The sequence below is a fragment of the Leptinotarsa decemlineata genome, unplaced genomic scaffold (genome assembly GCF_025532065.1).
Source record: "Leptinotarsa decemlineata unplaced genomic scaffold, Ldec_3_MD MMD2_P_RNA_scaffold_14, whole genome shotgun sequence".
Taxonomy (NCBI): Eukaryota; Metazoa; Arthropoda; class Insecta; order Coleoptera; family Chrysomelidae; genus Leptinotarsa; species Leptinotarsa decemlineata.
Genome location: NW_027412528.1, coordinates 10994205 through 11066293, shown reverse-complemented (window position 1 = coordinate 11066293; position 72089 = coordinate 10994205). Strand labels below are relative to the sequence as shown.

General features: G+C 33.9%; 5 protein-coding genes and 1 long non-coding RNA gene across 6 annotated transcripts in view; 3 read left to right on the top strand and 3 right to left on the bottom strand.

Annotated features, from left to right (window-relative positions):
• LOC141483938 (uncharacterized) overlaps positions 1-262 on the top strand; it is a 5379-nt gene extending 5117 nt beyond the window's left edge. Inside the window, exon 2 of the mRNA XM_074179039.1 lies at positions 1-262. This exon is cut by the window's left edge and continues 522 nt beyond it. The gene's annotated coding sequence lies outside the window, so the exon portion shown is untranslated.
• Positions 263-10805: 10543 nt separating this feature from the next.
• On the top strand, positions 10806-12623 carry LOC141482599 (general transcription factor II-I repeat domain-containing protein 2B-like). Its single transcript, XM_074176105.1, has 2 exons — positions 10806-12150; positions 12229-12623. The coding sequence occupies exons 1-2, from the start codon at positions 10806-10808 to the stop codon at positions 12621-12623; spliced, it is 1740 nt and encodes a 579-aa protein (XP_074032206.1).
• Positions 12624-31630: 19007 nt separating this feature from the next.
• LOC141483941 (uncharacterized) lies at positions 31631-48193 on the bottom strand. The gene is made up of 3 exons (XR_012466380.1): positions 47947-48193; positions 39375-39521; positions 31631-31835 (listed from the first exon to the last, which is right to left on the bottom strand). It is a non-coding gene; the product is annotated as an uncharacterized lncRNA (long non-coding RNA).
• Positions 45041-47332, top strand: LOC141483926 (uncharacterized). The gene is made up of 2 exons (XM_074179012.1): positions 45041-45646; positions 46797-47332. Exons 1-2 carry the CDS (start codon positions 45254-45256, stop codon positions 47289-47291), a joined length of 888 nt encoding a protein of 295 aa, XP_074035113.1. The 5' UTR covers positions 45041-45253; the 3' UTR covers positions 47292-47332.
• A 5890-nt stretch (positions 48194-54083) lies between the features above and the next one.
• Positions 54084-54656, bottom strand: LOC111508384 (uncharacterized). Its single transcript, XM_023163853.2, has 2 exons — positions 54520-54656; positions 54084-54464 (listed from the first exon to the last, which is right to left on the bottom strand). The coding sequence occupies exons 1-2, from the start codon at positions 54538-54540 to the stop codon at positions 54084-54086; spliced, it is 402 nt and encodes a 133-aa protein (XP_023019621.2). The 5' UTR covers positions 54541-54656.
• A 5609-nt stretch (positions 54657-60265) lies between these two features.
• LOC141483930 (uncharacterized) lies at positions 60266-62677 on the bottom strand. Its single transcript, XM_074179022.1, has one exon. The coding sequence runs from the start codon at positions 62041-62043 to the stop codon at positions 61324-61326; it is 720 nt and encodes a 239-aa protein (XP_074035123.1). The 5' UTR covers positions 62044-62677; the 3' UTR covers positions 60266-61323.
• Between the last annotated feature and the right edge of the window lie 9412 nt (positions 62678-72089).

Here is a 72089-nt window from a genome sequence, read left to right as displayed (position 1 = left end):
CGGAAAACCTCCCTAATAAATCTTTTATAAATATTTTTTGGAAGTTGCTCATAAAGTTATGTGTGAATGTCACTTTCTAGTCATATTTAAAAGTGTATAATTGATTATTCGTATTTGAAAAAATAAATAATGAAAGTATCAATTAGTCACTAATAGAAAAAAAAAACAAAATAAAGTTATGTAATGTATAACATTTTCTATTTATATGTAAAAATGTATATTTATATTTGAAAAATAAATGAGAAAAGTAACAAGTAATCATTTTTTATTTCAAAAAACAAAATAGAGTTATGTATGTTATTTTTTAGTCATAACTTAAAGTGCAAATCTGATTAGTTAAAAAAATAGTGAAAGTAACAATTAGGTATTAATTTTCAATCTCTGAAAAATAAGATAATTAAAGCATTGATTATTAAATGCCGTCAATGGCACAGTTCAAAAAATTCCAAATCCTATATTGAGATTGACGACTCAGATGAAGTCAAATCAATGGAAATATAAAAACTGATACCTAGTTAGTGATATGAAGCGCGATTAAGGGACATTGCCTAACTGAAAGTGCCAGCGAACATTCAAGGTTAGTTTAAGTTTTTAGTTAAGTTCTATTCCCAACTTTGGGACCTATGTATTTCCATTTATGTAAAAATAAATATAAGTTTTCATCAAATTGATTTCTCGCTGGGACCCTTTTTCTATTTATTTATCATTCAAGATAAAAACAAACCATTACATTTGGCGCCTAACTAGAGGGCTGGAAAAACATTGAGTTTCAGTCCATGGCCAGGGAGAAGTCAAAATGGTGAAAAATAAGAATAGTAAAAACCAATCTGTTAGTGAAAATCAAACAACAGAGATGGAAGAAAACAATGAAACGAACCAACAAATGGTTACCGAACTAATTCAATCTTTAAATAGTACATTAGGTACTTTATTTACAAATTTGAATGCTAGCCTTACAAATAACCTGTCAATAATTAATAAGAATCTTGAACAACTAACAGAAACGGTAGAAAAAAATGAATCTCAGAAACAAGTACATGTAAACCAAATCCAACAGGGAATATCTGGGGTTATACCTCAAGTCTCGAATATTGATAATATAGAAAATGCATGCAGTAGCCCCAACAGAGCTTATATTGCCGCGTTTAAAGATTTGGGGGGTACGTCACTATTTTTGCACCTGGGGGGTCAATGCACCCAGTCACATTTATTAAAAAGCTATCAAAATTATTTAATGAGGCGGGAGTGCCTGACGAAAAAAAAGTTTTTTTTGCAATGCAATGCTTACGGGGTTCGGCACAAGATTGGAGCTCCCTGAAAGAGGAATCTATTACTGACTACGAACAGTTCAAACAATTATGTTTTGAGAGATATTGGAGCTCGGATGATGAGAGAGAAGTTTTTAATCGAATTAAATTCGGGACATATAAAAACGGGCCAAAGGCTGATTATTTTTTGAGAATGTTAGGAGAAAGTAAATTGTTATCGAACTCCTTAACGGAAGGAGAACAAATTGAATTGATTATCAACCATTTCTCACCTGAAGTAAGAAAAGCGATTTTAAATTGGGGGGTACGCGATGCTGATAGTATCGAAAAGTTTTTACGGAAACTAGACGTTACGGAGAACGGAGAAGGAAGAAACGAGAGCACCGCAGAAAGATCTAACTGGCGCGAAAATAACCGACAACGAGGTCAACCTTCAAATCGTCAACAATACTCGAATAATCGTTCCTCGAATGCGGGGAATGGTGCGGCGGAACGAGGGATTGTTGGTCACGTGGGAGAAAATACCACTGGGAGCGAAGGTCGAACGCGATACCGTTTTTAATGAGCCGTTCGAAAACATTCTAGAAGATGACCCGATGGAAGAAAGTGAGGGAACTGAGTCTCTCACGGTGTTGCCAACAATCGAAATAGAAATCGAGGGTACTAAGCAATGGGTTTTGGTAGATACGGGAAGCCAGGTGACGTGCATATCCCAAACTTTTGCTAATCAATTGTAAGAATTGAATCCGGAGTTACCAAAGTTGCCTACAAATGTTTTAACGGTTTCGGGGGCGTTAGGAAAACAAAAAGATCATGTTAGGGAACAGTTATATGTGTCATTTGCTGTAAGAAACAGAATAAAGTTTGACTATCCATGTTTAGTAATTCCGAGTTTATCACGCAAAATTATTTTTGGTTGCGACTGGTTGAACAATTTCAATGCTAATTTAGATATTAGAAATCAATGGTTAAAGTTATGGATTAATAGTGAGGAAATTCAGTTAAAATTTGTAGGTGAACCAATGCCGAGTGTTCATTTGAATATTAAAGAAATATACATCGATGAAGAACCTCAAGCAGTGATATCTACTGCCTATAAAGGACCCAACTTGGGGTTTTCTAAAAACGAAATGTGGGAGGTGGTTGCTAAGGCAGAATTAAAGGAAGATGAGGAGAAGAAAAAACTTTTCCAATTAATTTCCGAGTACGAAACCATTTTTTCGGACCAGCCTGGTCGAACAAATGGGTACGTCCATGAAATCGTTCTTAAGGACTATTCGCCATTTTATTTCAAATCATATCCGGTACCTCATGCTTATAGAAGCGAGGTAACCCGGCAATTAGAAGAAATGCTTGAGTGGGGAGTTATAAAGAAATCACCAACCGAGTACGTAAACCCTTTAGTGGTGGTGAGAAAGAAAGGGGGTCAATTAAGAGTCTGTTTAGATGCACGTCATTTGAATAGTAGAATCGTGAAGGACCATGTTATGCCACCTAACCCAGGGGAACTGTTGTACGAATTTACGGAAGGCCAGTGTCTGAGTTCGCTCGATCTAACCGCAAGTTATTGGCAAATACCCATACATAAGGAACACCAGAAGTACACCGGATTTAGTTATAATGGGGATACCTATGTTTTCCAAGTTTTACCATTCGGATTAAGCACCTCAGTTGCAAGTTTCATTCGGGGTTTAGGTGAAATACTGGGGGAGGTAGAAGAATTTGTTATTCCTTACGTGGACGATTTGTTAGTATATTCGAAGGACTTTTCTCAACATATGAGTCATTTAAAAATAATTTTTGAACGGTTCCGGAGAGCGGGTATTACTCTAAAACTAAAAAAATGTAATTTTATTCGGAAGGAACTTAAGTTTTTAGGGCACATAATTACGTCCGAAGGAATTAAGATGGATGAGGATCGTATTGATGCCATTCAAAAATTTCCAATCCCAAGGAACATAAAAGCCTTGAGATCATTTTTAGGTTTCGTCAATTATGACCGTCGGTTTTGTGAACCATTTTGCAGAACTAACCGCTCCTTTATTAAAACTATTACGGAAAGGGGTTACATGGAATTGGGGAGCGGAACAAACTGAAGCCATGGAAAAAATTAAACAAGCTTTTTTAGAAACTATAATGTTGAAACATCCACGGATGGAGCAACCATTCTATATCCAAACTGATGCGTCCGGATTTGCGGTAGGGGGGTGTTTATTTCAGATCAACCCAGAAACCGGGGATAAAAATTATGTCGGATTCACTAGTAAAATTCTGAGAGGTCCTCAATTGAAATACACTGTCACAGAAAAAGAGGCGTATGCGATATTGCATGCTTTGAAAGAATGGCGTGTTTTTGTGTTGGGTCGACAGTTAACAATTATTACGGACCACCGTGCCCTCTCTTTTATTCGATCATGCCGATTATTAAACTTTAGGTTAACAAGGTGGATACTTTACTTCCAGGAATATGACCTAAAGGTCGTATATTGCAAGGGAACTGATAATATTATTGCCGATACGATTTCGCGTTTTCCGGTTAAAGAAGGAGAGGAATTGGAAATTCCGGAATCTGTTAATATTGAAATAGCCGAAATGGAAGTCAAAACCATCAAGGAAAAATTCAAAAACTTGAAAGTTCTTCAATCGGATGATGAATTCTGTAAAAAAATCATCAGTGATTTGGGATCTGAATTCTGTAAGGAGAGAACTCGAACCTGGTTTATTGTATATAAAGGAATATTATTCAGAATGGGTAATGATAAGAATCCCGGGTTTAAATTATGCCTACCCAAAAGCATGTTACGCGACGTCATTTTATACGAACACGAAACTTTTGGACACTTTGGACGCGAAAAATGTGTTAGTTTTCTCACTAAATTTTATTATTATCCCAAACTCAAGCATATGGTAAGTCAACTGGTATCCACCTGCCTTTTATGTCAAAAATCGAAGATCAGCCTGAGACTAAGTGGCGAGATGGGCGCTGTGATGGCCGAAAGGCCGAATCAAATTTATTGTTTAGATCTTATGGGGCCTCTTCCGCGAGCCAGAGGTGGGGTCACCCAATTATTAGTTGTGGTGGATGCGTTTAGCAAGTATGTATGTCTATAGGCGTTGAAACGAGCCACTGCTAGTGCGATTCTAAACTGTCTCATTCATAAACATTTTGTAAGACTAAGCCTACCCGAGTCTATCCTCTCGGATAATGGTACGCAGTTCACTAGCCAGTTATGGTTGAACACCCTCCGAAGGAAAGGCATCAAAGTCCGCCATACATCTGTTTATTTTCCTCAAGGTAACTTAACTGAACGGTATAATCGGGAAATCGGGCGAATCATTAGAGCTTTCTGTTATTCGACCCATACCAAATGGGTATTAATGCTACCGAAGGTTGAGAAATGGTTGAATCGGTCCTATAGTTCGAGTACTGGTTATACTCCCGAAGAATTGCATTTTGGGGAAACACCGCGAAACGATTTGGTAGCCGGGGTGAATTTTCCCGAAGGCAACTCTTATCATCTCCCTCCAAATTATGTTTATCTGGCACAGGAAAGATTGCTATCGAAGGCAGCTAGAAGAAAAGCCCGTCATGATAAGGGAAAAGCAATTACTAATTTTATTGTGGGCGATAAAGTATCAGTGAGAACTCACCCCCAATCTTCTTTGTTGGATAAGGAAATAAAGAAATTCTTTTTGATTTATGACGGCCCATATACTGTAAACGCCGTTGTAGGGTTGAACTCTTATGAGATTGTTGATGAATTAGGTATGTCAAAGGGCGTACAGAACATTTGCAATTTAAAAAAATATTTGCCTGTTCCAGAGCAGCTATAGTATCAATTATCGTTCAGTTGTTTCCACTATGTTAGTTAGATTGTAAGAGTAGGTAGAAAGTGTTAGTTAAATAGTGAGGTGAAAAAAAAATGACTCCAATTGATAGGGGGGTAATGTAACCGCCCTGGGTACGCCCATGGTGAACGGTACGACCACTGGAGTGAAAGGTGCGGGGTGAAGGGCCCGAAAAAGTGCAGAGACGACAGTCGGTTGCCAACTCTGAAGGTAAAATGTTGTGTTTCTGAGAGCAGCCGAGCATATTGAAAAGTTCGACGAGTTACCAAAGCCACATAAGATTTTTGTCAAATTTATGTATTCAATTGGATTAGTTGAAGTCCCAAAATCATCGTTAAAAATCCCCGAGGAATTAAAACTTACTTGGAGTTGCGGATGCCGGTGACTTAACCTAATGGAAATATAAAAACTGATACCTAGTTAGTGATATGAAGCGCGATTAAGGGACATTGCCTAACTGAAAGTGCCAGCGAACATTCAAGGTTAGTTTAAGTTTTTAGTTAAGTTCTATTCCCAACTTTGGGACCTATGTATTTCCATTTATGTAAAAATAAATATAAGTTTTCATCAAATTGATTTCTCGCTGGGACCCTTTTTCTATTTATTTATCATTCAAGATAAAAACAAACAATTACACATTCAATGTTAAAGTCGAATGATTAGAGGTTCAAAATTTCGTGTCTGAGATTATATGACGTGATCATAATACAAGGTCATGAGACCTTACGTGTTCATATATCGAGGTCATATGACACAAATATCCCAAGGACTTGTGATGTCATTCAATGTCAATGTCGAATGATTGGAGGTTTTCAGCTTCACACTGCAAGTAACTGACCACTTGTTTCCTCATCATGAATCAAGTAACACCGGTTGTGCAAGAAGCTGATTCCACAAGTGAGCCTCATTTCGTTCCTTCGGAAGATTCAGCCTATGGAGACAATCAAGTTGAAATTATCAATTCAACGGGTGTGGACAACAACTTTTTAATGGGTATTCAGATACCACAATTGGTTTGGACGGGGACCGTGGATTTTATTGATTCGACGCTGACTTTGGTGTAATGAATGCATTTTTCCGATCTTTCGAGAATCACCCAGCGCTGACCGTATGGAACCGTATTTGGATGAAGAAATTGAACAAAATAAATTAGCCGACCCCCAGAAATCATTGTGATATAGCTGATTTTCCGGATCCTGAAATAGTCATTATCGATGATGATCAGAATGGTTAGGTTATGTTAGTTTACTCGGAGTACATAATTTGGCTGGTGCACACGGAATACTGCGTGGTTTGGAGCAGTATTCAACCTAAGACATTATTTTATTAAAAACTGATTACTTATATCTATCACTTATAGATGATCAAATTGAAAAATTAGGTAAGTTCAGTACAAATTTCAATGTGAAACATGAAAGATGGTAATAAAAATGTTTGAGATTCGCATCAACATAGCGATTTACTCTATGCTATCTCTTCTCCACCAATCATTGGAAGATATATTCAAAATCAACTTACTAATAAAACCTTGGATGTCTAACAATACACTTTAGTTCATCATGTTTATTGTGTCAATGATATTTCGTTGAGAAGGGGTTTTCTTCTCCATCAAAAGGTTCATTATTAAAATAACAACGACAATAATGAATATAATGATATTTATTATAACAATTCATTGTGAAGGGACATAGTTACAAATAATGCGTGCATCTAATCCGCGAAAGTTTGTCAGAGGTCGGTCACAAGATTCGCACCACGTTTGCGTCAGTTCCATCATCGATATACTATAATAGAGGTCCATACGTACTCACCCCCATTATTCCTATTTCGATGGGAATAAAATCTGAAACAACACTAACATAACATGTGGATGCTATCATTAATGGTTCGTATACGCACATGAGAGTCCGTCACACAGTACAGGTCTGAAAGATTTTCATCCGTATCATTAATGTTCGACCACCGACAATGTTGCCATTGTCTGTCGCTGGATCATCATCAATACCTTCATCTTGAAGTTCCGGATCCATTACACCATCAATATCCTGCAGATTATCAGCAACAGCTATGGCTCCACCGTCTTCTTCTACAATGATGTCATCTACTACATCGATTATATCGTTTTCTCCTTCGATGATATCGTCTCCTTCGATAATGATGTTGGGAAGTTCGGCATTTTCATTCGAAAACCAATTATTTTCGTCTTCGAGCGTCAACCTTGCCAAAACTTCATTAATTTTTGCAGAATTCATTTTTCTTTATTTCTGAGTGAAAATCTTGAAGCTACTGATAGTACAGGTGGATAGTAAGTGAAGTTCAGAATCAGCAGAAGATTTTCATGATTTGTTCGATTATGGAGGAGGTAGCCCCACCACTCTACTCATTCTATGAGTTTATGATAGGGAAAATAGGTTCATGAGAGCGCAGTTGAATTTGTCAGTTGAATATTGCAACATATAATAGTGAATACTAATATGCCTTTTCCGAAAGAATGGAATTCAAAACCGTATAATAATCCATGTACCGGTTTGTATCGTAGATGTGTGTTGGAAAATCCAGTTCCAGTTCAGAGTCGAATCACAATTCCGAATAAGACAAATAATTCAACTCCTGAAGTATGCGTCCATCATCAGTGCTAGAGATGTTTTACCAAAATCGTGTGTAACAATATGGGAATTTGTAGAAATATTTGTGTAAATTGTAAAGCAAATTGCGAGTTACTAAATCAACGTTGTATGCGTTGTGATAACTACAAAGTAGATTGTTGGAACAATTCATGTAGTATGTGTAGAAGTGGATGGATATTATGTGAATATATTGGTGATTTTCATCCCGATGAGAACTTTCACTTCCGGGATTGTTGGTGTTTGGAGAGTGAAGATCAGATGAGGCGACTAGAAATCTATGGTAACGTTATTCGATCATACATTTCATTGGTTATGGTGACACCCATCACAACGAACGATAATAATTGAATAATTCCGTTAATAGATATATATGTAATGAATAAAATCAGTTTGAATATTACTAGTTTTTTTACGATATAGAACCCCAAATTCATTCTGAATACAATAAGAAAAATCCAATTTCATTATAATATCTTTATTTTTCACTAAGAACAATAATGCTGCAATTACATTATTGAACGTTAATCAATCCAAGAGTTATGGTCTCCAGAAAATCCCAACCACTTCTTTTTCAAATCTCGCTCAACCAAATATGTATTGGGATCTTTCGCTTCATTCAACTCCATTTTATAAAAGCAACCTTTGATTGGATGTCCATTCACATCTTCGAGCTCATAAGTTACAGGGTCTGTACTATTAATTTTCATAACTTTCAAAAGTTCAGTGGTGAAGTTTGCGGTATAACCTACGGCGAATACGTTGTTATATTTACTAATTCGCGCCATATCTCCAATTTTGAATTAACTTTTTTCACGTTTGCTATACTGCTTCTCAGATTTTGTATAAATGGACAATTTTGTGGATGATTTTACCTCTGCAGGCTTCATGCCAATGGTGCGATGAACTTTGTTGTTATATTGATTGATAATTTTAGGAAGAACATTCAACCACTTGTAGTGACTTTGAAGTGAAAATTGTTTATAAAGGGTGATAAATGATGAAATTCTAACAACTTTGTGATTATATGACCCTGCATTCTGGACAAATGTAAAATCTCAAATTAGTTTTTACCGACAATAAGCTCTTACTACCCTTTTCTACCATTTTTAATTTTGTATCGTTGGGACAAATCATATACCTCGAATTTAACCCCTACAAGAAAGGGCTGAACTTTCCAAACACTAGAACAGACGCTCATCAGAAGGGACAACACATCATTCTGTTGTAGTATATCTTACCCATCAAACTAACTGGCAGTCATACAGTCAAGTCAAGTGATACAGTTGACTCAAGCAACCCGATATTCATCAACGATTCTTAGCAGTTGACGTCATCTCGATGTAAGTACAGTCTACTATATTATTCATTTTGAATGGAAAGGGTTATATTTTTAGGAGTGTTGTTTTTTGACTTTCTACAAACATTTTTTTATCATTGTTTTTTAAAAAAGTAGTCGTTTGCGAAACTGTGTTTTAATGTAAACGCAATCTAACTATAAAAAGTCTGAACAAGTTTGAAGGTTTCTAAAAGTACCTCGAGATATGACGATATTATATGGAATTCTTTTTTGAAATCGATTTCTTCCTTTCAGTTCAATAACGCCATCAACGCCGTCAAATCTTAGCAGCTGAAATTAATCTCGGTGTAAGTACACTCTACTATATTATTCATATCAAATTGAAAAGGTTATATGTTACGATGAGATTAATTTTGGTAAAGAACGGTGTTTGACTTCTTACAAACTATTTTTTTGTATGATTCAGTGTTCATATAAAAATAATTGTTTTGAATGTAATTTTTCTTTCATGCAATTCAATGTTTTTTTTTCAAGTAGTTGTTTCAGAAAGGGTACATTGTGATTAAAAGTTACTTCTTTGTATAGAGTTACTTCTTTTGAAATTGCTTTTTCTAAAAGATTCCCACTTTTTTGTATCAAGATGTTGAAAAAGACAAAAACTTTTTGTTAGCTAATTATATTTAATCATATTATATTATCTATTTTTTTATGATTTCAGAACCATGTCTTTGTTGAAAGAGGCGTTATTAAAACCATCAAGCTCTGTGAATCTATCACAAATGGGTGTAGTTGGGATGTAGTTGTCAACCAGAACGTGATCATTCAAGAGACGCACCACAACCGGCGATGACTTTCATTAAGCAGATGGCAAGTATTATATCATTTTTAAATGGTTTCAATCCAAACTACGTGGTGTTGAATGACAACCCCTCCAACTCTGATAATGTGATGGCGACTTACACCCCGAATCTCGATGAGCCACTTCAGAACTCATTACAATCTGTTGTGACTAATATATTAGAGATGAAGGAAACGTATTCGAAGAATATGGTATCTCCACATAGTTGAATCAATCAGAACAGTTCGGATGATGACATTGAGAGACGTGAAAGAAAAAAAGGGAGAGTGAAGAAAAGATAATGAAGAAGGCGAAGAAGTCTAAAAAGTCTAGCTCGAAGTCTCCATCTAGAAGGAGGCACAAGATGAAATATGAAAAACGGGATGAAAACAAGTCAATGAAAGTGAAAAAGTGAGTAATTATCATTACTCAAACACGACACAAGATGTTAGTTCATCACCTCCATTAATTCCACAGGTTAAAGTGATCAATCCTGAATACGAGGATGTTAGTCCAGAGCAGGGTTGTCCAACTGGCGGCCCGCGGGCCGCATCCGGCCCGCGAGGCTATTTGTTGTGGCCCACGTAAGATTTTCGAAAAGCATATATTTTCTTTAAATGCTGCCACTGTGAAAAAAGATTTTTTAATTTATATTTCATGGTTTAGCAGTGTTTTTACATCACAAGTACTGTACCGCGTGCCGCTTTGCGGACGTGTAACGAACACAATCGTCCTCCACCACTATGAGAACTGCACTGATTACTGCGCATCACAGTTCACGCAGGCTACACCTCCCACCTCCCACTGCTTACCATCCGTCGCCAGGCACCATCGTGCGACTGACACGTATTCTAGTCGGCTAATCTATTACGTTGCTAGTGAACAGTGCTTGATTAATTCTTTGTTTAGATTCCTCTTATACAATAATGAGTGTAAAACCAATAAAACGGAAAATTGATAGTGAGAACAGAATTTACAAAGAAAGTTGGGAGAGTGATTACTTGATTGCTAACAATAATGGAAAGTTGCAGTGCTTAGTGTGCATGAATGTAGTTTCAGTGCCTAAAGAATATAATGTGAGAAGACATTACACAACAGTGCATGAAAATAAGTATGCTACGTACACAAATGAAAGTCGGCGTGCCCTAGTTGCAGATTTGAAGAAAAAGCTTAAACAGCAAACTGGTATGTTCAGTAAAATATTACACTCTCAAACGCATTCTTTGCATGCATCTTATGCCGTGTCGCTTGAGCTGGCAAAGGCAAAAAAACCTTTCACTGATGGCAATTTGATAAAAAAATGTGCTGTTGAAATGGCCAAAGCTTTCGGTGATTCTAAAATGGCGGAGAAATTTGAATCAGTGCCACTTTCACATCAAACCATACAAAGAAGGATTGTTGCTATGGGTGAGCAAGTAGAAAAATCTATGCTTAGCCTGGTTAAGAAAAGTTCATATTTCTCACTTTGTTTGGATGAAAGCACTGATCAAACCGATATTAGTCAGCTGTTAATATTTGTGCGCACTACTTTTGATGATTTTACCAGTAAAGAGGAGTTATTTGATATTTGTCCTCTTTATGGAACAACAAAAGGAAAAGACATCTATGAGGCTGTGAAGAAAACAGTTGACAGAATTGGAGGCTTTGATAAATGTTCAGCCATAGCAACAGATGGGGCCCCATCAATGACAGGTAAAAAAATTGGATTAGTGGGTCTGCTTCGAGAGAATGGTGTCACTTGCCCAACAATTCATTGTATTATACATCAGGGAGCTTTATGTGGAAAATCAGTCAAGGAAGATCAAGTTTTCCAAACCGTGATTAAGATTATAAATATGATTAGAGGTGGAAATCGATCTCTTTTACACAGGCAACTTAAGCAGTTTTTAGTGGAAACAGAGGCTGAGTATGGAGACTTGCTAATGTACAACCATGTAAGGTGGCTGAGTGCAGGAAAGTGCATGGAACGATTTTTTGCCATAAGAAAGGAAATCCCTGCATTCCTTAACAAATACGTTTCATCTGACACAACTGAACTGGAAGAGAAGTTTAAGGATCCAGAATTCTTAAGACAGTTAGCATTTATAACAGATCTGACTAATCATCTTAACAAGTTAAACTTGAGTCTCCAAGGAAGAAACCAGACGGTTTCAGATTTGATCGGAATGATAAACGGATTCCGGAATAAGCTGAACGTGTTTAAACGTGCTTTGGAAAAGAACAACCTGACACACTTCCCTAGCTGTCTGCAAATAGCAGAAGAATTCAACGGTGAGGAAAATATTGAGTTTTCATCCTGCATTTCACAAATTGAACAAGTTATTGATGAATTCAATACAAGATTTGAAGAAATTGAAAGTCTTAAAAGCAGTGTACTACTTTATAATAACCCTCTTGGAGCAACCATTGATGATCAACCACCCAACTTACAGCTTGAGTTATGTGATCTTCAAGCAGACATGTACCTAATCACCAAACAAGAAAAGGGACCTGAATTTTTCAAATTACTGCCAAAGGAGAAATTCCCAAAACTGCGAGATTTTGGACTGAAAATGACGTCAATGTTCGGAAGCACATATACATGTGAAAGTGCCTTTTCCTCCATGAAATACATTAAAAACAAAAACAGAAGCAACCTAACCGATTTTTCCTTACTTCATCTTATGAGACTGTCTACAACTGAACTGGAGGTGGACATTTCCTCATTGGTGGATGAAGCCGATCGACCACAGTCCTCACACTAATTGATACATCTTTTTCGTTGCTTTTGCAATGTTTGTCTTCATTATTAAAAAGTGTTATCAATAAATTTTCCGTTTATCAAAAAATGTATTTGTTGAGCAATAAAAGAAATAATACTCTTTTTTGTTTTAATTATTTTTATACCTCACTTTATTTTGTTATTACTTGTTACAAAATTATTATATGGCCCGCGACAACATCAAAGGTTTTAGTTTTGGCCCTTGAGGCATTGCAAGTTGGACACCCCTGGTCCAGAGTCTACACTGCCCCTACCGCTTGACCCCGTGAAAGCATACGATGGAGTTCCATTTATGAGATCCAGGACAGACAAATTTTTAGAGATATATCACGTTTACAATGAAATTGATACGGAATATATAGCGAAGAGGGAAAAACTTGTTGAACTAAAAGAGCAAGTCTCTCTTCTTGAAGTGGAGTGTGAACAAATGGCTGCAGCTCAACGAAAGAGATCTGCTCACATGAATAAACTTTCTACTAAAATTCGGGAATTGGAAAACTTCAGCAAGAAGTTACATGAAAATTTCATCTTTATATATATTATTCTTATATCGGTATTATTGTATTCTTATTCAGAGCAATCATGTAGGCTCTTAATTCATTCTTCTTTTATTCTGAATAAAGTTATTATTATTATTACATGAAAAAAATACGCTTTAAGTTCGGGAAACCTCCCCTAATAAATCTTTTGTGAATTGCTAATAAAGTTATGTGTGAATGTCACTTTCTAGTCATATTTAAAAGTGTATAATTGATTATTCATATTTGAAAAAATAAATAATGAAAGTATCAATATTAAAAAAACACAAAATAAAGTTATGTAATATATAAAATTTTCTATTTATATGTATATTTATATTCGAAAAATAAATAAGTCATAACACATAACACAAGGTCACGAGACACGCAACATCATGTTCATAACTCAAGGTCATATAAGATATAAATATCTTAACGATTTGTGATGTCATTCAATGTTAAAGTCGAATGATTGGAGGTTCGAAATTTCATGTCTGAGATTATATGACATGATCATAATACAAGGTCATGAGACCTAACGTGTTCATATATGTGGTCATATGAGGTCATCGAGGTCATATGACACAAATATCCCAAGGACTTGTAATGTCATTCAATGTCAATGTTGAATACTTGAAGGTTTTCAGCTTCACACTTAAGTAACTGACCACTTGTTCCCTCATCATGAATCAAGTAACACCGGTTGTGCAAGAAGGTGACTCCACAAGTGAAATACATTCCACATCTGTTTTTCTGGAAGAGAATCATGTATCTTGCGATTTTTAGTCACATTCAAGAAATTGTATTTCAGTATGACCCACATTTTCCATTTTATGAGATCGAGTGTTATATTTCACAATAAATATAAAATAACACCACAAATAACAAATACATCTCACATAGGTTTTCTCCAAAGAAAATCATGTATCTTGCGATTTTTAGACACATTCAACACATTGTATTTCGTTATGACCAACACATTTCATTTCATAGGATCGAGTGTTATATTTCATAACAAATATATAATAACAGCAATACATTTCACATTTGTTTTCCAGAAAGAGAATCATGTATAATGCAATTTTCAGATACTTGAAATATATCGTATTTCAGTACGGCCAACGTAATCCATTGTATGAGATCGAGTGTTATATTTCATAACAAACATAAAATAACAGCAATACATTTCACATCTGTTTTTCTGAAAGAAAATGTATCTTGCGATTTTTTAGAAACACTCAAAAAAGTGTATTTCAGTATGACCAACATACTCCATTCTATAAGATCTAGTGTTATATTTCATAACAAATATAAAAACAGCAAATCATTCAAATCAAATCAAATCAAAATATACTTTATTGTCCGAAGGTTTGTATCTTATTGACAAAGTCCAAGAAATACAATGTTGATATAAAAAAAGTACTAAAAAAGTATAAATGTAAATATAAAAAAGTTCCAAAAATGTATAAATGTAAATATAAAAAAAGTTCTAAAAATGTATAGGTAAAATACCACCATGTATAAAGTGAAGGTACAATAGTAGTAAAAATATTAGTAATATATCATTAAAAGGATTCGCTAAAATACTCTTCCAAACTATAATAGGGTCTATCCACAAGGAGGTTCTTCACCGCCTTTTTGAAATGAACGTTGCTTAAATTTGCAGATCTCATTTCTAATGGTAAATGATTGAACAATTTACCACCATTGTAGTATATGGAATCCTTGATTAAATTTGAAGTTGGGATGGGAAGTCTAAAGGTATAATTGCTATTGCGAGTAGCATAAGGAGTAGAAGCAAACTTGAACTTCGATTTATGTTTATAAATAAGGCAAACTGTCTCTAAGATAAAAAGTGCGATGACTGTTAACATTTTATTGGCAGTGAACAAATTCCTGCACGATTCTCTGGGTGTAACTTTACAGAGACATCTTAGTGCCCTCTTCTGTAATATTAATACAGAAGAGAGGAGGGATGAGTTGCATGCTCCCCAAAAAGGTATTCACATCTGTTCTGTTCATAGCAAATATAAAATTAGAGAAATAGATTTCAAATCTGTTTTCCTGAAAGAGAATCATGTATGATGCGATTTTCAGATACTTGAAATATACTGTATTTCAGTATGACCAACGCAATCCATTATATAAGATCGGGTGTTATCTTTCATAACAAATATAAAATAACAGCAATACATTTCACATCTGTTCTGAAAGAGAATAATGTATCTTGCGAGTTTTGGGCACATTCAAGAAATTGTATTTTGTTATGACCATCATATTCCATTCAATAGGATGGAGTGTTATATTTCATAGAAAATATAAAATTACAGAAATACATTTCACATCTGTTTTCCTGAAAGAGAATCATGTATCATGCGATTTTCAGATATTTGAAAGATATTGTATTTCAGTATGACCAACGCAATCCATTATATAAGATCGAGTATTATATTTCCTACAAAATATAAAATAACAATAATACATTTCACATATGTTTTCCTGAAAAAAAATCATGTATCTTGCGATTTTTTAGGCACACTCAAAAAAGTGTATTTCAGTATGACCAACATACTCCATTCTACAGAGTGACCCATTTGAAAGCGGGCCACCTCTCTAAAACTGTTATTTATTATCCGATTCAGAAGTTTTTTTTTTCAATAGATAGAGCGTCAATAGTTCTATTAGAGTGCTGTGAAGTCGAAATATAAATAAAATTTTCAAGGCCTACTTCGAATTTTTTTCAAGGTCAAAAATCCAAAAAACATACTAGCGATTTTTTTATATGAAATTTGACGACGCCACTGGATTTGTGATGCTTTCAAATGGTTGTGACTGAAATTTCAAGATGAAATATGTTTTTTTAACAGAAATATAGCATAAGTAAAATTTTTATCACTTTATCTAAATATTTCGAATTGTCGTCATATTAAATCACAATATTATTAATAATATCGTTTAAAATGCTCTTTCACGTCGTTAGCAGTCGAGCTTGTAAACAGCAGTTATTCAAAATGGTGTCAAATTATGTTTCTTTCAAACAGAACTCCATAAAGTATAGAAGATAGTTATGTCCATCAAAACACTGCAGTTTTTTTGTCATCAGAGAAATGAAATATACATCTTTACATCAAATAGTAATCAATATTCAATAATCAATAATAACCAATACTGATGAAATAAATGAACTACAACAAAAAAATGGATTGAGATGAGAGTGCCCAGACATTAATTTCCGTACTTTGTAACTAATTTCCGATTTAATTCGATACGTTTATTCTACCATTTTCTAATGCTAACTAATCATAAGATTCGATCAAAATTCGATCATTGGTTTGGGGTAACATTTATGCAAGCCTGGTCTTATTCTTTCACGCAGTTCCTCTTTGGTGGTTGTCAGTTATTCCGAATATCTACATATCTTGGTTTCATTCAAACATGTTTGGGATGCCACATTTCGAAAATATTATTTTTATTAGAAGGCTTTGAAAGTTAAGTTGCCGTGGAGATGACAAGTCATTAAAATAAAAGACGAAAAGACACAAATTTGTCAGTATTAATAGTGAAGTTTATAACTCTTCAAGTACCTACACTAATAAAGAAGTATGGCAGATAATTTGACTTTGCAGGAGAAAATTGAAATAGTAAAACTTCGTGGTAACAACGACAGATCCGAAAGGGAAGTATGTAGAATTTTCAATAACATGCATCCGGAGCGTCGAAATATTAGCAGAGCTACAGTTGGAAGAGTAAACAAAATTTTCAATCAGTATGGAGCTGTTAGTAAACATATCCTGAAGAATATTAATACTGTACAAAGGCAGAGACGAAATAATTCTGAACGAATTCGAAATTATTTTAATAATAATCCGAAAACAAGTGTGAGAATTGCAAGTTTGGACATCAACTTACCGCGTGAAACAATAAGGAGAAATCTTAGGAAATATAATAATATGAAGCCCTTTAAACCAAAGTTTCTTCACACCTTAGAAGAAGGCGATAATGAAAAGAGGATGGAGTATAGTTTATGGGCTCAAGGAGAATATCTAAATAACAGGAATTTTCTGAAAAAAATTTTGTTCAGTGACGAGGCAACATTCACAACCAATGGAACAGTTAATTCTCAAAATTCAAGGTACTGGACGGAAGAAAATCCACATTGGATAATAAATTGCAGAAGACAGTACTCCCAAAAAATAAATGTTTGGTGCGGAATATTACATACCAGAATAATTGGCCCTTTTTTTTTGAAAACAATTTGAATGGTCAAATTTTTTTGAATTTTTTGAAAAACGAGTTTTCCAACGCTATGGATGAACTTCCACTAGCAGAAGAGGCCCATATTCTATTTCAATTAGATGGCTGTTCCATCCACAATAGCAGGATTGTTAGAGATTGGCTGGAAGAAAATTTTCCTAATCGGTGGATAGGGCGAAATAGTTCACTGATTGAGTTTCCCCCCAGATCCCCGGACTTGACTCCACTTGATTTTTTTTTATGGGGCACCGTTAAGGAAAAAGTATACAAAACTCGCCCAACGAGCAAAGAGGAACTGCGTGAAAGAATAAGACAGGCTTGCAGAGATATCACCCCAAATCAATTATTGAATGTTTTGGTTAACATTAGAAAACGATATGATAAATGTATCGAATTGAATGGAGATTTGGTGGAACAGTCCAAAATTTAATGTGTGGGCATTGTCATGTTAATACATTCTTTTGTAGTGGTTCATTTATGGTTTTAATATTGATAATTATATTATGATATAAAGATGTGTATTTCTATTCTTTGACAACAAACTGCAGTGTGCTAATAAAGATAACTATATCGCACATAAAGTTGTTATGTTCTGAAGAAGTATTTCAAACCATATTATTTACAAAATTGTTATTTAATATACAACTATTTGAATTATTTTGACAGTGATTGGTATATTTTACTTATGCCATATTTCTGTTAAAAAACATTATTTTATCTTGAAATTTCAGTCACAACCATTTGAAAGCATCACAAATCCAGTGGCGTCGTCAAATTTCATATAAAAAAATCGCTAGTATGTTTTTTGGATTTTTGACCTTGAAAAAAATTCGAAGTAGGCCTTGAAAATTTTATTTATATTTCGACTTCACAGCACTCTAATAGAACTATTGACGCTCTATCTATTGAAAAAAAAAACTTCTGAATCGGATAATAAATAACAGTTTTAGAGAGGTGGCCCGCTTTCAAATGGGTCACTCTGTATAAGATCGAGTGTTATCTTTCATAACAAATATAAAATAACAGCAATACATTTCACATCTGTTCTGAAAGAGAATAATGTATCTTGCGAGTTTTGGGCATATTCAAGAAATTGTATTTCATTATGACCATCACATTCCATTCAATAGGATCGAGTGTTATATTTCATAGAAAATATAAAATTACAGAAATACATTTCACATCTGTTTTCCTGAAAGAGAATCATGTATCATGCGATTTTCAGATATTTGAAAGATATTGTATTTCAGTATGACCAACGCAATCCATTATATAAGATCGAGTGTTATATTTCCTACAAAATATAAAATAACAATAATACATTTCACATATGTTTTCCTGAAAGAAAATCATGTATCTTGCGATTTTTTAGGCACACTCAAAAAAGTGTATTTCAGTATGACCAACATACTCCATTCTATAAGATCGAGTGTTATCTTTCATAACAAATATAAAATAACACCAATACATTTCACATCTGTTCTGAAAGAGAATAATGTATCTTGCGAGTTTTGGGCACATTCAAGAAATTGTATTTCGTTATGACCATCACATTCCATTCAATAGGATCGAGTGTTATATTTCATAGCAAATATAAAATTACAGAAATATATTTCACATCTGTTTTCCATTATATAAGATCGAGTGTTATATTTCCTAACAAATATAAAATAACAATAATACATTTCACATATGTTTTCCTGAAAGAATATCATGTATCTTGCGATTTTTTAGACACACTCATTTTGACCAACATACTCCATTCTATGAGATCGAGTGTTATATTTCATAACCAATATATAATAAAAGCAATACATTTCACATTTGTTTTTCTGAAAGAGAATTATGTATCATGCGATTTTTAGATACTTTAAAGAAATGTTATTTCAGTATGACCAACGAATTCCATTATATAAGATCGAGTGTTATCTTTCATAACAAATATAAAATAACAGCAATACATTTCACATCTGTTCTGAAAGAGAATGATATATCTTGCGATTTTTAGGCAAATTCAAGAAATTGTATTTCAGTATGACCAACATATTTCCATTTCATAAGAAATATAAAATAACAGCAATACATTTCACAACTGTTTTACTGAAAGAGATCACGTATCTTGCGATTTTTAAACATTCACGAAATTGTATTTCGTTATGACCTACACATTCCATTTCATAGGATCGAGTGTTATATTTCATAACAAATATATAATAAAAGCAATACATTTCAAATCTGTTTTTATGAAAGAGAATCATGTATCATGCGATTTTTAGATACTTTAAAGAAATTGTATTTCAGTATGAACAATGTATTTCATTTCATAAGATCGAGTGTTATATTTCATAACAGATATAAAATAACAGCAATACATTTCACATCAATTCTTCTGAAAGAGAATCATGTATCTTGCGATTTTTGGGCACATTCAAGAAATCGTATTCAAGTATGACCAACATATTCCATTTTACTAAATCAAGTGTTATATTTGATAAGAAATATAAAATAACAGCAATACATTTCACAACTGTTTTACTGAAAGAGATCACGTATCTTGCGATTTTTAAACATTCACGAAATTGTATTTCGTTATGACCTACACATTCCATTTCATAGAATCGAGTGCTATATTTCATAGCAAATATAAAATTAGAGAAATACATTTCACATCTGTTTTCCTGAAAGAGAATCATGTATCATGCGATTTTCAGATACTTGATATTGTATTTCAGTATGACCAACGCAATCCATTATATAAGATCGGATGTTATCTTTCATAACAAATATAAAATAACAGAAATACATTTTACATGTTTTCCTGAAAGTGTCACCTCACAAACCACAAGAGGGGACTAAATCATCTGTCGGTAACAAATAAGACAGATGGGTATCCGCGGCTAAGCTAAACAGTGGAGACGGGAGTGGGTTAAACAACTTAGCAAATTTCAAATAGATCTTAATGGGCGCCAGGTAAATTTAATCCTCCAGATACCCTAAGTAACTCACAATATCAATAACTTACCAATTAATATTGGAAATAAAAGATAAAAATCCCCAATATGATTTATTCAGTAATCCTAACTTACATGGATTAACCAACAACGCTTCTAAGACAACAATGCAATATACACACTACTACGCGATGTTCAAATGTCCATACAAGAGCGCGGTGTATCTAACCACGAATTCAATCAGCCATAAATTACGGTAGTAACGACGCTCAAAAAACTACAATACGTCGAGTAAAACTACCACGAAAATTGAGTAGGTGAAATCGTAAATACTAGTATCGGATGGTAAGACAAACTCGTTTGCGTCGCGTGAGCTCAGGCGTAGGCGCATCGGTGTCAATCAGCAATCGTGAAAGGAAGAATATACCTCAATTTCCGTTTCACAAATATCTATATCAATCAGGTATCAATAAACAACTCTTAATCAATAAACGATAAACAACACTATATAAACAGGTATCAATAAACATAAGGGCAAACAATTATTTAAATATCTCAGTATTGCACAAATTTTCAAATAAATCAATTATAACTTGCGTGCTCCTTTTGGGCCACCCGGTATATGGTGTTAGGCTACCCTGTAGTATGGCGGAAGTGGATCACCCTGTAGTACTGCTGAGATGGATCACCCTGTAGTACGGCGGAGATGGATCACCCTGTAGCACCACCAAGATAGATCACCCTGTAGGGCACGACAAGCTGGACCAGTAATGGATCACCAAATAAGATCCAGAAAGAAAATAGGGGAAAAAAAAAGACAGGAAAAGAAAAAGGAAACAGGAACGAAGACAAAAAAAAAAAAAAACAGGAAAAGAAAAGCAGGAAGAAAAACCCTACGGAAGAAAATTCTCAATCAGAATCAGATGAAACAAGGTGAGATTCAACCCCCATTCAATAGGACTATTTGACTAATCAATACCCCTGGTATATTTTCATCAAGCAAAGTAGCAAGATAACAAGAGTATATTTTTGGGTGCCCTGTATAACCATATGATCCGTAAAAATCAAGAAAATTGAATGAGTGTTGAAACCTCTCTTCAATACTAATATTCATTTGAGATATAACGATGGAATCAGAAATTACTAAACTCATCAAAAACACATTTAATGGTAAAATTCTTACCCTGGCCAAGGGGTTTTCTATACGTTTCTTCGTGTGCGGTGCTCTGCACGGAAGTCCTACTGGGACTTGATGAGTGACTGAGGGCCTTCTGTTTCTTATGAATCTAGAGACGAGAAACGAAGGTTGTAGAATTGAAGAAGTGATATCATAGCTAAGATCACATGAGAGATGCGACAGTGATTCAGACATACCTAATTTCGGAAATCCTCCCACCTGGCACGAGTTCGGTAACCACCACAAATCCTCAAAAGAGCTTAAGTTTCAGACTGCAAATATCCACACCAAAATGACCAATCAGTCTTCCACTATAGAATCCTGACTTGTAGAAATAATCCCCGTGAAGGATGGCACAAATACAACCAAATATATCCTACAATCAGTCTGATGGTACTCTTTGAACTCCGAACCAAGTTCAATCGAAGGCCAACTTCCGAATACTAAGGAGACTGCCACATCTGACAGCTAACCAGTTGTTGCCACACTGCGTCCAATCTACACTACAAGCACCAAGGGGGCGCTGTGCACAACATCATAAATCTATAAATTCCTCCACAGCCACTTGAGACAATATCAACAAGTCTATGACCCATCAAAACTCCTTCTCAAAGCAATGCAACCCTAAAACAACCCTTGACAACTTGAGTAGCCGATAAATCCTCCACCCGTGAACAACTGTAGAACTAGTTCGGTGTAGTTCGTCGGAACGACACTACGAAAGTTCGGCGGATGTCAACCAACAGCTGTCTCTTAACCTTGTAATGAATAGAATGTACAAAAATATTGTTCCAACCTATTTTCAACTATTTACCAATCCTTATTTATGCGATGGAATAGAAACATATAAGGTAAGTCGTCACATCTTTCCCATTCAGTACGAATATTTGAACATTCATCTTATGCAGAATATTTACCGAAAATATCAAACAGTATTCAGAAACCAGAGCTAACTAATATTGTTTTTCAGGCTATATGGCTCTAATATGTCAGTAAACCTTCTGGAAGTGATGAATAACAATCTATGCAAGAAATATTCTCGGAAAGGTATAGGGAATAAGGCAGACAACGGCTGAAAAAAATGATAGGTGAAGAAAACTGAGAAACAAACAATAACAACTATTTCAACCTAGCGAGGAATTTCGGATCTCCAACGTCGATTGGCAATAGGAGAATGCGTAAGTACTGGTCAAAGCAGTTAGTCAGGGAGCATACATTTATTCTTATACATTTCAGGTATGGTTTTCTATGGAACGGAAGATTCCCATTACTATGATGTTAAATGAATAAAATCAACTTGTAACTGAATTACATTGTTAATATCCTCTGAATAAAGATCTTAAAAGGTAAGGTAGTGTTTTTGAAAGGTCACATAAGAGCAGTTTGGTCTAGTGCTGAATTGAAACGTAACAAAAGAAAATCATGTATTTTGCGATTTTTTAGACACATTCAAGAAATTGTATTTCATTATGACCAACAACTTTCATTTGATAGGATCGAGTGTTATATTCCATAACAAATATATAATAAAAGCAATACATGTCACCTCTGTTTTTATGAAAGAGAATCATGTATCATGCGATTTTTAGATACTTCAAAGAAATTGTATTTCAGTATGACCAACGTATTTCATTTCATAAGATCGAGTGTTATATTTCATAACAGATATAAAATAACAGAAATACATTTCACATCTATTCTTCTGAAAGAGAATCATATATCTTGAGATTTTAGACACATTCAAGAAAATGTATTCAAGTATGACCAACATATTCCATTTTACAAGATCGAGTTTTGTATGTCATAACAAATATAAAATAACATAAATATAAATCTGTTTTCCTGAAATAGAATCATGTATCTTAGGATTTTTAGACACACTCAAAAAACTATATTTCAGTATGACCCACATTTTCCATTTTATAAGATCGAGTGTTATATTTCATAACAAATATAAAATAACAGCAATAAAGGATGAAAGAGGATCATGCATCAGGCGATTTCAAGATACTTTTAAGAAATTGTATTTCAGTATGACCAACGTATTCCATTATAAGATCTAGTGTTATATTTCATAACAAATATTAAATAACAGCAGTTGATTTCGCATCTATTCTTCTGAAAGAGAATCATGTATCTTACGATTTTTATACACATTCAAGAAACTGTATTTCAGTATGACCCATATTTCCCATTTTTATAAGATCGAATGTTATATTTCACAACAAATATAAAATAATAGCAATAAATCTCACATATGATTTCTCCAAAGAAAAACATGTATCTTGCGATTTTTTAGACACATTCAAAAAAGTATATTTCAGTATGACCAACATACCCCATTGTCTTATATTTCATAACAAACATTACATTTCACATCGGTTTTTCTGAAAGAGAATCATGTATCTTGCGATTTTTAGATATTCAAGAAATTGTATTTCGTTATGACCAACACATTCCATTTCATAAGATCGAGTGTTATATTTCATAGCAAATATAAAACGAAAAGCCAGTGATCAAATTTCAGTTGTTATTTCAAAAGTCATGAAAATTTACATTGAGTCACAATGTTTAATACCTGCTCGATAATAGAAATTACTTTTGGCAGCCCCCAATGGCCGGGGTAAATTATCCTATAATTTTAAAGAGGGTAGAAAATAAGAATTATTTTAGTTAAAGTATCAGTCATGAAATTTATGCAGATTATTTTTAAAAGTATACTGAACGTATGAAAAATTCACCAGAACATTTTCTTCCCTCCTAATTGTTGACAGAACGCTATAAATATTTATAAAAAATAGGTTGAGTTTTGTTATTTCATTAGTCTTCAAATTTTAACACAATGCAGAAAATATGTATAGAATATACAGTGTGTCAATTTGAAAACTTCCCACCCTCAATATCTCCCTTCCAGTACATAATATGAAAAAATGGTCAGACAGGTCAACTTTATTTGCAAGGGGGACACTCTGAATGAATATTTTCAACCCTCGAGGTTCAACCCCCTAGGAGGGGTGGATGTTACCCTCAGAATTTCAAATGGAAAGGGGGGTCAAGTGGCACATCATTTTGAAGGGCATTCAATTCGCTTGCCGACGGTGCCCTCATTCATTATTTTCCGATCAGCAGTATCCGAAAATGTAGTTCTAAACTAATAGAAGTAATTAGAATTGGCCTATACTAAAATGCCTGGTTATCAAGTTAGTATGCAAAGAAATACAATTTATTGACTCTCTTATAAGTAAAACTTGTGATGACGGGTCAGCTTTTCAACTTTCCATCAGGGGTAAAATTAGACAAGCCTCAAAAAATTTACATTAATTAGTTATCTGATTTCGGTGACTTTCATTTGGGTTTATTATCGGATTTAAAACTCTTATCCCTTTTTTGTTACTTCTGCTATAAAAAGTATCGTTTTTTGAGCAAAAAAGGTGTTCATCGCATTCAAGCCATTTGGTAGTACTATCATTTCAGTTTCATTTGTTGAGCTGATCAGCGATACCTTAGAAAGTGTATAAATTGTAAGAATGGTTTACACTATCCAAGACCGAATTGAAATAATTTTTATTTATGGAGAGGTGGGCAAGTGCGCACGAAGGGCGGCATCTCTTTTTAATGAAAGAAATCCAAATCTTAATATAAGTCACCGGTATGTGCTTGATTTGGTGACAAAGTTTTCCGAAACTGGTTCGGTGAAGAATAAAAAAAGGAATAACCCCAGAGTACTGAATGAGGATGCTCAAATTGTGGTGTTGGGAACATTTGCTGCAGAGCCGACTAGCTCCTTACGATCAGTAGCAGAACAGACGGGAATGTCACACGAGACTGTAAGGAAAGCACTGAAAATGCACAAATTTCATCCATATAAAATGCAGATTCTCCACGAGCTCCATGAGGATGATTATGACAGAAGAATAGAATTCTGTGAAATCATGACTCTTCGAATCAATGCTTTACCTAATCTTCTGTTCAATATCTGTTTCAGTGATGAATGTTCATTTTTCCTGAATGGCAATGTTAATAGGCAAAATTGTCGCTATTGGAGTGACGAAAACCCTCACAATTTTCGAGAAGGACATACACAACACCCACAAAAAGTTAATGTTTGGGCTGGTATTCTTGGAAATGCCATTATCGGACCTTTATTTTTTGAAGAAAACTTGAATGGTGATCTGTACCTAGATATGCTTCAAGCACCTATCGATCCACTTATAACTCACGAGCTCGAAACTCAAATTGATGCACACGGTAATTTACTGTTGCAGGAAGATTTGTTACATTTCCAACAGGACGGTGCGCCACCTCATTATTTTCGCCCCGTCCGACAATGGTTGAACGAGCGATTCCGGGAGAGATGGATTGGCAGAAGGGGATCAATTGAGTGGCCACCGAGATCACCGGATTTGACTCCATTAGATTTTTTTCTTTGGGGATATCTCAAATCTGTCGTTTATAAAACACAGCCCACTGATATGGATGACCTCAAAGGACGAATTACAGCAGCATGCCGGTCAATTAGTGGTGAAGTTTTCCAAAATGTTCGAGAGGAGTTCGAAAACAGACTGTATTACTGTTTAGAGCAGAATGGACAACATTTTGAACATATTATCAGATAAAGCGTAACAAGATGGTTGAAATTTGTTTTTTGCAATTTAGTATTTTTTGTTTGCACTCGATGCGTATTTCGTTAACTAAGTAGTTCTACATTCCTCTCACATCCACGAATTCGAATATTACTCAAGGGTTGGAACGATGCTACCTAGTACGATGCTCACCTTTTCCAATAGTCCATTACAATCATTTGTTTTGAATACCAACCTGAATACCAAACATCTAGTGCGGGCGAGTTTTAATCATTTATTCTTATTCACTTCTAATCACCGTTCGTTTGGAACGTTATTTTTCAAAAACTGCTCATCAAAAACTAATGAAAAAGGTATCATTGGCAAGAGAATTGAATGCCCTTCAAAATGATGTGCCACTTGACCCCCCTTTCCATTTGAAATTCTGAGGGTAACATCCACCCCTCCTAGGGGGTTGAACCCCGAGGGTTGAAAATATTCATTCAGAGTGTCCCCCTTGCAAATAAAGTTGACCTGTCTGACCATTTTTTCATATTATGTACTGGAAGGGAGATATTGAGGGTGGGAAGTTTTCAAATTGACACACTGTATATTATTGCATGCCAGAAATAAATTTCATCACTTACTATTTGCCAAAGGGAAAAACGTTCCCGTGCGAGTGCGAGCGAGACAGCTTCATTCATATCTATGAGTTGAAAAGAGAGCGCATATTGGGCTTCATTGAAGATATGTTGTAAATTATATGAAATGAGCAATTCCTTGTTAGAGTTGAACAGTTAAACTCATAGAAAATGTATATTGCGGCAAAATTATCTGTCCTTGTGACAGAGGTATTCTCTAAGTCTCAGGTGGGCAAACTTTGCTCTTCGGAGGAAAAATTGCTTCTCAGGTATTTCTTAATACATTAAAACATTAGAAGACCCTTTTGGTGTAAGTAACACTGAAGGTCACTGTAAAAGTTGTAAGACTTCTTCAATTGTACTATTTTTAGTATACTTTCGGAGTTTAGAACCCGCAGATGGTCCATTTTTTACCTGCTCGTGTGACGTAGCTCTTTATGTATTTTTCAAACATTTCGAAGGTAATTGGACAGATGTGACCAAGTAGTAGGGATGTTCTAGCAGTTCAGGGTGTGTGAAAGTATGCAGAAATGCGTCAGTCCGTTAGGAATATTTTTGGAGCGCAGTTCAGTTTTCATTTGTTTATCGATTTCTCTACTGAATTAAAGAAGAAAATAAAAATTGGACAACAAATTCAAGAAGTTCGTTTGCAACGAGACTTGTTTGGAAGGCTTTTAGCGATATCGATTAAATATCAAGTGGATATTACTAAAGTACTTTCATATCCTCTGACACCAGTACCTTTTTCAATGTGCCACATCGATGGAGCAATTTGCAAGACAGAAAAATCATCACTTTTAAAATTTTTAGAAAAAGGTATCAGTCACGATACGCCAAGGTCTGTGAATGTAGTGCTTATTGATTATTTCTATTGCGCATAATGAAGGATCCACCGAAAACTTTTGATAAAATATCAAAAAGATTTTTGAGCATGGCAACACGATTTGGAGGTACAAGAATTGATATAATTTGTGATGAATATTTCGAACCATCAATAAAAAATTACGAAAGACAATTAAGAGGAAATAATGCCCAAGATTATACAATAGTCGGACCCGATCAAGAAAGACCCGTTGATTTTGCAATGGAAATGAAAAACAGTAAATTTAAAGAAGCATTAGTGAATTTTTTCATCAAACACTGGGCAACAAATGAAATAGCTCCATTTATAAATAATGAAATTATTTATCTGAATCATCATGAATGTCATCGTTATGAAAATGTTGATGATAAAGTTATCTCAACTATTCATCCTGAATTATACTGCGGAAATCATGAAGAAGCCGACACCAAAATTTTTTACCACGTCTGTCAAATATAAGATGAAGCAAATATTCTCATTCAATGTTATGATACAGATATTTTAGTAATTATGCTTGGCAACATGCATCATACACGAAATCAAAATCAAAACATTTGGATGAACATCAGTACTGGAAACAATCAATGCTATGTCAAAAATTTATAATAGAATTGGTCCACATATTTCTAAAAGTCTACCAGCATATCACGCCTTTACTGGATGTGATTACAATCCTGCTTTTTATAGGAAAGAAAAAATAAATCCATTAAAGCTGTTAATGAAATCTAAAATTTATCAAGAAGCATTCACGAACTTGGATAATATAGATCATGATTTTATGAATAACGATGTTTTTTCAACATTGGAAAAATTTGTTTGCCAAATGTACAAAATAAAACATTGCATTGATACGAACAATGGAAGATTTGAATTATTTATGAAAAATTTTACAGCTGAAGATATTAATGAACCATTCTAAAACAAAATCGTGAAATTTGATGGAAGTGATTTATATTATATATTATTACTCTTTATTAGCAAATAATGCTCTTTACAGTACAGTCAGTCACTTATAAAATACAAAACAATAAAAAAAAAAGTATATATATATATATATAAAATTAGAGACAAGTCACATTTTAAAAACACGAAACTAAAAAACAAGACGAATTATTGAAGTATTCACTACATTTTCTTTCGAATGAATTTAATGAATCACAGCTTTTTATATGACTTGGCAGATTATTAAATGCAATCAGACCAGAACTATACAACGAGTCACAACCTATATGTTCTCTATTGATATAAAAATTTGCCACCCTGCAAGGCTGAACTTTAAAATACATTGCCAGCATATGGAACAATGCACATCTTCAAACACCTACTGTACTGACACCAGAAGAAAATGGTTGGTCATTAATTGATGGTCGATATGATTTTAAATGGTTTGAGGGAGATCAATTACCACCACCAACAGTATCTGATGCCATCACAAACGATAACATTATAATCGAAGCAAATGATGTTGATATTGATGGTAATTATTTTTGATAATACAGTTTTTCCTATTCGTAATGAAATACTAATAATTATTGCATATATTTACATATCGATGTAAACGAGGATACGAATGAATCAATGTTCATTGAAAATATCAATGATGATGATGAAGACGAATATAATGACAAAAATGAATGAACAATGATAATAAGTCATATTGTACATAAATAAGTTCTTCTGATGTAAAAAATAAATTATTCACAGAATTTTTTATATTTATACTTGTATATATTTTACTGTCCATTTGCTCTCTCTTTTCAACTCATAGATATGAATGAAGCTGTCTCGCTCGCACTCGCACGGGAACGTTTTTCCCTCTGGCAAATAGTAAGTGATGAAATTTATTTCTGGCATGCAATAATATATATTCTATACATATTTTCTGCATTGTGTTAAAATTTGAAGACTAATGAAATAACAAAACTCAACCTATTTTTTATAAATATTTATAGCGTTCTGTCAACAATTAGGAGGGACGAAAATGTTCTGACGATTTTTTTATACGTTCAGTATACTTATTGAGTCAGTAAATTTTCATGACTTTTGAAATAACAACTGAAATTTGGTCACTGGCTCTTGGTCTATAATGCTCAAATAAACGATGATGTGACTATGAGTACAGGTACGTATCCCTATTCAACATTTTTTGTGAGATGTCTAAACAGGTTTATTTTCTAATAAAAGAAAAAAAGAGGCTCTATAAGAACTGGATCCAAGAAAAAAATCAAAGTCCAATCAAGGAATCCGCATACAGGGCCATATTTTGTACAAATTTCAATTTTTATTTTCACATTCCTAAAAAAGATAGGTGTGACCTTTGCAAAGAAATTTGTTTTTAAAAAAAAAAAGAAAATAGATTGTCTGAAGAAAGAGAAATCACATACGACAATCACTTGAAAGAAAAAGAAGCAATGAGGAAGGAACAAAAGAACGATAGAGAAGGAAACATACCAGTACTCTTGTTTTGATTTAGAAAACGTCCTCAGCTGCCCTAAGGCGGAAATTAATTCTTTTTTTTATAAAAGTAAGTTTACGGTTTACAATATGACAGCCCATCTGTCAACTACAAAAAAAGTATGCTGTGCAGTTTGGCCAGAAACATCATCTAGTAGGGCCGGAAATGACATTGCTAATGCAGTGTATGAAATATTGGAAAAAGTCATTGAAGACAATCCAGAAATGGAGACATTAATTCTCTGGAGTGATAGCTGTGTTCCACAAAACAGAAATTCCATAATGTCTTTCGCCATGACTGATTTTCTTCAACATCGCGTCAATCTGAAAACAATTACGATGAAGTTTTCAACTCCTGGGCATTTCTGCGTACAGGAAATAGATGCTGTACATAGCTGCATAGAAAGAGTCCTTGCCAAACCCGAACATTTTTCGCCAATATCTTTGATGCGTCTTCTACGTCAAGTAAACCGTCATACACCATACAAAATTATTCAAATGTCTTTAAGAGATTTCAAAAATTTTCAAGAATGTTCATCTCAGTTAAAATACAACCAAATTCCATATACAAAAGTGTCACAACTCAGACTCACTCATTCAGTATTCGAAGTGCAATATAAAACCTCTCATAACCCCACCGAATTTGAAAAGGTAAGTTTGAAAAATTGCATTCAAACAAGTACGGTATCCTAGCAACTCTACCATTGCGAAAATCCACCAAATTAGTACACGAATTACCAGCAAATAAAGTTCATTCAATTATGTCAACGTATCGATGGATGCCAACAGTGAACAAAGAGTATTATGATGCAGTTTTACCACAAAAGTCAAACAACACTGCAAGCACTAGCCACAACAGAAAAACAACCTGACTGATCTCCGACTTCAACTGAAAATTTTCATTTAATTTACGTTACACGAATAATACATTTATGTTAGATTTGAATAATAAAACATCGTTTTGTGATTTTTCAGTATAAATATAGTGTTTCTTACAAGCTTTCATATTATTTTTATTTTATTTCAACAAAACAAAGTTGCAAGTACAACACGAAGTGCTAACCAAAAAATTCACAAAATTGCATGTAGTTTTTTTAATATGCAATATTTTATCAATTTTTGATGGAATCCAATTTTTTCATTAATATGCTAACAAGTTTCATTTTTCTTTATTTTATGAGAAAAAACAAACCGTGAAGTCAATACCCCTTCGTTTTTACAACTGTAGAAAACGGTAATTACGTTTATCTCGAAATGGTATATGCGGCACATGCAACCTTGTAATACCAAGCCAACGATATATCCAAAGACATTTTGAAAGTGATGTAAGTGGAACTTCTGGCTTTAAAAACTTATGGAAACACATAAGAATATTGGAATTTCCTTCTTAGTACAGAATCGAATTGCACACACAAGAATCCCTCTATCGACTCCCACAATAGAGGGGAGGCATGTATTAGCTGTGACAATATTGGTCCTCAGAGGAATATTTTAAATCGATTCTTGATCCAATACTTGACCAATATCCTTCTTCGTAGGATGTTCTGACTTTCAAACTAATACATGTATACTTTTATTTCAATCATTTACTTGAGAAAATATGTCGCACTCAGATCGAGATAAAATATTTACATCAATGAAAATAGAAATTACATTCCAAGTTACTCATCTGCATCCTTGATATACTACCACCTACTGCATTCAGAAGTGTATTTCCATGTTGATGTTTCATTCCATATCGTAAGCCCAAAATCTACTAATTCTTGTGCAGAATTCCTGAAAAAAAAAACAAATTTTAATTCAATTTATTACACTGAAAATGAGTCCTATAAACATTTTTGGGTTTTCATTCCCCCCTACCCTAAAATAAAAATTGCAGATAAAACCTTTATGAGGGAAAATACTAAATTTTGATAAAAATGTTACTGGTGACATCATAGTACAGACAAAAAAGGTACACTATAATTTATCGAAGCACTTCTCATTGAAAATTTTTCCTAAATAATTAATGCAATCAGAGTTATCACTACGGAACTCGGAACAAAGGCAGGCAGAATGGCTTACTTTTCTTTCATTGAATCACACTTAATGTATGGCATTTCGTTCTGGGGTTTTTGCTGTTATCAGCTAATGAGCTCAGTATTTGTCTTACAAAAAAGAGCTCTCATATATTTATCAAAAGCTAAGTCCAGGGATCACTGTAAACCACTTTTTATAAAACATGGAATTCTGACCCTATACAGTATTTTTATCCTTGAGACAGTGTGTGTGATGCATAAGAAAAAATCCAATATGACAATTGTAAGACCATATAATACTCGTCAAAAAGACAACTTACCCCTGCCGCTACCAAAAACGACATTAACCAAACACTCTCTCATATTTGAGAGTAAAAAACTCTTCAATCATCTGCCGAGCCAAGTAAAAAATATATCATACCCGAGAATCTTTCGGAAAACCGTCAAAAGCATATTTTTAACTAAAGGATACCACAGCCTGCAGGAGTATTATAGTGACAGTATCTTGGGCTAACTGTAGCTTTTTGCATTTTATCTATAAGATTAAATTATCTGTATTCTATATTTAAGTGTGATTTCATCGAAAGATAAAATTAATAATTTTATATATTTTTACTTATATATTTTTATTTTTATGTTTTGTTCTTTTTACAACTAGACCAAAGATATATGTAATATCTATTGTTTATATATGCAAATTTTTAACCATTTTATATAAATCACTGACAAATTAATAGACATATACTATTGTATTGTACATGTAAACCATGCTTTGTCAACAAGAGTCTTTCCTCTTAGACAATAAAGTACATTGATTGATGATTGAATGTTTAAAATGTTTTTCCGTTAACCAGCTGCCGCGCCCCTACGAACTATAACCATCGAAGTCGAAACTCGTGCGAGCTAAGGACTAACGAGGTAAATTGATGGATGTAGCCATTACTATGTGGTAGGAGATCATAATGAAAAGAGAAATTTCATTTCTCTTTTGACTAACGAGGTCTTACCCTTTAACGTGTGATTCCTAACACGGGTTGGATGATAGCAAGTGAAAATCGATCGTTCAGCCTGCGGCTACCGACCTACCTATATGAACATTAACTTTCACAGCCGGAGTCGTGATTGAAGAGAACAAAATTCGAGCTCACAACTAGTTAAGGAATTCAATTCAAAAATTTTCAATTTATTTCCCAACACAGGTAACACCTAATCACAGGACACTATTAAATACTTCAGTACTGATAAGTAGTAGATAAAATAATAAATTAACAAATTCTGTTCAGTCTTGACTTGATATATGTGATTAATATTATAACAATGATATATAACTTTGAATAGAAAACTGATAGTATAACTATTCATGGCGATACTCGGTAAAAATGATAATAATAACTGTCTCTCTTACAACACAAAAGAAAAAATAGATTTGATATCACTTTCATTTCCATTGCAACTTTTTTATACGAATCGCCGGGCAAGTATTAATATCGCAAAAACTACATATTGATTTTCATGGGGAGCCCAAGCGGGGATTTTGGGATTTACTAAAGTCCGGCAGATTAACATAGAGGGGGATACCTTGTACCCGGTTAGGACCTCCACCAAATATGAGCCCCATATAGGCCGCCCGTGAAGGATAAAGGATCAGATTAGCAAAAAAAATTGATAATCAAAAATTCTTGAGCGCGTCAGATTAAGGTAGGGTGAGTTAATTACATGCTAAAAAGTTTATATTCCAGTAATCTGACATTTTAAAGAAAATAATTCAAGGATAACGAAAAATATATAATCTGACGATTTCCGCAAGCCGAAATAACAGAAATTCGTCGATAAAGTTTAATGCATGCAGCTGTATGATACCTTTTATTTCCCTCTCCGAGTTTAATCTGACGATTTCCGCAAGCCGAAATAACAGAAATTCGTCGATAAAGTTTAATGCGTGCAGCTGTATGATACTTTTATTTCCCTCTCCGAGTTTCTATAATCTGACGATTTCTGCAAGCCGAAATAACAAAAATTCGTCTATAAAGTTTAATGCATGCAGCTGTATGATACCTTTTATTTCCCTCTCCGAGTTTAATCTGACGATTTCCGCAAGCCGAAATAACAAAAATTCGTCGATAAAGTTTAATGGGTGCAGCTGTATGATACCTATATTTCCCTCTCCGAGTTTCTATTCCTCTTTCACTTTTTCTCTATCTATTACTCTCTCACTCCGTCCCCACTCTGAATTCTGTTGCCATGACGCCACCACAGCTGATCACAGAGGCTCGTTCGTGATGAAGATGATGATTAATTAATCAATTGATTATAAAAAAATTAACTTTTTTTGAGAATTTTTTAAAAATTATATTCTTATAAATACAAGTATTCTACTTAAAAAACACACTTATTTATTTGCATGCTGTTTCCTGAGCTTTTCAATTAAGTTCAATGATTTAAAAAAAAATCAAAAAAAAAATTTTTTTGTCAGATTAGGTGAATCCCTCTACATAATTGTCAGATTATGAGACAGCACGTCTAAAACATAAAGATGAACGATATATATGTTAATCTGACGCGCTTGAGTATTTCAAAATGGCGAATTTTTTTTGCACATTATAATAATGGCCGCGAGTTTGCGTCAGATCGAAATCGTCAGATTATTGAATGAAAGCTTTTTTTTTGTTGCACTCAACACCCCCTTAGAAAATCTGACGCGCTCGATAAATTTTTTTTCTTTTCACTTTTAACCCTTACGTACAACCACCCGCATCATGCAAACGATCAGATTAACATACGAACATTATTAAAAATACGTAGGACATTGATGCTATCAATATCTGACGCGCTCGATTATGTCCATGCAACAGTATTTTTTTACATATTTAAAAATCTATAGCCGCTTCCCCCACCGATGTAAAGGTATATATTATATAACATTTTTTTCTTCTTATCTAAGCTTTGCAACCTAATATGTCTCAATGACGCTCGAGTAAATCCCCATTTTGCATCGTGGGCTCCCCTACTATTTGTAGTTTTCACACATATTATGTTTATTTGTGCTGCAGAGCAGTAAAATGTGAGCTTCGGCCGTGAATGAGCTTTTGGTACCATAAAGTTTAGTTCTGATGGGAGCAAACTGCAGTCTACTTGCTGTGCAGTAGTTTATACAGAAAGGTTATTAAAGCAAACCTTCTCCTGTTTTATAAAGAAATTAATTGAAAGTCGTTAAGAAGGCTATTGTGACAATAAGACGAGTATTCTTTTTAAAAGACAGTTTTTTTGTAGTTCATAACAATGTATGATTCAACATCTCCTTCAGTCCGATTATAATAATTATCTCTTGATTGCATTCACAAATCTTATATTTATTCATACCTACAACACCAGAAACAAAATACATATAAAAAAATCCCAAAAGCTATTTGAAGATATGCGAAATAATCAATCACTAGTGGAAAAAACAGTGGTAAATTTGTCTTCTAGAGAATTGAATATGAACTCATCAAATGAAGAAATACATGTAAAATGAGTTCGAATTATATCAAGGAGGTTACGTACAGCGCCATCTGCCCGCAAATAGATCAAGAAAGGAGAGTTACAAACAAACATACATACATAGAGGTGAAGCTAAAAAAAGTGTGTTAATTAATATAAAGATAGTTTTCTTTGTCTTACTTATTTTCTGTTAAACAAAGGTATTATTTTAGTTGAATAAAGTCCGTCGTTGGTGAAACTAGAAGGGGAGAGTATTATTTATAAGAGGTTATGGGCCCAGACCCGCGAAAAATTGACAAGTTCAATATTTGTCTCAATTGAAAGTGCAAAATGTCGACTGTAAATAATTATTTTGACTGAACTTTCGCAGTGAAAAATTATCTAGTGATAAAAAATCTGAAAAAATGTCTGACTGAAGAAGTTGACGATGGAAAAATTGCCAAGGCAGTGCCAAGTTAATTTTAACAATGGACTCTGCACTGTATGTGCTCATCAGGGTCACAACTACTGCAAAGAAATTAAATTTAAATCGCTGTTCGATGATTTCGGTTTCACTAGAAAAACTTCTCTTTTGTGAGCTCTAATCTCCTTGAAGCTAGAAAACTGTGAGTCGATGTCTTCCTATGTAAACCAATTGGTAGAAACGGCTCAGAAATTAAGAGGAACTATTTTTGAAATTGACGGGGAATGGATAGGATCATTGCTATAATCGTGGTTACCGGAGAAATTTGACTCCATGACAATGGCGATAGAACATTCTGGAATTTCTATAACCACAGACGCCATTAAAACAAAATTAATGGATATGGAAGAGGAAATCGGAAACGCATTTGTCAGTGAATTTCATACATGGACCCCAAAAGTTGGTTCTATTGGCAAATATGGTTAACACTGGAAGTAGGTCAAATGATCGAGAGCGAAATGTCAAATGTTACGGTTGTAAACAAATGGGACATTTCAAAAATAGATGTCCAAATAAAGATATGAATAAACCAAGTCAAGTTATCGAATGTTTTCAATGTGTCATTTTTAAGTGGACAGTTCAACCGAGAAGACTGGTATATCAATTCCGAAGCCAGTGCGCATATAACTGTATTAGAAAATGAAGTATAAGATGTGATAAATACAGACATAAATGAGATTATTGTGGCTAACAAAAATAGGATTTCTGTCAAATGTTCTGGTAGTGTAAAACTTTAGACGAAAGTTGGAAAACCGAGTCATGACATTATAGTAAAAATTGTTTTATGTGAGGAACACATAAATACAGTAGTATTTGAGAGTAGAGTAGTATTTGAGAAAGATGTAACATTTTCAACAACATCAAAATGTTAGTAGCCACAGCTGAATCAATTGATAATGTTTATCGATTAAACATTGATAAGTTTGATAAAATAGGAAAATGTTATATAGCAACTGCAAATTTATGGCACAGAAGGCTGGGGCATCTCAATTTTGCTGATCTAAGGAAAATGAAGGCTGGTGCAGTTGATGGATTAGTCTGCAAAGGAAAAATTGAGCGGGAGGATTGTATAGTTTGCTGTGAAGAGAAACAGTCAAGATTACCTTTCAAACATGTTGGTACTAAGGCAAAAGAATTGCTTGGAGTAGAACATGCAGATGTTTGTGGACCCATGGAAGTTTCGTCCGTTGGAGGCTCAAAATATTTTCGGCTTACTGAGGATGATTTTGGTAATATTTGTTTCGTATATTTTTTGAAATCTAAGATGAAGTATTTGGTTACTTCAAGGAATTCAAAAGCATGCTGGAAATACAGCAAGATAAAATCAAAATTCTTAGGACTGATAATGGAGGGGAATTCTATAGCCTAGAATTTGAATCATTTTTAAGAATGAATGACATTATTAATCAATGTAAAAACCCATACACTCCTGAACAAAATGGCATAGGTGAAAGGATAAATGGAAAAAAGGATGGATGGAAAAGGTAAGATGTCTATTAAACAATTGAAAGCTACAAAACAATTTTTGGGCTGAAACTGAATATACGGCCGCACATCTCAAAAATCGATCTATTGCATCCGGAACTAGTGACAACAAATCACCTTTTGAAATTTGGACAAGTGTCAAGCAAAATTTGAGCAATTTAAAATTATTTGGTTCTACAGTTATGGTTCACGTGCCAAAAAAAGAGAGAAGTTTGACAGAAAGGCTGAAAAAAGCATTTTGGTGAGTCAGTGAACGGTTATAGAATTTTTAACCCCAAAACTAGTTCAATTGTCGCAAGTAGAAATGTAGTGAAGATGGAAAATTCTGAAGAAAATAACGAAGTTCCGATAAATCTCGATTTTCATGTAGGTAGTAATGTAATGAAATGTAATGTAGTAATGTAATGTAAGTAATGAAAGTCGTGAAGTGAGGGAGGAAATTTCTGAAGAGAACGAAGTATCAATAGATTCAGTGAGAGGAGTCTTCTATCAACCAAGAGGAGATACAAAATGCTGATGAAAGTGACTACATTCCAGAAGTAATTGTCGAACCACTCCCGGCTTTAAAAGAAGTTAGAAGATCTAATAGGCCACAAAAAGCGGAAAAGTTTGAAGATTACGTCAGCTATATGTGCGCGAGGGTGAGTCAATCTCGTGATAATGTAGATGTGAACAAAGCTCCGATTAGTGTTGAAGAGACTTTTTCGAGGCCTTATGCTACAAAATGGAAGCAAGCAATGAACTAGGAACTCCATTCATTTCAAAGAAATTAAGCATGGGAATTAGTAGGGCCGCCACAAGATGTAGTCATCGTAGATAACAAGTGGATTTTTAAAACTTAATTTGATAGTGAAGGTAATATTAGTTATAGGACTGGATTAGTAACTAGAGGTTTTCTACAAAAAGAAGGGATATATTTAGTTGAAACATTTTCTCCAGTTGTTGGCACAGTACATTACGAATGCTTATTGCTTATCAGTTCAACCTGATCGACATTACACGTTTAGAACAAGGAACTCCATTCATTTCAAAGAAATTAAGCATGGGAATTAGTAGGGCCGCCACAAGATGTAGTCATCGTAGATAACAAGTGGATTTTTAAAACTTAATTTGATAGTGAAGGTAATATTAGTTATAGGAATGGATTAGTAAGTAGAGTTTTTCTACAAAAAGAAGGGATATATTTTGTTGAAACATTTTGTCCAGTTGTTGGCACAGTACATTACGAATGCTTATTGCTTATCAGTTCAACCTGATTTAGACATTACACGTTTAGATGTGTGTACAGCTTTTTTTAAATGGTTTTCTAGATAAGTCAGTATACATAAGGCAGCCAGATGGTTTTATATGTCATCAAAACCAGACAATGGCATGTAAACTCAAAAAAGCAGTATATGGCTCGAAACAAAGCTCTCGAGCATGGAATACCAGAATAAACGATTTCTTGTTGAGTTTAGGTTATAAAATATCTCAATATAAACCTTGTGTACATATCAAAAGGTTTAGATGTTCTTCAGTAATCATAGTTCTTTATGTAGATGATTTTATAATTTTTTCAAATAATGCTGAAGAAGTGAATAATCTTAAAACATGTTTAAGCTTAGAATTTAAGATTAAAAATTCAGGCAAAGCAAAACATTGTTTGGGGATACAAATTATTAGTGATCACCAAGTGACCAAGAAAGATTAAACCAGTCTAATCTTCCTCTTGAAGATGATCACTTGGTAATCGAAACACTTGTCGAGATGGAAAAATACTTTTGTTAAATTTTCCTCTTCATATTCATAACTCAACCCATACCTCAGAAAAACGTACAGTTTTAAATTCAGAAAATAGCTTACATAACTAACAAATTATTAACTAATTACCTTCTGCAATTGAAGAATATGCAACGATTCCACTGATGGTCTAATGGACAGCTCTCCAATTACAACTAACTGCGCTATGAATCAATCCATTCATCCCCATCAGAATGTAAGCAGTACACAGCTCTTCAAATTTGGGAAGCCGGTTACCTGAAAAACAATATTGGACATAATTTTTTTTTAATCATTGAATTGATACACAAAAATACAGAAAATAAGAATAAAACACTAACGAAGAAATAGATATAAAGACAGTAATTGCAGTACATAAGGTAAAGATTATATACAGGGTGTCCCTGGACTTCCTCTTTTCCTCTCGGGAATGTATAGATGGGGTCAAAATATCACCAGTATTTCATATAACTTTTTTTCCTAAAATCCTTCGTTACCAAGTAACGGGCCCTCGAAGTTACAAAATGAAAAATGTTTTTCTTTGATAACTTTTCAAGTGAATATTCAAAATCATCCAAATTTTGGTAATTGACTAAACAAATGAATTCCTTCGATGAGCTTTCATGCAGGAGTCAGTTGTTTTGCTACAAAGTCAGGAACGGACTACCCCCGATGGTCCACACCCCAAAACTTTGAAATGACAGATATTTTTCAATATTTTTCAACAAAATAAGGTTACTTGGACAATTTTATGAATAAAAGTACTCGTGTGGAAAGTCGATCGGAGCAACGAGTCTTGATAAAAATGTAGTTTCACTCGACGACATCAAACGCTCGTCCACCATTATTTGAAATGAATAATTATCAAAGCAGAAATAATAATGATAACGTTAATTCAACAACATTTATCCTGAGATGTCTACCATTATTCGAAAATATTAGTTTTTAAGGAAAATGGAAATGATAGGTAAAATGTTCATAACGAATTTTTATAATGCAAACACGTTTAACTAACGAAACTCAAGAGCCTCAAGAGCAAACAGAAATGAAAAATCCGCTACAGAAACTGCTCGATATGACCACCTTCTCTCTCTATACATTTTCTTAGTCTGTGAAGACACCCTCTCTGTACTTGAAATAGCATTCCAGGGTCGTTTCGTATGGCTTCACAATGTAATGTTATTCTATTCAACAATGCATCTCTTGTGTGAATAGGTGTAGCGTAAACAAGGCTTTTTAGATGCCCCCACAGAAAGAAATCCAATGGATTTAAATCCGGAGACCGCGATGGCCATGAATATGGCCCACCTCTACCAATCCATCTATTGTGGAAAATATGGTTCAGATGGTCACGCACAATCAAACTAAAATGAGGAGGAGCGCCATCATGCATAAACCACATATCTCTTCGGGTTTGCAATGGAACATGTTCCAAAAGTCCATTCAAATCGATCTGAATGAACTTCAAATAACGTTCTCCATTCAATCGGTCCTGTAGAACGAATGGTCCTATAAGATGGTTTCCTGTGATACCAGCCCAAACATTCACGTTGAATTTCCGTTGGTGTTTGGTTTGCAATATCCCATGGGGATTTTCTTCGGCCCATATATGGAGATTATGAGAGTTGATAACTGCATCTCTACTGAAACCTGCTTCATCAGTGAATAAAACTCGATTAATAAAAGTCATATCCTCTCTTTGCCTATCCATGAACCAATTGGCATATTCCAGTCGTGCTGGAAAATCTTGAGGTGTCATGGCATGTACCTTCTGGATTTGAAATGGGTGGAGCAGTTGTTCCCTAATTATTCTATGAATAGTGGACTTGGATGTATGGAACTGTTCTGATAGATTTCTGATGCTCATTGAAGGATCATCAGCGACGGCTTCTAAAATATTTTCCTCCAATACAACGGTACGTACAGTCCTAGGAGCGCCCTCACCACCTCGTTTTGGCAAAACTGTACCTACAATAATATCGAAATAAAACAACGTGCTCAAATTAATTATCAATTATTACATACCTGTCTCCCTCAAGCTGCGATCGACACGCTCGAATGTTTCTCTTGACGGTACCGTTCGATTGGGAAAATGCTCGGAATACAGACGACAAGCTTCTGCAGCATTACAAAATGCTCGTCCATAAAATACATGCATATCTGCATATTCATTGAATGTAAACTGTTCGGCCATATCAAAAAAATTCAAAATATCCTATAGAATATTGACAATACAATGATAGTCATATGACAACGCACCACTCAACAAAACAAAATCGCATTCCAGTTTCTCATTTTTCATCAAAACTTTCTAAAAGGTTTTTTTGTCAACATCTGTGAAAGAAATGGAACATAATTATTCCCTGGATATTTTTCACCTGATCATGTGCAGCCGTTTTTGTAGTTAATTCGTTTGCTTTTTATTAGTATAGTAAATATTTTTTCCGATGTGCGTTTTTTCAGCTAAATTTAGATTCGTGTTGAAGAATTTCTCCCATAAAATTATAATTATCAGTGAAACTCCTCAACAGTTTAGCTGTGAAGAAGAATTTGAAACATTCGAATGTTGAGTTTCATGAGATTCAGATAACTGATCAACAAGAAACGTGATTATTCCACACGTATTATGTACATACAAAATATGGAATGAATTCGATATTTCATAGTAGAGTAGCTTGTTAGTTTAAAAACACCACGACTCTACAGAATTTGATATTTCTTTTGAAAAAATATCTGCTATCACAATTGTGACTTAAACTTCCATATAGGTACTGTACTTTTTGTTTACGACTTCATTTTAGCATACTTTGTATTATTCCTGTTATAAATGTTGTTGAATTAACGTTATCATTATTATTTCTGCTTTGATAATTATTCATTTCAAATAATGGTGGACGAGCGGGTTTGATGTCGAGTAGAACTACATTTTTATCAAGACTCGTTGCTCCGATCGACTTTCCACACAAGTACTTTTATTCATAAAATTGTCCAAGTAACCTTATTTTGTTGAAAAATATTGAAAAATATCTGTCATTTCAAAGTTTTGGGGTGTGGACCATCGGGGGTAGTCCGTTCCTGACTTTGTAGCAAAACAACTGACTCCTGCATGAAAGCTCATCGACGGAATTCATTTGTTTAGTCAATTACCAAAATTTGGATGATTTTGAATATTCACTTGAAAAGTTATCAAAGAAAAACATTTTTCATTTTGTAACTTCGAGGGCCCGTAACTTGGTTACGAAGACTTTTAGGAAAAAAAGTTATATGAAGTACTGGTGATATTTTGACCTCATCTATACATTCCCGAGAGGAAAAGAGAAAGTCCAGGGACACCCTGTATAAAACAGCATCTAAGTGACTTAACACTTGTGTTATGCTACAAAGTAATACTAATTAATATAAAATAACGGTTGTGTATAATAATAATAATATTTTATTGTTTCTTCTGGATCATAACTCAATGATATAGAACATGTTAGTGTAATATGATATAAATAAACTTATAAAAAAAATTATTATATTTATATAGGATTTGAACAGTTATGTAAAATTATATATTAAACATATTGCTAATATTACTTCTAAAGCGTTAAAAATATTAGGTTTCATTGTTAGATCTCCAAATGAATTATCTCTCACTTCAATAAAAATCATATATTGTTCAATTGTTAGATCAATAATCGAATACAATTCCACAATTTGGTGCCCTTCATATCATGTGGATATTGATATGCTTGAAAGTGTTAAAAATAAGTTTTTAAGGTACTCTGCATATAAACTGGGATAAAATATCAGTGAATATGACTATAAAATTATATTGGACATTCTTAACTTGAATACTCTGGCTCATAGAAGATTAGAAGCAGACCTTACACTAATTCATAAAATAATCAATGGTAGCATCAATTCCCTAAAACTTGTCGAACTTATAACTTCAAATATGAATCCAAGGAGAACAAGAAATTCGGATATCTTCAAAGTACCCTTTTGTTGCACCAACTATAGCCGGAATGAATCTGTAGGTAGAATTTTGAGAATTGCAAATACATACAATGTAGATTTAGAATTTTTAATTCTTCTTTGAAAACATTTAACAAGACTGCGAAAAGATTGTAATCCATTATTTTTACGATTTTTTTATTTTATTTTATATATTTTTTCATTAAAACTAGCTTATATTACTGTTAAATACATATGTGTGAACTTGTAAATCATCTTGTAAAAAATAGGCTTTGCCGTAAATAAATAAATAAATCCAATCCAATTTTTAAATAAAAAAAATGAATCCGAAAAACTGGACAATTTTCAAATTTAACACTCCGTATATAGAAAATTAGCCATGGGATTTGTTGGGGCCATTAATACTTTTGGTTACTAGGTCGAGTAGAACACATACCAAACTTTCAGAAATTTTGACCAGTCACCACTTCACATAACTAAAGTGAGGGGTCCTTTTTGTCTTTTCACTCTTATTTCAGAAACTGCTTAAACGATTAGTTGTGACTTTCACTAAAATATTGTGGTAAACTTCAGTTCATATTAAGTATTTGATTTCAATTAGCAAGTAAATGAAAAAGTTATGCCAATTTACATAATCACATCAAACATTTATTGAAAAAAAAAATTGTGATGGTTTGGCTGAAAACTATTTATAATTTGTGAAAATAGTTTTCTTATTAATTGTATATAGGCAAATGAATTCAACATTTTGCTATTCCGCCATCTGTCGGATAGAAAGAAGACTGAATCCACAAATATAGAAGATAAAAGAGGCCACTCAAGGCAGTCATGTTGCAAAACCGAGCTTCAACATTCGACTGCAGAACAAAATTCTTCCTCTTTCACTTCGAGGCAACTGGTTGAAACCAGAGTACAAAAACAAAGCATTTAAGATCTAACCTCAGACGTTGCTGTTTCGACCCGCATGTATATAATCAGTGGTGCTGGAAGTGAAACACAAATGCATTTCTGGACTGAATTTTTCTTGAAAGACAAACCTGAATAAGTAAAGGTGATTCCTTTTGTTCACCAATGCTTTGTTTTTTTATTCAGGTTTCAAACTAGTTACCTTACAATTAACGACAAAAGACAAATCTTGTTCAGCGATCAATGTCGAAGCTTTGCTTCACAAGTGACCGACTTGACGATTAGTTTTTACTTTGGTTTTCTGGGTCTTTTTATCACATCACATATTTTTTATAAAAAAGGAAAAAAACTTGTTCTATGAATTGTAAGCATCTATTGTTTAGATAAATATTAATAGATGCCTGACATATACTAATTTTAATTATATGTACATACTGATGAATGTATAAAACACCAATAAATTATCTATCTATCTATCTATCTATATAACTAATTTTATAATCTTTGAACAATGTATTTGTATTAGATGAGCTACAAGTTAAAAGCTACTGAGCTAAAAAGACAAATTAAATCTTTTTAAAATCCACTTTAATATTATGTATAAAACAGATTTCTCTCTTGAAGCAAAAAGTATTTAATAGAATGGATAAAATATAACCAGATCATTTTTTATTTTCAACAGCACATTTTTTTTCTCATATAGTCTGCATCTTTCAAAGCCAATGAGAAATGAATACAATACACTTCAACTTTTTTTCCTCTTGGTAGAGAAACATGGTTTTGATAATATTGACAATGTGTTATTCCTGAACCATTTCAAGAAAGCTTTGCATTACGTTTTTGAAAAATGCATAGTTGAAACCAAAAATGATGCCGCTTCTGTATTCAAATCAAATACAATCTTAAGGGCCCTGTAAACGATCAAATTATTTGTCAAATATTCGTTTGACAAACGTGTTTGTCAAATTTTTTGAAAGTGTGCGAGCTTGTTTGACGTGTTTGTCAAACAATGTAAATGTTTGACCTGTTTGATGGAAATTTTGATTGACGGTGTGTTTGGCAAACCTGTTTGATAGTGTGCAATGGTGTTTGTCAAATAAGATCTCAGTTATTGCCTTGATACCATGGAGAACACAACTGCGACAATCAATAACGGCAACATGTCAGAAAAAGAATGTCTTTTGGAATTTATCTCCGTATATCGCGACATGCCGATGCTGTGGAGAATAAAATCAAAAGACTATATGGATAAACACAAGAGAATGAATGCGATCAAAAAAATGACGGAGTTATTGAAAGTGTCTCGCGGGAACATCACTGAAGAAGATGTTAAAAAAAAAATTAATATTTTACGAACAACTTTCAAGCGTGAAAATAATAAGGTGAAGAAATCTATGCTTTCTGGATCTGGTACTGATGAACTCTATGTACCTTCATTATGGTACTACAAAGAGCTTGAATTTCTACAAGACCAAGTGGAGGAAGAATCGGGGATCAGTTCAATAACAGGACAAACGGTAAATAGTAACAATGTTTATTTTATTTTAATTCTACAAGTACAACATATACAGTTACCCACTCTAAACATTTGAAATTTTTTCATTTTCAAATAAGAATTCATTTTCAAAAGAATATTTTTATAAACAACTTGTTACAAATAGGTACAACATAATATTTTAACCTAACCAATAATAATATTTTAACTTAACCAATTAATAAATATTTTTTATTTTCACAAGTACAGCAAATACGATTAGGTACCTATTCTAAACATTTGTTTTGCCATGGAATAGCACCCGTTGAATTAAAATATTCACAAAAATCATCTCTCACTTCTTTTGCTAATGTAGCGCTATTTCCAGCCCGTGCACGTTCGATATTCAACAATTGATTTGACTCATTTCTCCAAGATCCTTGTATGACAGTCCCTGTAACACAATCTTCCATGTCTAATTCTCCATTCCTAATGTAGTTTTTTTGTTTCATTAGTAAATTGTGTAAATGACAACACGCCATTACTACAATTTTAGCTTTTGTAGGACATAATTTGATGGGTTTTTGGAGAATCTTAAAACGACTCGCAAGAATGCCGAATACATTTTCAATTATTCGCCGAGCACGGGATAAACGATAATTGAAAATCCTTCTGTTGTCATTTAAAACCTGCTTATTGTAGGGCTTCATAAAATTTGGAAGAAGCTGGAAAGCTTCATCGCCTACAAATACAAATGGCATTTTTTTATTAAAGTTTGGCAATTCCTGTGGCTCTGGAATCTGCAACTGGTTGTTCTCAAACATATTCCAAAATTTTGTATTTTTAAGTACTCCTCCATCTGACACTCTACCATTTGTACCGACATCAATCATGATAAATTCATAATTTGCATTAGCTATGGCCATAAGCACTATGCTGTGTGTTCCCTTATAATTATAATAATAGGAACCGGAATGCTCAGGTTTTTGTAACGTGATATGCTTTCCGTCTACAGCTCCGATGCAATTATCAAAGTTCCATGAATTTCCAAATTGTCGTGCCAATATTTTCCAACTTTCTTGTGTTTTGGGTATCTGAAACATAAAAATACTTATTATTATTATGTAATATGTTTATTATTATGTATTATTATTATTATGTAATATGTTTATATTTATTGTTTTGGTTTCTAGGAATCGTCAAAACTATCAACATCAACATCAACACAATCACCTTTGCCACCTTCAGCATCTATTAGTCCTGTACAAATAAAAAAGAAGAAAAAGGAGGACTTGCAACAGGACTTATTGACATTAGCCAGGGATCATTTCAAAAAACCTGAAAATGAATATCAGGTGATGGCAAGAAACTGGGCCTTTAAGCTAGAGCGCATGTCTGGAGAACAAAGAAGACTGGCAGAAAAATTTATAAACGAAATACTCTTTGAAGGAGAAGAAGGAAACCTTCATCGACATTCGGTAGTTATTAATCCGTCTCAGCCAGCACTCGCTTGGAACACTCCATCACCTACTCCGTACAGCCCATCTCCTATTTCACAACAATCATATCTGTCCAATACGGAGCAACCTGTGGTGATTCATATTTCAGACTCGCAAACAAATGAAACTAATACAGAAACTGAAGATGATACAGCAGCCAAATTTATAAACAATTTTTATTCTCTTTAAATTATATATTTTGTAATTTTGAAATAAAAATCTTACCTGAATATTGCTTAATTTTTCATTTATTGCCTCACAAGTTTCAATGATAATGCCGCTGAGTGTACGAGGTGCAATGCAGGCTTGAAATTTTAGGTCTTCAAAATCGGCGCCACTAGCCAGGTACCTCAAGGTTATAGATAATCTTTGAGAAGCTGGTATAGATTTACGCATAACGGTATCTTGTTTTGCTATGCAAGGACTTAGCAATGTTAATAAATCTTCAAATGTTTTATGGTCCATGCGCAGGAAGTTTGCATAGTCATTTGGTTCTGTGAGCACTATTTCCCGTAACAAATTTTCGTGCGTATATTTATCCCGTAATTTCAACCATTCTCTAGACCATCGACGACCTTTTTTCTTTTTCTTCATACATAGTGCTAGTGTCAATGCCAAAAACGCCTTATCTGTATTATCACTCATTGTTATATACGACAGAAGATGATAACAACACACGAACGTCAAGGAGAAAACTGAAATATGGGCAAATTTATTTGATCTATTGGTTTGATCGTATGCGCTTTTGTTTGATGAAAACATGAAGTTTGACAAACAAATTCGACAAACAAATTTGACCGTCTACAGGACCCTTTAAGTTACTAAAAAGGCTACCCTATCTTACCTCTGAGTAAAATTCTATTTCTGAAGTTGCTGTGAAGTTTCTCCAAAGAACTTGTGATGTTCCAGAAGGAGCAGTGATCCCATTTCATATATTCTATTTACACTTATTAAAAAAATTAAAGAACGGGAACCTTGAATATGAAATTTATAGTTTGGAAGTCATAATTCACTTTCACGGAAAATAAAAAACTAAAATGTCCTGCAATCTGCAATCAATGCATTTGTAGCATAGAACAGTATTTACTTACCGTGGGTTCCACCATAGAGTTCAGTGTACTCCTTGATTCCACTAAGCGTCATTCACAACGTCCTTACTTTCGCTGAAGGCAAGTTCACAACGATCCATCTGAAGGGGTGGGTCAAAATGGGCATTGAGAATATTTCATCGCAATTTTTGGAATTATTTTTGAAATATGACATTTGGGTCTTAATGATGGCGACAAGGAAAATCACATTATTTGATTCAGAAAGAGAAATTTTAGTGGGAGTCATCGTTTCTGAAGCCGATGCGACTCGTGCGAAAATAGGTAAATATAATTATGCAAAATAAGTTATTAAAATTCATTTTAGTTCATATTCAAATACTATTCATACATTTTTTTCTTGTCAATCAAGAACATATCCTTACTTAAAAAATAAAACAATGATACAAAAATCAGTAGATCTCAGACAAATAAAAAAAATTGAATATAGAATGAAGAAAATACTTTTGTCTAGTTTCTACTGTGTTTATTCATTCGTTACGACCGGTTTCGGCTTATAAGGTCATTTTCAAGTTGACTTGACTTGAAAATGACCTTATAAGCCGAAACCGGTCGTAACGAATAAATAAACACAGTAGAAACTAGACAAAAGTATTTTCTTTATTCTATATTCAACATGAATTTCTACAAAATAAATAAGTCATCAATAGAACGAGAAAAAAAAGTTAATATGTAAATTATCACAAGAAAAATTGAAGAAAAAACTATTACATTCAGGAATCTTGAAAACGACTAGTGTAATTTTTTCAAAAAAAATTTTTGTTACAGCTTATTTTATAAATGTATCCAAAATATTCTCAGATGTACGCTTACTTCACAATCATGGTAATTTTTTTTATTTCATTAAGAATATATTTATTTCATGACAAATTCATTTTATTTGTTGACAAGTTTTTTGCAACAGAGATGTTAAGAAATATTTTAAATCAAGCACCTCAACTTTCCACATCTGCTGATGTTGAACACGAGTATGCTGAATTATACGATGAAAAAACTTCAGAGAGTGTCATTGTCGAAAAAAGACTTGATAGTGGTTTCCCAGCTGATCTCAACTCTGAAACTCTATAATCTGAAGGTCTACTATAATTAGTGTTACCAATGACATATCTATAGAACACCCACACCATCCAACATAGATTAGGTCAGGTCAGATTAGGTTAGGACAGGTTACGTCAGGTCAGGTTAGGTCCGGTTAGATAGGTCAAGTTGGGTTGGGTTAGGTCAGGTTAAATCAGGTCAGGTCAGTTTAGATCAGGTTAAGTCACGTTAGGTTAAGGTAGGTTACGTCAGATTAGGTTAGGTTAGGTCAGATTAGGTTAGGCCAGGTTAGGTTATGGTAAGTCAGGTCAGGTTGGGTAATGTTAGCTCAAGTCTGGTTAGGTCATGTCAGATTTGGTTTGATCAGGTTAGGTGGGGTTAGGTCAGGTCAGGTTAGGTTAGGTGGGGTTAGGTCAGGTCAAGTTAGGTTAGGTCTGGTCAGGTTAGGTTAGGTTAGGTCAGGTTAGAGCAGGACAGGTCAGGTCAGATTAGATTAAGTCAGGTCAGGTTCGTTTAAGTTAGACGGTGGGAGATGGGTGTGCACCAATATGGTACAGACAAAATGGAATTGTTCAAATGCAAGAGAATTTCGACATCGACCATTATTTTTCAAATTCAAATTAACATTTCTCCAAATATTGGGATTTGTCAATTTTTAGGTGTCGAAAGCAAATTTGACATCAATAATAGAGCAATTGGAGATTTTGAAATCTGCTGCTGTGGATTTGAAGGGTGGTGGTTTTGAATGCATTTTTTACAAAACAATGGATTTTTGTCGGTTTTGAATATGGAACGGAAAGAGTGTTCATAGTTGCAGTCGAAAGGCGAGATACAGATAGCCTTTTACCGGCATTAGAGAACTGAATTGAGAAAGTATCAATAATCCATACGGATTGCTGGAAAGCATATGATTACCTTTCTCGTGAAGGCTACAACCACTTGAAAGTGAACCATTCACTATAAAAGTTTTTACATAAAGTTGAGAAAAATAGCAAACTAATAATAGGAATGCGCACGCTCGGCCGACGTTTCGCAATTTCTAGGGGCGCAGATATTTCTAGAAACTATTCGCAAAAAAAAATTAATATCTACTCAGAATGAAAAAATTTTGGAAAAATTGACAACGTCGCATGATAATCTTTTCAAGTTCTCCTATTTCCATGTTTGACATTTGACCGTTTTGTAGATGTAAGATTGATGAATTGTAAATCATTGAAATAAACGATCATTTTAATTATTCTTTGTATATTTGTCAGCAAATCACTTTTTGAATGACTCTAAATTACTATTTTATGTATACCGGTATGTTGCAGGTCTAAAAGCAGTGAAATAGTGCAAATAAATTGCTTGTGTTTGTGTATTTCCACCAACCGCCGTTGAGCATTAAAAAAAAACTATCATGAATTTCCGCAGAAAAATTTCACGACTTTTATCGTTTTTGGTAACCGTCTGTCAAAATTTCATGAAAATCCTATAGGTTACCATATTCGCTACTTTTTCCAATAGAAGGAAAAAACGGAGTTGTGTTACCTTCAGAAATAAATATTTACCATCTGGAGCTTCCTTAATGAATTGATTTATTTGTTCACTGGTGAGCGTCGACGATTTCTTCGGTTTATAACCATCAGATTTGCGTTTTAAGGGCACGTAATTTGGAATAATTGCTGATATTCACATTTTTTTTGAAATCCAGGGTACTTCTCAGCATTGAGAACAAGTATAACGTTTTCGGAAAACGAAGTTATGTTTTTCATCTCTCTCCAACTCACAAAATTTTCGAAATTATAGTCGTATTTTTGTCTTGATTTTGTTGGCAGCAAATTATTTAATGCAATATTTGCTTGCTAGGTAATATCTGGTGAGGTAGCATAAATTTCTTGATCGTTATCACTCAATTTGAATTTTACGAGATACTCAATGACAGCTCATAATTAAAACAAATGGTTGTTGCAGTGTTGCCAACAGACATCGGTCAAATTACAAGCCGCCAACTGTCAAATTACACGTTTTTGCACGCAAATGTTCATGATTACACCCTCTCTGGACACCCTCTTTGACATTGAAAAGTAGAGGCAAGGAAATTTTTTTCGTAAGTCTTTAACGGTAAATTAGCACAGATTGAAATATCGTGACCTCGAAACCGCCTGTTAAGAGAATGTATATATTTGATTCTGCTAATTACACGGCTAACGGAACTGGGAGTAGCTATAATGCACCCTGAGTGACTCTGGGAATTATTAATATAGCCTACCATAGTTTCCAATGCCACAGACATAACAATTTTTGGTTATAGGATTATATTTATATCATTTTTCCAGAATAAAATCAGGAACTTAGAGAGACTGCTCTACTTGAATATGAAGGTGTATGTATTTATTTAAAAAATATATATATTTTTCTTTATTATCAGTTTTACATAAATACAACTCCAAAATAAATTACCATTCAGGTAAAACAAAAACTAAACCAAACAAGACTCAACCTCTAACGGAAGCAAGAAACTCTTTGGAAGGTTCGAAATAGATGAACATTTCAACCTAGCAGACCACTGTTATAAAATTCATGCAGTCATTGTTCACTGTGGTTCTGGCGTTGAATGTGGTCATTATTACGCCTTGGTCAAAGAAGAAACGGACTGGTTTAAGTTTGACGATAGTCGTGTCACGAAGTGTTCTGGTGATGCATTGAATTTATTGGAGCCTCTGGAGACACCCTACATTTTGTTTTATGAGAGAGAGGACGTTGTTAGATCAAGATCTTCAGATGATGTGGTGCTGCAGGTTTTTCCGGGTTTTCCTGCAGCTGAAAAAGCAAATGCGCCACTGGAATCAATGAAGTCGCCCCGGAGCGCCAATTAATTTTTATTGTTGTATTTATTTTATTTTTATAGTTGTTTTAACAAGAGTATTGAAAGATGTATACTGATTAAACAAAATAAATAATAGTACTCTGATCAATAACAATATTCAGGTAAAACAAAAACTAAACCATACTAATTAAACAAAATAAATAAGTCTTCTGATCAACAACTTAAATTATACCTTAAAAATAAACACAGCCGATTCAGAAAAAATAAATAAAGTCTATAAAAAATAAGCCTAGGCAATATATACATTTAAAAAAAGTCCAAAAAATACTTGTATATCAACTAGAACTTTAACATTTTGCTCATAATAAATTAGTCCACTCTCTTTGTCCAAATTTTGGCACCTAACATTTTTTTTGATGGGTTGAATTTTACAATACCTTCTTCATTTTCAATTCCTTGTTTGGTGAATATAAAAGCAGAAATAAGTTCTGATGACAATTTATTTCTATGAAAAGTTTTTATATTAGTCAACGGGGAAAATATTCTCTCAACTGACGCATTTGAAAATGGAAGAAATAATAAAAAATATATAATTTTTTTCAAATTGGGAAAAAGTAGTGTTCCAGCAGAATTTTTTAAAAGGAAAACTTTTGTCCAATATTCTTCCGCTGTTAGATTCACTAATAAGCCGAGGTTCGAATGATCAAGAAGAGCATGCTGTCTCCATTCATTGTCAACATCTTGGATCTCGGCATAGTCGTTCAGAATAAGAAATCTCTGAAAAATTGATTTTAATGTTTTTGTATCAAAAGCTTGAGCTACTGCAGGCTCTACCACTGATATAACTTCAAATATTTCATCATCAAATTTAAATCTTTGTTTTATCTGCGAACATAGCTGAACATAAAATTGTAAACATGTTTTATAAAACTGTTCTATATATGTTATGTTAATATTTTCTTTGAGCACTTGAAGACTGTCAGTAGCAGCCACTCCAACATATATTTTTTCCAAAGAAACAAAATGGCGAGGATTTGAGTGAGATACAGAAAATGCGTCTTGACCTTTAAAATATGATAAATCTGAAAAATTTGAATATAATATTTTCAGCAACCTTTCTGTTTCTGGTTTCAGTCTGTATAAAAGTGGTGTTTCTCCTTGAAATTAAACATTGAAATCTACTAACAGTCCAAGAACATATGACATCACTTCCAAACATATTAAGGTAAATTTATTATTCATTGTGTTCAGCATATCTTCTGTTGTTTTAGAAGGATCAGAAAATACATATTCTCTAAAATACATATGAAGTGGTTCGAACTGTTCTAATACTCTATCAACGCAAGTTTTCAAGGAGAGCCATCTAGTAATAGAAGGAGAAAGAATTTTATGGATTTCTACTCCAAAAAATTCTTGAAATTCTTTAAATTTTTCGGTTCTTTGAGCACTTCTATGGAAATGGGAACCAATATTCCTTAGTAAATCTTCAACAGATCGAGGAAGTTCCATACATACCTTAGAAGCACACAAATGAATCATATGGCATGAACATTTTATAGTTACGATATTAGGAAGTTCTGTTGTTGTTGTTGTATCTGCGGAAAAGCCAGCAACATTTGTGAAAGGAATTCTCTTATCAGTTATGGTATTTTTTAAACACTTGAATAAATCCTCTGCACTCCCAGAACACTCTTCTACCATATCAAAAAATCTACATAGCACTTTGTTCTTTGATTCATCATAATATATAACAGCAAAGGCACATTGTTTCTTGGTTGAAAAGTCAGTCGTTTCATCCATAATAATGGAGAAAAATGAGCCATTTTTTCTAAGAATATTATAAAATTCTTCTTTAAAGACAGAAGCCAGACTCTCTTTCAATACTTGTGTAGCTTTTGTTCGATGGATTGTCATCTCACGTGCTATTGTGCTATCGGGAAAAATGTCCTGAAGTAGGAGAGTCAAAACATCTGTTGATGAAAATGGTAAATTATTAGTTGCCAGAAGGCCTGCTAATTTGATTTCTGCTCATCTCGTTTTTTCAGACAATGGATTATTCAATAACTTCGATAAATCTGAAGAGGTGGAAACTTGTTTCTCTAGAAATTTATGTTTTGTAGATTGTCTGTGTTTCAACAAGGTTGCCTTTTGAGGTAGAATATTTACTTGGCATAATTTGCAAAAAGCCTGACATTCTTTATGTTTTCCCATATCTTTTGACTTCGTCAACCAATTTTTCAAATTTGATTCTTGCAACCAACACTCACAAAATTTATATTTTCTAGTTTTCTTCGTATTTTTCACTTCTGACTCAATAGTATCGTCAACCTTAATACTAGATGTACTTGGCGCTATTAAAAATTCTGATGAAGACATTTCACATCTATCTTCAGGTTGGTTTGAAATAGCCTGTAAATGAATATGTAATTCACATGGAGGATCAATTTGGATCAAATATGCTAACCTTCCTCAACCAATGGTCCATTTTAGTCAATAATAATATATTAAATAATTTTTCAAACTTTTCACTCCTTTGTTAAAATTTTAAATTTCAGAAGTAACCAAAATAAAAATAACTGCTTGAAAATGCTGAAAATTGAAAAACATATATAAGAAAATAAGACAAGACGATTCAAATTTGTCAGTGCCACTTGAATGAACAATTTACATCATTCAGAACTCAGAACATGACTTTTATTATTCTTCTTCTCATTTCTCTCTAATATGAGCTACATCAGAAATTACACGCAAAATTCCATTACACGCATATTACACGCAAGTGGTAAAAATTACACGCATTTCGTGTAATTACACGCAAATTGGCATCACTGGCGCTTAGTGTAATGCACGGTAAGCACTGTTGTATTGTTTCACTATTCTGCGGTTCTGTGCCACGTATTGCATATTGGATTGTAGCCACAGAACATATACCCTCTGTGATTGTAGACATTTTAGTTTTTGATTTCCTGTTGGAGTGTAGCATGACTTTCAACGAAAATTTCATATTTAAGATTTCCGTTCATGAATTTGTTTTTGATAAGTGGGAATAGAATTATATGGAATGGGATCACTGCTTCTTCTGGAAAATCACAACTTTTTTTGTGAAATTTCACAGCAACTTCAGCAATGGAATATTATCCAGAGGTGAGTTGGGGTGTGTTTTTCAATAACTTGAGATTGTATTTGATTTGAATACAGAAGGCGGCATTATTTTTGGTTTCAACTATGCATTTTTCAAATACGTAATACAAAGCTTTCTTGAAACGATCCAGGAATAACAAACACATTGTCAATATTATCAAAACCATGTTTCTGTACCAAGAAGGAAAAAGGTTAAAGTGTATTGTATTCATTTCTTATTTATTTTTAAAGATGCAGATTATTTGAAAAGATGTGCTGTTGAAAATCAAAAATGCTGGTTATACTCAAATCCATTCTATTAACAACTTTTTGTTTTCGCGAGAAAAATCTGTTTTGAACATAATATTACTCTGAATTTTTGAAAGATTTGATTTGACTTTTTAGCTCAGCAGCTTTTGAGCTATAGCTCATTTAATACAAATTCATTGTTCGAAGACTATGAAAGTATACAATTGTACATAAGATAATAACAATAGTTTTAGTAACAAATGAAGAGATATAGAAGAATCAGTGATTCTTGTGCTGGACTAACGTAAAAAATTCTCATCAAGTCAGTTACTTGCGAAACAAAACTTCAACATTGATTGCTGAACAAGCTTTTTCCCGTCTTTCATTGCAAGGCAACTAGTTGAAACCTGAGTCTTGAAACAATGCATTTGTGAACAAAAAGGAAGATGAAATTTGGTTTGTCTTTCAAGGAGAAATGAGTCCATAGATGCATTCCTGTTTCACTCTCAACCTCACTGATCAGATCCGTGGCGGGTCAAAATATCACCGCCTGGTGCTGGATCATGAATGCTTTGTTTTTGGCCCAAGGCTTCAACCAGTTGCTTTTAAGTGAACGAGGAAGAATCTTGTTCTGCAATTGACTGTTGAAGCTCGGTTCTACAACTTGACTGCTTTGGGTGATCTCTTTTATTAAGTTCTTCTGTCTATCCGACAGATGTCATCTTCACGAGGGGAGATGTCATCTCGCTTACTTATTTAGTTTGTTGAATTTTCCCAAATTTTTCAACGACAAAATTATTATCATTCATTTGCCTATATTCAATGAGAAAATCATTTTTACATATTATAAATGGTGTTTCAACCAAACCCATTCTAGTAATTTTTTTTTCAATAAATGTTTCATGTGAATATGTAAACTGGAATTACTTTTTTATTCACTTGCCGATTGAAATAAATTAGGAACTGAATATGAACTGAAGAGAGAGAAATATTCTTTACTATTTGAAGAACAAAAATTCTTATTGACAAAGGGTATCTTATGTCAGTAGTTCAAAAGAACATATCAGCCAGAAAATAAACGTAAATAATTTAAAACGAGCATATAACAAAATATAACTTAGTCCAAAAATAAGGAATGAAAGTACATCATATCAAATGCTACATCAGACCAGGATAATTACACTAACACAATATGACTTTAATATTGAAATGGAATTCAATTTAAAATGTTTCATTAAAAAAGTCTGCAAAGCAGTAAAGTTTTCAATGCTTTTTTAAGGATTGTTGAGATTTTAATTTTCCCTATCTCTAGTGGTAAATCGTTATATATTTTACAACCATTGTATATAGGAGAGTCTTTGACAATATTTGAGGTTGGAGTAGGTAATCCAATATTTTCTGTCTGTCGAGTACTGTAATTGGTTTGGATGGCTTCAAATCTGTTAATGTGTTTTTTTCTTATCAGGCATGCAGTTTCCAATATTGATAATGCTACTACTGTCAGACTTTTATACTTAATAAATAATGGTTGACACGAATCTCATTTTTTTGCTTTACACATGTACTGAATTCCTGTTTTTATGGGATTAAAATGGCCCGCATGTGGTTGTTATTAACCCCCCAAAAGGCAATGCCAGAACACAGGTGAGATTCGATTATTAAATGATGAACCATCATTGAGTTGGACAGTCTGAATTCATTGACACGAACTGGAATTGAATTCGAAAATTGCCTAGTTATTCAGATTTGTTTTTTTTTTGGTTTAGGTTTAAAGGTTAGATTGGATTTCTGTTGCATATGTTCATTACATGTTATCTTGACAAATTAGTGGCTACATACGATTTGAAATATTTATATTTATGAGATTACTCACAAATGCAAGACTAATTTTTTGTAAATTTTCACTTTTTTCCACTGTGACATCAGAGAAGCATAGTTTTGAAAAGTTCTCCTAGAGAAAATGTTGCACAGTACACATTTTTATACATAGATAGAACCACTAGATAACATTTTTATTTCAGGATCAATTCAAAACCCTGTATTTATTGAATGTAACTAAATGTAAATAATAATTGTTATTTATTGGTGAATACCAAAGGGCCATCGATCGAAGTTCTTCCCTAGTGTACAATTTTTAAATATTTACAGTCATAGATTTGAGCTACATTATATTTCTAAAAAAAAGTATAATAAATTATTTTCTCACTATATAACGATTTTTATAACATCTTGAAAGGTATTAATTCCACATCCAATACTATGACCAGATTTTGAGATGCAGGGTATTGAATGTGGAGAATTACAGAAATAATGATTGTTGTTATTTATTGAACCAAATTGATGCGTTTTTTCTTCAAGTTGAGTAGCTGGATTGTAAGTAGCACTTATGATTTCAAACATAAGTTTTGTTCAGTTGTTCAAGGAACGGTTCAGCCAAAAGGTAAATGTTATGCGTGTTATGATGTCACATATCACTAGAGCCATCTAATAGTCATTTATAAAAACGCAAATGGCAATCTTTGTAATACACATGATACTGAAAGAGCTCAGTAGGATCAAAAATAAATAGCCTACTTGAATCTTTGACCATCCATCTCTAAACACTTACTACTTTATCGGGTGATCAGTGATAGTATTCACAGTTGTTTTTGTATTACTTATGCAAAGATATAATAATAATAGTAATGTCTTTATCATTTCCACTTGTTAGGTACTATTTTAATATTTTGATCTAAATATAAATGAAATTAAAAGGCAGAGTTTACTTTTTGTAGAGACACGCCTCTAAAATAAACTATTCTTCCACTCAACCTTCATAAATTGTCAGTAATGATTTTACATATAGACAGTGTGTTTCATTTTCAGAATAAAAGGTGAAGAGAAAAAAAAGTTTATGATAAGTTTGTATATATAAGTGATGGCGCAGAAAAAAATGGGCATATTTCAATGAAATGAAGATGAAAAAAAAAAAAGAATAAATAATGACTGGGGACTCACTACCTGATTACTGTTGATTATGAAGTAAATATAACTTTAGGTGATTTTTGGAATGTGAGATGCATTCGTGTTTTATCTTCTGGGAGATTTCATTATCTATTCTGGTGATTTGAAATGAAAATGAGCATTTGAATGTTTCTGTTCTAAAGGCTGGAGGAGTCAAAATATCGTTGAACCTCAACATTCAAAATGTGGATGTCGGAACCAAAAGTAATTTTTTTATGAAGATAATACAGGGTTTTATTCATAATAAGTTTATTCATATTAATGAAGTTTTTATAACTCAGAAAAAATAATTAGAGAGATGGTTGAAGCAAACGACTGATCATGCAAAACCTTTTATTCATAAATATAGAGAATCTCACTGTCTCATATTTATATATACTCACAGCTATATTATATGCTCATAGAAATTAAAATACATATACTACGGGGCAGTGATACACGAATACAACACCAAAAGCAAGGAGATCATTAGAACAACTAAAATGAATTCGGTGAATACTGAAAAACAATCCGAAGCATTAAAAAATCTGTTTAAAAATCTGTTTTTTCCGTTAATCAGCTGTAGCCCCCATATAAACGACAACTCTCAGAAGTTGAGAAACTTGTGCGAACTAAAAACTAACGAGGTCTTAACTTTTAACTTGTGATTCCTAACACGGCAAAATATATAACTCTTCCGAAAGATCAGATTGAAACAAATTCTGTTGAATGTGGAACCATATGATTTGAAAAAATATAAAAATATTTTGAAGCCTCAGCCTCAAGTGCTGAGTTTAAAATTCAGACTCACTACCATGTTTTTGTAAATATTTTTTTATGAGCTCTTCTTCCCTTTTCATAATCAATTGAACAGTTTTGAATATACCATTTACTATTGTTTTTTGAATTTTCCTAGTTACACGAAGTTACTATACGAGGTCTGTTCACAAAATATGGTGAAGGCCTAACGACTCCGTGCCCTTAATAGTCTCCTACTATCCTACTGAGATTTTTTCTGTTGAGTGACTATTTGGTCATTCTATCATACTGGTTGCGGTCTGATGAATCCATTCTTCCTTGTTGAGAGACAAAAGCGCCCACGAGAGGGCACTAGACCTAGAAAATTGAGGTTTTTTAAGTTTGTTTGAGTTATGGTAGGAACATTGTTGATGTATTTTATGGTTAGGTTCATTTCTCCTCTACTTTTGCGGGATTCTAATTCTTCTCTTAAAGTTTTTTAATAATTCAAGTCTGATCATTTCCTATTTTAACATGTGGCTTGTTGATTTTTTCTTATTTCTAAACAACCTTACAGACGAATCTGCATTTATAAAAATACTTTTAATGATCTTGATCTCTCACCGAGTTTTCCTACTCTCATTGATTTGACAATCAGATCAAAGTTGGTAAACGTCAGTTGCCTCTTCGTGCATCTTATTCTGAGGACCATCAGCAATTCTCTCTGGTAGGTTGTACACCATTATATTTTTTTTGCACCAACTTCTCTTCATGTTCACAGAAGAGTGCTTCGAAGTTTGTTATATCACTTTGTTTTCTAATATTGCTATGCGGAATATTCTGCTGCCTTATGACAAGTCATCAAGACTTTTTAATTTTTGATTTGTTTTTGAAGTATAGAAATGATCCTCAAACCTTCTTGACAAGTTTCACAGAAGTATTTGAGAGCTCTCTTGGTTTTAAGCTGCATACATTTTATATCTGCAGTGGAATTCTAAGACAGCTATCGTATAGTTTGAGGCGACAGTAGGAATTCTAAGTAGTAGTTGGTATCGTTTCGTGTATGAAATTTTCGCAATTTCATCCGATAGGTGTAGATCTATCGTTTAAAGATTTCGATATATGGAGGGTTCAGAATACAAGTGAACCAAGTCCACTTTAGCTACTTTTGAGCTACAGAGGTTTAAAGTTAACGCTTCATAACAAAATTACCTGTTACCATTTTTTTAAAGTATATATTAAATTTAAAAATATCAAGGATTAACTTAGATATTTAAATGCACATTATGGCCAAATTTCATGTTATTACGCCAAAAATCACAAAATAGTGGACTTGGTTCAAATGTATTCTGAAGAATTTTAGGAAGATAATGAACCAACTCCTTGTGTTGTTAATACATTTTATTTTTACATTTTCTTAGAGGTCAAATTATAAATATTAAAATAAAATATCACTTCTTAGTTATAGGAAAAGTTAATTGACATAAAAAAACTCATCATCACTGTCATTTCCTTCAGTTGCTTCGTCGTTCTGGGTTCGACGAGTTGCCTGATTCCCTGGAAGATTTCTGAAGTATCCATGGTGAATAGGGGGTATGTAAGGCAGTAGAGACAACATGTCCTCCTTTTTTTTAAAAGCCATTTGTCTTCTGGTTGGGTAAAGCTGACCCTGCTGTACAGTCAATAACTTTTGCACTTTCAGGGGTCTTCCAGGTCTACGGTTACTGGTCTTTTTCGATATATCCAAGGTTCGGAACCCCGAAATTTCACTGAAAGATTCTTTTATTTTTATTTGGAAGGGTGCTCCTTTTTCAAACCTCAACCACCGTATCTCAAGCCAATTGATTTTTTACCTTCAGTGTCCTTTTTCCTGTTTGTGATTGAATCTTCAAGGGGTTTTGTGCTCAAAAACTCTTCTCGTTGTAGTTTTACAACTTCAAACTGCGGCTTTTTATTTTTTGCAGTTTTAATGATGTTGTACCAGTCATCAGGCACATAGATGGTCCCATGTTTCTTGCTTGCTCTCTCTATTATACCGAATTCAGTATCATTAGGAAGGAATGAGTGGCCTGGTATCATAACTTTTAAATCAATGGTTTCAACATCCAATAGAGGATCTTGAACAAGTTTCAGTAGAGTAAGACTAGTTTTTATATTCCTGTTTTGCCCAGTGCATGAGTCAGAAAACAGAACTGGAATGTTCATACAAATGTTTCCGAAGGCATGAAGCTATATTTTCAGAACCCCTTCCACCATAAGTCTCATCCCAGACGTGCATATAGGCAGTTTTGTTGTTAAAACAATGAATACCAAAGTTGTAGACATAAAGATTTCTCTTATAGTAGGCAATTGAAGTTGTGAGCTTAGGGAAAGGCAAGGCCTTTTGAAGGTCAAATGTGCAAATATATTTATCCTGCGAGGCTTCTGCAGCATCTTTTTTCAGTTCTACGCGCGCTTGTTCTGCTCGCCTAAGGTGCAGTTCTCGTTCTGCCTTTAGGTCGGCTGTCTTTTTCTCATTAGTTTCAGCACTAATTTTTTGAAATAATTCGTCACAGTTGCTGCAAGTGTCCTTTGAAGGAGGTTTAAAGTGCAAGTTAAATTTTTGGCTGAAGACTTGGTAGTAATATTTTTCTTTCACAAGACTTTTGTTCTCACTTTCACATTTCTGTTTGTACAAATCATACATTTTTTTAATACTCAAATCTGGACTTAAGTACCTTTTGTTTTCGTTGTCCTTTCTTGTGTAATGGCTTTGGTAGCAGGGAAATGACTTTATATGCCCAACAACATCTGAGTCGTCAATTTTACGCGACGATGCTTTTCCCCTTAAGTCAAGAACAGCAGCAACTTCTGTTTTATTCAAACATCTGTATAATCTTCCCCAACTTATTTGTAACATGGCAAGAAAGTAGGTCTTACAAACCCTCACCTGATTATTTTGTTCATCTGTAATAGCATATTGATACACCTTTGATTTTGCTTCTCCTGAGCCGTCTCTTGACCGATGCCTACTGACAGTTGAGGCCTTAACTAAGCCCCTCAAAAAACAGTTTTGTTTTGAATAATCTGCTAGTTTCCAAAATGAATTAAAAAAAGATTTCAATGTATCTTCAGAAGGGAACTTCTCACGGCACTTTCTGGGGCATTTACAGTCATATCCAGAGGGAAATATCTTTGCTGGCGTTACCTTATTACTGCGAGATGTGTACTCTTTACCGCTGTTACGATTCAACTTCCTCTTGTTGATTTTCCAGTTTTCAAAGTTTCTCGGGCGCTTTCTTCCTCGGGAAATATTTTCATTTTCCCCATCTGAATGGTCAGAGGGAGGAATGATGATGGCATGAGTGTTCGAGGCAGGTACGATGATGACACCTGGAGCTGCAGGCTCCCTTGATGTACTGGGTTCAGCAAGATCATAAGAAATGTGTTCCTTCAGCAGGTTCTTAGGCGGACGCCTCCGTTTCGATCTGGCCGACAGAACAGTCTTGTCGTCAGATGAACTATCATAGTCTAAAAAAGAAAAATATATAAAATTAGATGTTTACTGCAATGGGGCCTTTTAACACAAGCCTGCAAATTTGAACTTTTTGAAAAATACAAGAGACTTCTTTGGTGATCTATACGTTATTTGGTATGCTGGCTTCGAAAATAGCCACCATTTCCCCCCATCACGTCAGGTTTTTTTGAAAGTATCACATAATTATAGTTATAATTATAACATTGTATTTACCTGTGTCAAATTCGTTTGGCGACCACTCTTCATCTGATCCAGATGAAATATCCATCACGTAACACAACTAGCCAACAAAAATAATTCGTATAAACTGCCAAAAGCTGTAAATAAAGGGATTAAGGACGTCAACACAGAGCTGTACACAGTAAACAAACATCACATGGACAGTCCATAACCTCCCGAACTGTTTACTCTCACATCAGCTGTTTTATCAAAACAAAATGATTGAAATATAGGTTTAGATACCCGGGATACCACCTATGCAGGTTTTCATTGAAAATTTAAAAGCTAACACGAATTTTTCCCACGATCTGGCAACTATGCATGGACTTGGTTCATCAGTATTCTGAAAGAAAATAACAATCTTTCACTAAACAGTAGAACTTCCTGCTGCCTAGCGGATATTATCAGAACTAGGACTTGGTTCATTATTACACTGAAATTTTACATAGTTGGAGCATGTTATAGCGTTGCTAACTCAAAAATGACCAAAAGTGGACTTGGTTCACTTGTATTCTGAACCCTCCATATGTTTCTCTTTTCAATAGTACATGTTTCCCTTTTCAATATTTCAAAATCCTAACCTGAAAACGAAATAGATTAAAGTATTTGCGGATGTTTTGTGATTTGTTTATTAAAAAAATTAACAATAATTATGCTGCCCATAGTTCACCAAGGAATTATGCAGAATAATCCACCTATAAGGCGATTAAGAAGACATTTTCCAATTAAGGAATAGATACAATCCATTCGATCTTCCTGAAAGAAGATTTATTGAATTGTATCGGTTAAATAAACGTTTGACAAGACGATTGATAGGCGTATTAACCCCCCATTTGAGGTCACCTCGCATAAGAGCAGGTATTACAATAGAAAGTAAAATATTTTGCGCTCTCCTTTTCTATGCCACAGGGACTTACCAGAGGGGTGTTGGTGAGGAAACTTTTTGCAGTTTGAGTTAAACTGCAGTTCATCGAGCAATACATGAAGTATCAATTGGAATAGTTGATGTGATGGGTGCAGAATTTATAGTATTCCCTCAGAATATTCGGGAAAGGAATGTATTGAAAATGGCTTTCATGGAGAAATGGCATTTTCCGGGAGGGCTATTGATTGTACCCATGTTGCCATCTTTAAACCACCTGGTGATGAACATAATTTCATTAATAGAAATTCTGAATTGCCAAGTTATCTGTGATCACCGTATGAAAATAAATAATATTTTGTCCAACTATGGAGGATCCACTCATGACTCTTTTATATGGAACCACTCATTGATAAAAAATTATATGCAAGAAATGAACGAATCTGGGGAACAAGCTTGGTTAATTGGAGATTCTGGCTACCCACTTCAGCCATTTCTAATGACACCTTTTCAAAACCCCCCCTGAAAATAGTTCCGAATCTAGGTTTAATCATGCTTTGAAAGATGTTTTGGCATCCTAAAAATGAAATTCCACTGTCTTTTGAAGGAGCGTATTTTGAGATACAATCCTGATTTTGTAGCCAGTTTGTTGAAGGCTTGTGCTGTTTTTTGTGCAAAAAATTCTTACCGTAACAGGTATATATTTATTCAAATTATTGATAGACACACATAGGAATATCATCAACCTACAAAAAAATTCAGATCTTCATCAATACTCTACGAGAAAACAGGAGAATATACATCTCAGAAGCTTCAAGCACCTCTCGTATAAAAAATCACCAGAGTGGGCAGGAAGTTACTTTTATAACCTGCTGCCGAAGGAAATAAAAAATACCACCGTTAACAGATTCAAAAAGCTTGTAAAAACTCTACTGGCTGACAATCCGCTTTATAATATTCAAGAATTCGTAGATCTTCTAAATGTTAATAAATAGTAATTTTGCATTCAAATTTGGGTGAGAATACTTGTTTATTGTACTGTTTCTTTAACATTTTTATATCATTAATTCTACCTTTTTTTTTATATTTTTTTCAATATAATGTTAGATTTTAATGATTGTATCCAGATGTATCCGATGATTGTAACTAACGAACCTACACTTATGTGGCTAATGAGGTAATAAAGTTATCTATCTATCTATCTATCTATTTTCGCAGGACTCTGGTTCAAGGGATACAGGTACACCACATTCTGGATTACTTAATCCCACGCAACAACCTTTTTTTAATGAATATTTTAGATCTGACCAAGACTACAAACGAAAGCTCTAACAAGTTATAAAAAATCTAAGTATTTGAGACTTTGGTTTACCTTTTGCCATTATTCAGTAGGTTTTGTTCTATATCCTAGATTCTAGATCATTCAGATTATGCTCCAATTCATCCCAATGTTTTTTTATACAAATCCTTTCCTCGAGGACCATCAAATTTACCTGTAGTCAGGAAAGAGTGCACCGATACGATACGAGCAATTGTTAGAATTCCACCTCTGAAGCGGTAAGAATCGCACAGCTGTAATGAATCCATTGGTTAGACCCATCACATGGACAGTATTGGTCATTGTTTATATTGAGTTCACATTTCAGAGACAACATAGTTTTAGAAATTTGTTGGGCCACCCTGTTTGTAACTAATGGTTCAGTATTTATTGATGGGATAAAAAGAAGTTTTTCCCAGAAGTGTTTCTTGTTAGCTCTATAAAAACACTATAAATATCACTGTTTGTTGTGAGAATTGATGTTATAAACACGATTATCTCTTCAGTTTATCCATTTTTGTAGATCAAACTTCACATCTCCAAAGAGGAACACTTTATGAACTTTTTGATACCAGATCCAACTATTGATACACGTTACAGACAACCGAAATAGGTACAGATATTAATATATTAAAGAAATGCACTGTATATTTAAAAAAAAATTAAAACAGGTTCAAGAAAAATGAGGACTTGCACTCGCATGACTCACGAATGAAAAGAAGTCTACACCAGAGTTACTCACGATTACAAATCTGCCGGAACTCGCCTGACTACATAGGAGTTAAATTATTTTTTTGGGAAAGTTTTTGGCTTTCTTTCCCAAAAAATTAATCACTCCTAAAAAATATAACCCCTTCAATTCAAGTTAAATTATATAATAAATATAAATGTATATTTGAGCTTAAACGATATTCCTATAATATGTCTAATATATCATTTAGCATTAAAGTCTAACGTTTTCTGACAGAACAAATATTTTATAGAAGAGTTTCTCAACTTTTAAAAATGTGTTTTCGTTTCTCAACTTTCAGAACGTGTTTAGTTTGTTTAATATTCATTTTTAAAATCTTGACTTACTAATATTCATAATTAAAATTATGACTTACTAATTTTAATTATAACTTCAATTTCACTTGTATATAGTGTTGTAAGTATATCTTTTGTTCCATCGATTATGTTGGATTTTCTTTCAGTTTTTTAACATTCATGGTTGTAACAGTGGAACCTGTATTGTGTACTTAGTATGTTGTCTCTGGAAACAATTGCCTGAATTTGTTTTCGTATTCATGGGAATGCATCATAACTGTTGCATAATCCTTATCTGCGGGAATAATTTCAATATTGCTGTCGGATCTGAGAGATTTGAGTGCAATACTTTCAAGTTTACTTTTAAGATTACTTTCAACTTGATATGGTTGAGAAAGAACAGTCTGGCAGTCAGACCTGAAATCACCAGAAGTTTCTGTAGATACATTCTGAGATGTGGATTCTATAGCGGTAATCAGATCCAAAGTTGGAACTAATTTACCACCGTCTTTTCCCCAAATGATCATTTCGCATATTCAAGAAAAAACGTTTTTGTTTCTCTTCATATAGCTTTTGGAATTTGGATTCTGTTTCTGGTATTGTAAAAATAAATATATGATTTCTAAATGCAATTATAGATATAATTATAATCAGACGGAAGGAGATACTGAATCATCAAATATAAACAAATATTGAAAGTTTTTGAGTCCTTCTTAACTAATTGTGAGTTCATATCATATCAGTTCAATGCAGTTAAAGAAATGATTTGAAAAGTATCAAATCCTTGTTTTATGATAGTGCTTCAGGTTTCATTTGATCACGGCCTACCAGCCTGGATTTTGTTCTCTTCAATCATGACTCCAGATGTGAAAGTCCGTGTTCATATATTATTTACTTCAAAACAGTAATATTTTTATTCAAATTTAGTATTTCTCTCCATAAAGGCTTTATCTGCGATTTTTATTTCAGGGAAGGGGGGAAGTGAAAACTCAGAAATGTATATATGACTTATTTTTAGTGGATTAAATTGAATTGATTTTTTTTTTCAGAATTTCTGCACAAGAACTGATCAATATGGAGATACACTTCAGAATGCTGCAGGTGGTAGTATATCAAGGATGCAGATGAGTTATTGGAATGTAGTTCCCTTTTTTATTGATGTAAATATTTTATCTCGATCTTAGTGAGACATATTTTCCCATGTAAATGATTGAAATAAAAGTACATAACTTTGTTTGGAAATCAGTACATCCCACAAAGAAGCATATTGGTCAAATATTGGATCAGGAATCGATTCATAATATTACTTTGAGGACCAATTTTGTCACTGCCAATACATGCGTAATATGCTCTATTGTAGGAGGGATTTTTATGATTAGTGCATTTAGATTCTGTAGTAAGAAAGAAGTTATTCATAGATGATTTGTCATTGGTTCAACTGGTATAGGGTTAGTTGGGGTAATGGTAAACGATTTTTACAAATTATAATAAAAAGTCTTTTAAAATCTGAAGTTCAATATTTACCACATAATATTTCTGGGTGGAGGCATCTTGGAGGGTTGTGGTTATGTCCTTGAAATGGCAGTAATAAGGTTGGATAATTCATCGAAATATGAGATGTTTACAATTGCCCAAGAATAAGAATAATTATTGGAAATTTTGGGGTAATCGTAAACATCGTGTTCGTGTCTATATCAGCCCTGTGTAACTTTATATGGGGTAAATGTGAACAGAGAACCAAATCGTTGAGATTTCGTTTCTCGACTGATGATATTTCGAGTAATGTTTACAATTGCCCCAAGGATATTTGAGAAAAATATGTAGTAAAAAATAAATATATTCTCCTCATAAAAGTACAAATGTTCAAATAGGTAATTTTAATATGGTTTTTCGAAAATGTCTACTTTTCCAGAAAATGAATAAATCATTTTGCGTCCCACAAACTTGGTACTGGGTGTAGGAAGAATAGCAACCACCTCATCAAGTGTGATGTAAGATATGTTCATCTCGTTGATGTAGAAGTCAGAACAGGTTTTGTCGACTGACTTGAGCCCTACAATAGCAATGTCACCATCATCCTCATCTTTCTTCTGAACTAGGCAAACATATTTATATTCAATGGAGCTCTTGTGTATCCCAGTAAATTTGGCTAGAATAAAAGTGTCTTCCTATACATCGTCCCACTTCACCTCTCTATAAACCACAGATTTCAATTCTTTCGAAGATTTTTTATTGATCAACGTGATCAATGGTAAATCTTCGTCTTCCTCACTTTCAGTATCAGATGGTGTAAATTTTAATGTTCTATTCCCCTTTTTTTTGATACCTTTGCTCTGTTTCATTTTTCGAGGCTTCTTGGTCATATTTCCTTTATCCTTCTTCTTCTCTTCAGCTTCTTCAAGTTTCTTTAAAACTTCAGAAGTTGTCAAGACTTCTCCGTAAGTGGACTGTCTCAAACGTGGGACGACTTTTCTTGGAAGAGCACTGGCAGCAACATCTAATGTAGTAGGATTTTTACATGCTTCCTGTAACTTTTGACTGAATATGTGAAGAATGCGATTCGGAGTATAGTGTTGGGGCTGTTGTAAATTCCAAGTTTTCTTCTCTGGAGTCATTACCGGTGGAGTCTTCTTTGGGTATGGTGCAGGAATAGGACCGTTCTGTTCTATAACAGATGTTCCCGGAATAGGCTCAATATGTTCATCAGAAGTTTGTAACCCCAAAGATACAGATTTAATGCTCTGCTTGTATTTTTTCAATTTAATAGGATCAAAGAACTCTTCAGGAAACATTGCAGAGTTTATAGGAAATATACCAGTAGTTTCAAACCCTGATATAATGTTTGCTGCTGTCATACCATCTCTCCAAACTTCGGCTAGTAGCTCCACAAATTTTTGTTTACTAAGCCTACCTGACGATTTGCCCATTTCGGACTTGCCATGGGCTACTAATATTTTGTCCCATTTAATTTTCACGGGGCCGAAAACACACTTGTCCAGAGGCTGTATCCTATCAGTCAAGTGACTGGGAAATCGGAAGAGTGATATGTTGTTTTGAATAGCTGCATGTACAATGCGAACGCTTACATGACTGCAGTGGCCGTCGAACAGTAGAATAGCTGCTTGATTAAGTTGGTTATGCCTAAGCCTGCGAACTTTCACATCGGGAATAAATGATGTCACAAACCAATGATAAAAGTGAGGCTCCTCCATCCATCCGTTTTTTGATGCTCCATATAACGTTCCTGGAAATGCTTTTTCAGATGTCCAACGTGCCTGGACCGCCCCTCCTTTGAACACAATAAATGGGGGAAGATAAGTTCCGTCTGCAGCAATGCAGGCCAATACTGTTGTCGACTCTCTTCCTGAACCACCCGAAACTCGACTCAGAGCTTTTCCTTTCTCGCCAATCGCTCTTACTCTGGAGGGATCACTACTAAATCCAGACTCGTCAGCATTGAAAACGAAATACGATTTATTTGGTTGGTCGACTAATGTTTCACTCATCAGATCATTAATCTTTTGATAAAAGTCGTAGACCACAAACGGATCTCTCTTTTCGAATCTTTTGAAGATGCTCAGGCTTCTTGAATGACAAGTTTGGATGCCTCCTCATGAATCCCAAATACCAATCGTGTGAAGGTACGTTATTTTTGAAAGGAGTTTTCAAATTCATCAATGTAACATATTCGCCGACAAAACTACATAACTCCTTCTCGTCAGCAGGCCAGCCCATTCGAGCACGAGCAATAAGACAATTTGCTAACGAATTCTCTACATCTGCAGGTAAAGCAGGCCGGCGCCCTGCTTTCAAAACAGGCATGGGATTTTTTCTACCTCTTATTCTATGGTAAATGACGGCAAGGGGTACATTGTAGGCCTGCTGTGCTTGCCTGAAAGTTTTATTTTTGTTCTTAACATCATTCACGGCATTAACGAGATCTACATCAGAATATCTTTGATCATTTTTCTTTTTTCGTTCGTAGTTTCTCACCATCGTATTTCTGAAAGGAAAAGAAATTGTGTTTACAATTTCCCCAAAAAATTTGAAGTGTTCACAATTCCCCCAAAAATCCGTTTACTATTACCCCAACTTTATTCAACTTGGTGCAATTGTAAACACACGTGCACTGGTCACTCCGTGATATATAACCTCAAAATAAGGCAACGTGCCATTAGTTTAATTATAATCATTACGAATACATAATATAACACAACTTACCTGTATTAATTTCAATTTTTTTTTGTGACACAAAGCGATCAGTTCGAATCTGCTCAACAACATTTTTATGCTGCAAAAAAGAAAATATTTTTTTCAGCTCGACCGGTAGCACTAACAATCGGTGTAAACAGACGAATACGGATGAAAGTTGCAGTGTCTCCGTCGCGGCTTGGCAACATTCGTAGGCGCCAAATTCAAATGTTATTAAACGTGTTTGCAATTGCCCCTGTTTACGTTTACCCCAACTAACCCTACATTTCGTACATTTTTACTTCATGTTTATTTTAATATTTATTAATGACATTGTGTTTGTAACGAGAATTTTTATTCTTATACAATAAACATATTATCAGTCAATCAATCAAAAACCTAACATTTTCGTTAGGTTTTTGATTGATTGTTCTGAGTAGTCCGTTTTCACTGAATATTTTTAGCTTCCCCCAATGATGGCAACATTTTTCTATTGTAATATAGTAATCTGCAGCCACGCTGAATATGTTTTTGCATCTAGAGCACCTTGTCACCAAGAGGATGACTCTGTTCCCAACTCGAAGAAACGTTCCGTGGCAGATTTGATTCTGATGGATAATCAAAAGTTGCTAGAAAATCTCGAGGAACCAAATATTTAGGTAATAATGACATAAATGTCTCCGCGGGAACGTAAAATGAAATTGAATGGGCAAGAGGTCCAACTGTCAGTTTTCTCGACCTTTCTACCAATTATGATAATGGTCTTTGGTGTGTTCGCAATGAAGGACTAGTCGGTTTCACAGTTCAGTTTCGTAATTTTATAGTGTTTCTTTAAAAAAAACAATTTTACAAGACTTTTTGGTGTAGCTCTGTACGCGTCCAGCATGATACCGACAGAGAATAACCTTGCATTCACTTCAAGTCTAAACCAGATCGTTCGATCTTACAATGTTGGGCATAGTTTCGTTAATGCCATATTAGTCTATAGAAGTCAACCAAATTCCTGCTCCCCTACAAATATTTATGACATAAGGTCACCCCGAGTTCATACTTCTTACAAAACTCCAAAAAAAAAGTTTTCACGCCTTCTCAACGCCATAACATATACCCAAATTATGATTTGATGAATACATATAGAGCGTTAAAACGTAGACCAAGACATTTCCTAAGCCACTTTTCTAATGGCAGAATCCAAATCTAGTGCAAGATATTTTTATTTTTTGTTTCATTTCATGCTTTACTTTTTGTGTTTATATTATATCCTTGTTTCAGCCTTTATTTCATCTATTATTAGCTAAGATATGGCTAAATCCACTTTTCGTTTGTTACTATAACTTCATGATCTTACCCTGTATACGATTCCATATGACACAACCGATTGTCAACCATCACTTGGTAACAATTCAAATCCATATAACTATATATATTTTGATCTCCAACATACACAATTTTTTCGTTACTATGAACCCTTGTATATATATTTTTTGTTATATTCATTCAAGTTTCTCGTTATTTCACTGTTCTCAATTATATTCTATACTAGTCGTGTATCATAGTCGGTATCTCGACATTATTGTAATAAATATACATGTTTGTTCATTTGGTTTCAAAATCCACTTTTTCTCGAATCATGATATCAGAGGTGTATCATATATCTATTACGTATAACCTGTATATAATTGATGAATGTAGGGTGTCAAAACGTAGATAAGTCATTTCCCAAGCTATTTTTTTTCTTATGGCATAATCCAAATGCACTGTAAGAGATTTTGATTTCTGGTTTGTTCCATTCTATATAATATTAATCCCATT

Bases quoted from the DNA above. Each gene is read 5' to 3' on its own strand.
- LOC141483926 (XM_074179012.1), top strand. From the start codon at position 45,254: ATGGAGAACACAACTGCGACAATCAATAACGGCAACATGTCAGAAAAA. The intron at 45,647-46,796 runs GTAAATAGTAAC...TTTGGTTTCTAG, and splicing joins GTTCAATAACAGGACAAACG to GAATCGTCAAAACTATCAAC.
- LOC111508384 (XM_023163853.2), bottom strand. From the start codon at position 54,540: ATGGACCATTGGTTGAGGAAG. The intron at 54,465-54,519 runs GTTAGCATATTT...ATTCATTTACAG, and splicing joins TGGACCATTGGTTGAGGAAG to GCTATTTCAAACCAACCTGA.
- LOC141482599 (XM_074176105.1), top strand. From the start codon at position 10,806: ATGAGTGTAAAACCAATAAAACGGAAAATTGATAGTGAGAACAGAATT. The intron at 12,151-12,228 runs GTGAGGAAAATA...CAAGATTTGAAG, and splicing joins AATAGCAGAAGAATTCAACG to AAATTGAAAGTCTTAAAAGC.
- LOC141483930 (XM_074179022.1), bottom strand. From the start codon at position 62,043: ATGTTACAAATAAGTTGGGGAAGATTATACAGATGTTTGAATAAAACA.